The sequence below is a fragment of the Neltuma alba genome, unplaced genomic scaffold, assembly GCF_004799145.2.
Source record: "Neltuma alba isolate B1F8T4 unplaced genomic scaffold, ASM479914v2 tig00013478_pilon, whole genome shotgun sequence".
Classification (NCBI taxonomy): Eukaryota; Viridiplantae; Streptophyta; class Magnoliopsida; order Fabales; family Fabaceae; genus Neltuma; species Neltuma alba.
The window spans coordinates 84354-156442 of record NW_021637711.1 but is presented as its reverse complement, the minus strand read 5'-3'; the positions used below and the strand labels follow the sequence as shown (position 1 = coordinate 156442).

At 33.2% G+C, this 72089-nt stretch overlaps 7 protein-coding genes and 1 pseudogene across 8 annotated transcripts; 4 read left to right on the top strand and 4 right to left on the bottom strand.

Annotated features, from left to right (window-relative positions):
- Positions 1-2886: 2886 nt before the first annotated feature.
- LOC114737661 (monothiol glutaredoxin-S10-like) lies at positions 2887-3290 on the bottom strand (annotated as a pseudogene).
- A 5877-nt stretch (positions 3291-9167) lies between these two features.
- Positions 9168-12152, top strand: LOC114737657 (uncharacterized). Its single transcript, XM_028925606.1, has 4 exons — positions 9168-9399; positions 9481-9529; positions 10058-11876; positions 12090-12152. Exons 1-4 carry the CDS (start codon positions 9168-9170, stop codon positions 12150-12152), a joined length of 2163 nt encoding a protein of 720 aa, XP_028781439.1.
- Positions 12153-24590: 12438 nt separating this feature from the next.
- LOC114737659 (monothiol glutaredoxin-S2-like) lies at positions 24591-25274 on the top strand. The gene has a single exon (XM_028925608.1). It carries the CDS (start codon positions 24702-24704, stop codon positions 25008-25010), a length of 309 nt encoding a protein of 102 aa, XP_028781441.1. The 5' UTR covers positions 24591-24701; the 3' UTR covers positions 25011-25274.
- Positions 25275-27349: 2075 nt separating this feature from the next.
- LOC114737684 (pentatricopeptide repeat-containing protein At4g22760-like) lies at positions 27350-29330 on the bottom strand. Its single transcript, XM_028925640.1, has one exon. The coding sequence runs from the start codon at positions 29317-29319 to the stop codon at positions 27598-27600; it is 1722 nt and encodes a 573-aa protein (XP_028781473.1). The 5' UTR covers positions 29320-29330; the 3' UTR covers positions 27350-27597.
- Positions 29331-31651: 2321 nt separating this feature from the next.
- LOC114737662 (acyl-CoA-binding domain-containing protein 6-like) lies at positions 31652-38955 on the top strand. Of its 2 annotated transcripts, XM_028925612.1 has the most exons (18): positions 31652-31860; positions 32100-32164; positions 32262-32346; positions 32555-32716; positions 32821-32898; positions 33045-33149; positions 33892-33958; positions 34056-34117; positions 34567-34706; positions 34875-35001; positions 35126-35240; positions 35416-35504; positions 35740-35823; positions 35904-36251; positions 36944-37462; positions 37535-37594; positions 38067-38175; positions 38886-38955. In XM_028925612.1, the coding sequence occupies exons 2-17, from the start codon at positions 32127-32129 to the stop codon at positions 38145-38147; spliced, it is 2160 nt and encodes a 719-aa protein (XP_028781445.1). In that variant the 5' UTR covers positions 31652-31860; positions 32100-32126; the 3' UTR covers positions 38148-38175; positions 38886-38955. The 2 variants fall into 2 exon arrangements, with proteins under 2 accessions (XP_028781445.1, XP_028781443.1); XM_028925610.1 differs by lacking the exon at positions 38886-38955 and having other exon boundaries at positions 38067-38362.
- A 1511-nt stretch (positions 38956-40466) lies between these two features.
- On the bottom strand, positions 40467-41207 carry LOC114737656 (uncharacterized). The gene has a single exon (XM_028925604.1). It carries the CDS (start codon positions 41205-41207, stop codon positions 40467-40469), a length of 741 nt encoding a protein of 246 aa, XP_028781437.1.
- A 14442-nt stretch (positions 41208-55649) lies between these two features.
- On the top strand, positions 55650-56864 carry LOC114737682 (ethylene-responsive transcription factor ERF086-like). The gene has a single exon (XM_028925638.1). The coding sequence runs from the start codon at positions 55708-55710 to the stop codon at positions 56632-56634; it is 927 nt and encodes a 308-aa protein (XP_028781471.1). The 5' UTR covers positions 55650-55707; the 3' UTR covers positions 56635-56864.
- A 3638-nt stretch (positions 56865-60502) lies between these two features.
- Positions 60503-67199, bottom strand: LOC114737666 (zinc finger CCCH domain-containing protein 34). The gene is made up of 7 exons (XM_028925623.1): positions 66790-67199; positions 66509-66651; positions 66164-66226; positions 65860-65979; positions 65426-65746; positions 65032-65349; positions 60503-61785 (listed from the first exon to the last, which is right to left on the bottom strand). The coding sequence occupies exons 1-7, from the start codon at positions 66875-66877 to the stop codon at positions 61384-61386; spliced, it is 1455 nt and encodes a 484-aa protein (XP_028781456.1). The 5' UTR covers positions 66878-67199; the 3' UTR covers positions 60503-61383.
- Positions 67200-72089: the final 4890 nt, after the last annotated feature.

Below are 72089 nucleotides of genomic sequence, written 5' to 3'. Positions count from 1 at the left end.
TAAACAATTTCCATCATTTACCCTTGGAAAATTGTCTTTCCCACTTTAATTTTGAAATGAGTTGAACTGTTGAAGATAAGACAAATGGAAATGACTTACATGCAAGCAGCAGTAATCTTATAGATGAAGGCAACCCAAAATGATAGGTTAATAAGTTTTACCTTGACTTGGCCACCATGATTGCTCGCATATATATCAACTACTGCTTTTTGGAGCCTTTTCACTTTCCAAGATATAGTGGCACTACTTTCATTTCCTATCGAGCATTGAGAACCTCCTAAAAATCAGAGTGCCTCGCAAGGTTGAATCATGCCTGTGAATTGAATCAATGATAGCAGCAAAGTCGACATTTTCTTCTTCTTGTCTTAACACAGACCGTTATGTTAAAAATGCCGTGCAGCTGAGTGCTTTTTCATTAAAGAAATGAAATGACGCACGAAAAAAGGTTGAATGTCAATTATAAGCTTCCACTTTGCCAATGTCAGCAATTAGTTTTCTGAAAGCAGAAACGAGGAACACGGGACCATTGTTCCAAAAATAGCAAAATTCACAAACTAGTAAAATTGATAGGGATAACTTAGAAAAAATTGATAAATATGAGAAATAGGTCTTATATTTAGGACCAAAATCAACTTAACAATTAAATTCTATATTAAAGACCAAAGGAGTATAATCCTAAGCAAACTGTAACTTAAACTTGACCAGTTTCCTTAACTAAAATATACATATACTTTAGTGGAATTATGCTACTCCTGTGATCATTAATATAAGACTTAAATAATTAATTTGAATAAATTAAAGATGTTAGTTAGATTAGTTAATATAATGTAGTTTTCCTAAAATATTCAAATTGTCTTTCTTAATTCCCTCCCTCCCTCCCTCCCTCTCCTACTTGATTATTATTAAAAAAATATTAATAAGATTAATTTTTAAAAAATTATAAAAAAGTCTTATATATTGGACCGATATCAACTCTTAAATAAAGTCATACATTAAGGATCGTAGGAGTTTTTTTCCCTCCATTAAGCACTCATGATGTTATTTTCTACTTCCATTTAGCAATAAAAATTAGAATGGGATGTTGGAAGTATTAATATAATAATACCATAACAGTGGCTGAACTAAAAAGATAATATCATAATGATGAATGCTGCGTTACTAGGTTTAATTTATTTTTATAAGTTGGAATTATGAGGTTACTAGAAATTTCTCTCCTGTCCGATATACAAACTAGAATATTTGATTAAATTTTAAATTCTAATAAATTTATGATTTGTTTTTTTAAAATTCATTCAAATGAGATTTGAATTAGAGACTCAGAAATTAGGAAGAACATATGAAAATTTAAATTTATTTATTTATTTATCTATTTAAGCGCCATTGACATGCTATTTAATTTATAATGCTTCTCATTTAATTTAATATATTCAAATCTTAATTAAGATATTATTTAAATTCAAAATTAATTATTAATGTTTTCATTTGAGCCTCCAATTAAAATCACATTTGATAATGATGCTCCTTATTTAATTCAATATATCAAAATGGTATTCAAATCTTATTAATTGAATATATTCGGATGTCATAATGCTCATTTTTAAACAAACTAGGTATTACAGGTTATCAAGAATACAACTGATTGATTATTAATTTTTTCATTTGAGCCTCCAATTAAAATCTCATTCAATAACAATACTCCTCATTTAATTCAATATACCCAAATTTTAATCAAAATAGTATCCAAATCTCGTTAATTGAATATATTCGGATGTGATAATGTTATATCCGACCTGTTTTTAAGACAAATTAGGTGTTATAAATTTTTAAGAATATAGTTAATTGATTGATGATTTATGAAAAGACGAAAGGGTAAGGGCCACAGCGGCATGACGGTTGGTGAAGGCGATGGGATATAACACTAACAATTCTCCAAAACGAATATATATATTGGATGGATGTGAAATTTATCCACTTAGTATATTTTTTTATCCATCATCGAATATTTATCCATCTTTTCAATTGATCGTGACCATTCTCACTTTATATATATGCATATATTATTCTATCACGTAAAAATTTCATTTAATCAATTCGTCCAACTTTAATCATATCACTACTAATTAATTAATATCTCTCCATGATAAATTTGTTTCCAACTATAGCTTTTTATTTATTTATTTATATACATAACGGTGTATTAGTAATTCAGTATGTTCGAAAAAGTTTAAATTAATTCCATTCACCTCGTATAGTCAATCACTATATATAAATATATATATATATATATATATAACCACCTTTCTCTATCTTCTCATCTTTTTATTAACACTAATAACATTTCTCTCCATACTAATATATAAATATATATATTTTGGCCAACTTCTTAAAATCAGAACACTACATCGGGTCTTAATTATAAGATGTTTATAATCTATAAATGATGTTTTATAATTAGGACCGGAAGTAATATAATGTAAGAGCAAGAGGTGATTAATAACAATTATCATCCTCCTAAAAAATTATATTCTTAACTTTTACAGATTATGAAGAAAAAAAAGGAACATCTCGATCTCTCCTTTTGTTTATCGTAAAAGGTGCACAAAGGATTTAACATTAAGAAACTGTTTGAGAGTTTTGAAATCAAAACCAACGATGCAGCTGGCTAGCATATATACATCAAGTTTTTATATATAAATATCTATCTATCTATCTATCTATCTATCTATCTATCTGTATATCCTACCGAGAATTTAAACATGCATTGAAGATATTAGAATTCAATATGATACACCATAAAAGTGCTCTATAGATATTTATATATTAGATACTGATGATGATGATTATATTAGTACAATTAAGCCGCAAAAAGGACAAAAAACAGGCGGATCAAAGGTTAAGAAGAAAACAACGCAGGTTTGTTCGAGGTTCCTGAGGTAATAATTAAGGCAGTGTTTGGGGAGTAGTAATGATAATAGTGAAGGTTAGAGTCAGAGAGCTCCGGCATCCCTGAGCATTCTCTTGAGGGAGCCATTGAGGTGAAGGGTCATAACAGTATTGGCGGAGCCGACGAAGCGGCCGCCGATGAACACGGCGGGGACGGCCGGGTTGCAGCCAAGCCTGATGAGGGCTCACTCCATCTCCTTGCCCCGAGAATCTTCGTCCAGCTCATAAACCGCCGCCCCAACTCCTTGCTCATAGAACAACCTCTTGATGGCGTGGCACATCCCACACGAGCTCTTGCTGAATATCACCACCGCCTTCTGCGACGCCAACTTTGCCACTCGGTCCATTGAACTCAGTGAGTTGTGTGTCTGAAGGATATAGCTATATATGATGTGTCTTTGGGTGTGTGATGTCATGGGGAGAATGAAGAGGAGGGATTGTGTATTTATATTTGGGGGATGACTGGAAAAAGGGAGGATATGAGAATTTTGGATTTAATAATAAATTAAATAAAGGAGAAATTATATATATATATATATATTTATATGGGGATGGAAAAAAAAGGGTTCTTTTAGGGTTTGATGCCCTCAAAAATGAATATGTGTGTGTGTGTGATGGGCTTGAGGTTTGTGTTTTGCATTACGAATCTATTGCGTGCCACACATTACCTAATTAATTAAGAATTTAATTATGGGGCAAATAGTACAAGGAGTTGTTGTTTGTTTGTATGTGGCTAAGAATGTGTTTAAGTCAAAATCAAACCATAGTTTAAAGTTAATTTTACAATATGCAAAATAAGTATTTGAGAAGAATTTGATCTCATTTTTTTTTTAAAAAATGCTTTTTAAAAGTGTTTTTTGTTTCGTTCAAACACCCTCGAAATTTTACAAATTATATAAAAAAATCCCATATCAGCTTTATGTCACATATAAGTAACTTTCTTAACTTTTGAAAGCTCACATTAAACCCCCTTGAATTTTTATAATTATACAAATAATTAATTCCTGTACTATTAATTTTGTTTACTAGTTACCTGAAAATGGGTTAAAATACTAGTTTAAGGGATATAGATATATATGATGTGTGTCTTTGTGTGTGTGATGTCATGGGGAGAATGAAGAGGAGGGATTGTGCATTTATATTTATTGGGGAATGATTGGAAAAAGGGAGGATATGAGAATTTTGGATTTAATAATAAATTAAATAAAGGGGAAATTTATATATATGTGTATATATATATGGGGATGGAAAAAGAAGGGTTCTTTTAGGGTTTGATGCTCTAAAAAATGAATATGTGTGTCTGTGTGAGATGGGCTTGAGGTGTGTGTTTTGCATTACGAATCTATTGCGTGCCACACATTGCCTAATTAATTAAGAATTTAATTAAAGGGTAAATCATACAAAGAGTTGTTGTTTGTTTGTATATAACTAAAAGAGTACTTGAGTAGAAACCAAATCATAATTTTAAAAATAATTTTACAATATATAAAATAAGTATATGAGAAAAATTTTGTTTTGAAAGCATTTTTTAAAAGTGTTTTTTTCCCCATCCAAACACCCCTCCAATTTTTACAAATTATACAAAAAATCCCATATCAACTCTATGTTACACATAAATAACTTTCTTAACTATTGAAAGTTCACATTAAACCTCCTCGAATTTTTATCGTTATACAAATAATTAACTCTCGCACTATTAATTTTGTTTATTAGTTACCTGAAAATGGGTTAAAATACTGGTTTAAAGGATTTATCTGTATATAACTCAAAATTTGAGGATATTATATACAAATAAAAATAAAGTTTAAGCGGTATAAAATTAATAGTTTGTCAGTTGTTTTGTAATCTAACGACATGTAAATTTTCTTATAAGTAAGAAATTGAGAATTTGATTCCACCAATGACTTCAAACACACCAGTGCTTGCCCTTCTAAATTTTAAAAAAACTAATACTCCTCCGATCCTAAATATAAGACTCTTATACTAATGTGTATAAGGATCTTATATTTAGGACCGGAGGAGTAGTTTGGGTTATCTGCATAAACTTGAAAGTTTAGGAGTTTATTATGGTTATATAAATTGGTGAAAGTTTTATAATGTAATTGAACCTTTGTATATATGATGGCGAGTGTCAATCACAATTCAAGTTTATTTAATGGGAATTTCTTTGTTTTTCCCCCCAAATGGATGTAAAAGCATTTTTAGCACTTGTTATCTGACTGATGGTTAAGTGATAAAGCATCGTTATAAACAAACCTATGGATATTTATTAATCATATCTTAGTAGAGCTTTTTCACAATTATATTGATTTTGACTAAAATTAGATTTTGTGAAATAACATATATATGCTTTGTTAGTAATTAATTAAAAGAAATTAAAAGAAAGGGAATGAGATGCAGTTTATGTGGACGAAAATGACCCTGAAATGACAGTTATGTACATGCGTGAGCATGATGAGTACATCATATCATAAGAGTGTGCGTAGGGAATGTCAACTTCGGATAAGGGCACGTACTGCCGAATAATCAACTTCTTCAATAGCCTTCCAAACACTCCAACTTGATCTTTCCCCTTTCATGATTTATATTTATCATATTTCTAACTTATTTCATTTAATTATATGAACTTCAAATGAAAAGTTTCAATCCAACATACCTCATCATCTGTCTTACTGACATAAATTTAAAACAAACTATTACGTTTTCATGCATATTACTCTCCGCAATCCGATGTAAAAAGTCCTCATTTACCGACATAAAAAGTCCTGCTTCTAATAGTGTTAGTTTGTATTTTAATATATATATATATATATTACTTCTGATCTTTAATATAAGAGCTAGTTTAACTTTTAATTTGATTTTAAATATAAGACTTTAATCTACTTTGTTTCTCATATTCATCCTTTTTTTTAAGATAATCCTTATAGTAGTTGTATATGTTAAAGACTCAATCAAATGGTAGTTCTAACTAATATATATGGGTAGTAAGGATATATATTTTAGGGAAGACAACACCTATTTATTACAAATAACTAACTTAACTAATTTTCTTAATTTACTCAAATTAATTAATTAACTCTCATATTAAGAACCAGAGGTAGTATATAAATGTTTTTTTTTTCAGTTTATGAGATTTTTTATTTTTTGCCAACTGATTTTCAAATAAAAATATAAATCTCACATGATTTAAATACGATGTAGATAATGTAAATGAGAATAAATACCAGTTTGATTGTTGCGTTGACAGTTGGATACATGCATGGAGGAATTAAGAGGGAAAAAGGGATATATAGTTGGTGGGACCAACCAACTTGAGATGTTGATCCACGGTAGATGCAACTAAACTTTGAGATAAAATTAAAGTTTCATGATTTAATATATCACAAGAGAAAAAGTGAAAGCCTGGTTAATTAATTAGTAGTATCTGATGATGCATATGTGTGTGTGTGTAATGAGATAATAATAATGAATGCTCCATTTGCATGGTACAGTGAAATTGGAAACTACGAACAAGTCTCATTTTTGCTTGTTTGGTAGATTGCAACTTAATTGCAAGTGGCTTCTTTTTAGGGAAGCCACTCACTAAAAGCTAGGCATAAAATTAACACTTGGTTATTCTTTAATTCTCTCTCTCACACACACAACACGAAATTAATCCATACAAAAACAAAAGGTAAATGCTTTGCTAGCCAAACTAATATGTCAGTGCACCAATCTCCTGATCAATCTGGTCAGAAGATTTGGATGGCTTGATTTATATTTTATCCTTTAATTTAATTTGATGAGCTTGAAATCATATGATTTTGAGTTTTTAAAAAAGAAAAAATGTAGTAGCCAATAAGATTTATATTTCAGTAACTTTGTTATGTTGAATTATGTGGGATTTATACATGAATATTCTATTTACTTGTGAATTAATACCATTTTTACTTAAATATGACTCTTTTCATCAATGTTGAACATGCATATTTTTGTATATTTCTACTTTGCATCGACCAAGTCATCATCGACCACTACTATTGGTTATAATTGAATTGTAATGGACTTATCATGATGATGACCAAATCTGTCACACAGCCAAGATTTGAAAAAGAAAAACCAATTAAGACTTGACAAATGATAACGTTGGAGATGTGAAGAGATGAGAAGGTGTGTGTGTGAGAGAGAGAGATAGTGGGCCTGTTTGTGATAGCGTTCAAAAACACTTATAAGTATATTTTATGTTAATCAAGATAAAATTTCTTTTACATGCTTACCTTGTATTCTATAAATCATTATTAAAAAGCTATTTATAAGTTAACCCGAACGGCCCAGTAAAGATGCGTGCGATATTTACATGCATATGTATGAGTGAGTGAGAGAGGCCAGCGACGTATGTAGAGAATTTCGACCTTTATTTATGTATTATTGTAACATAATGCAGAATAAGCATTATATCATTCACTCTACATATACTCTTATTGTTATTATTTTTCAACTTAATTTTCCAACCATATCATTATATATATTATACCCTTATGCCAAGCAAAGAATACTTGACCTCATTCATTTTTTTTATTAATAAAAAATGACTTGTGTTTTGGCCCAAAAAAATTATAAAGTAGTTTGCCGTATCAACAGAAGTCGGCTTTTGGATTAATTTTCTACACTAGCTAGTCATCTGATCTATTTATGATAATATGCTTCGTATATTTTTCATATACAAAAAAATATATAGTATATATTTTACGAAAGTTCTTTATGTGAGACTCACACACACACACACACACACACATCGATGGATGTTACTGAATTTGATTCTAATTTTGACCCAAAATCTTAACATGTTGAACTCATGAGTCTTTTGTTTTTTTTTGTGAGATGATAATATACATCTTATCTTGTTGAATTCAATTTGATATGAAATTTCTTTTCCAAAAGAGCAAGGAAGGCAATAATGGATTGACCATATGGTAGCAGAGAAATATATATGTAGGAGAAGTTTATCGTCTTCTGCGTTATAGCACACAAATAGGAGAGTCATCTCTCATAATTAAAGTCAATGAACTTACCTTTAATTCTTAACATAAAAGTTATATAACTAATATGGAAATATTAAGAAAAATAGTTAAATTTGTTATTTGTTATAAATGTGTGTTGACCTTCCTAAATTATATATCTTCTTCAATCATGTGGATTGGATGACTGAAATTATTCCTTGGGAAAAATAAGAAACAAAATAAATTGAGGTATTATATTTATGACTAATTCTAACTTCCAATTAGTTTTTATATTAAGCATCGGAGTATAAGTTAATACTGTGAGTACTGTCCAGTGGGTTTGATTCCGTTATAATCTGATCAAACTGCCAGTATTTTCCCTTCTAATTCGGAAACCAAGGCATAAAAAAGCCAAAGGACCTAGGGAAAATTGCAAATAAAGACCCCCCAATATATAAAATAGCAATCAGGGACCCCCAATTTGAGAAATTGCTGCAGAGGACCCGGTCCCAATTTGCAATTATGAAATGTAAGGAAAATGGCTGAAATGCCCCTCACTCATCATGACTGTTAATGAAGGCAGAGACCAGGATTTGGGTGGCGGGAGAGCTGGTGGAGTAGGATGAGCCGAACGAATATGTGCGATATTGGGATCTTCGAACATTGGCAATAATGCGACTAACTTACTGAGTAAACCCTTCTTGTATTGTTCCCTGTAAGAGTTACACATCGTCACATTCTCCATCTTCATCTCTGCTGTGTGGGTGAGTAGGCTGGAGGAAGGGAGGGAATGGGAGGTGTAGTTGAAGATGAAAGATATGACAATGTAGGAGGTTGTGGTTAGTTGGAGGTGGGATATTTTTGTTTTCGTAGTCTGAACGGTCATCTGTCATTTGTAGTGCACGGTGCTGGTTGCGATGGGGAAGGGGTCAGAGTGTAGTGGTTTGGCAGAGTGTAGGTTGGATAATGGCCGTTAGTTTGACCGTGAACGTTGAGGTGTTGCCGCGGAATGAGGGAATGACGATACCATGATTTTCGGTGTTGAAGTCGTCAAGCCCTAAAGTGAAGTTGTGAAGCCCTAAAGTGAAGTTGTGAAGGCCTAAAGTGATGTTGGGAAGACAGGAGGTCACGGGTTTTTAATTTGGTATGTAAATGGTTGAGTCGATGGAATAAATGAGTAAATATTTATTAGTGAAGCTAACGTACTGACTAAACGTAAATTTTTGCTGCAGATTAGTATGAAAAATGGATTTCAATAACCGAAGAAGCTGTGGGAAGGAGTTGTTCTGTTACGTGCACATTGGTGGACATTTTGAAGCAAATGGTGAAGGGATAGTTAAATATATTGGAGGGAGTGTAAGGGTAACCAGTATAAAAGAATGGATAACAGTAGACGAGTTGTGTGGAATAATTTCACAGTGGATAGGCAATGATGGTGGTGGATATGAGATTAAGTATAAAGTTAAATTTGATGAGAGTACATTGATTGATCTTTGTGATGATGGTGATATCAGCAACTTGTTTAGATATAATGACAGCAGTGGTCATGTGTATGTAGGAGGGAAAGGGAATGATAGGGAACGTAGAGCAAGGAATGATCCAGACGTGTAAGTGGTTATGTTTTCCAATTGAATCTTGTTATTTACTAATATATTGTTGGTAATTCGTATAGAAATATTGTAATGAAGCTAATGGTGCTGCAGTCCTAAATTGTAATTAGTAAATGCAAGCATGTTATTGAACATAGTGGACATGTCATTTCCATTTGTAAACTTGTGTTTTAGAAATGCAGACTTGTTATTAGACATAAGCAGAGATTTCCATATGTAGACTTGTAATTCAACGTATTGAAGTTATAATTATCATATACGGACTTGTTATTTAGATCTGTAGATGTTATTTTACTAACCAGTAGTTTCTATATGGAAACTTGTTATATGAGTAACTCAAGTTGTAATTACCTCTTACGGACTTGTTAATTGAGCAAGGAATTGTTTGTAGATGTAGACTTGTTATTTTAGTTAGTAAAGTTGTAATAACCATATGCGGACTTGTTATTTAGATATGTAGACATGTTATTTTATTCAAACCTGTCGTTTGAATATAGCTGTCCTAACTTGGTATTATGGTGGCAGGAGTGAGAATTTATTTGGACTTTCACAAGATATGAATACATTTGAAACGACCATTGGTGATGAACATGAGCCAGTGAATGTTGAGAATGGAGTTGAATGCCTAACTTTTGAAGGAGGCGGATCAAGTCAGAGAAGCAAGTGTAGTGGTTCAGAGAGTCAGGGAAGACTGACGGGCGAGATGAATTGTACGAAATGGGCAGGAGTGTTTGTAGGAGTGGGCCAATATGTTCCACATGCTGTTGCTTTTAGGGAAGCTGTGTACAGGTTCAGTATTGCAGAGAAGTTTGCAGCAAGATATATCAGGAATAGTAAGGAGAAGATGAATGTGAGGTGTAAAGTAGAAGGGTGTCCTTGGAAGATATGTGCAAATGCTGTTGGAAAGAACAGTCATCTATTACGTGTGACTACATTTTGCAATAAGCACATTCATTCAGCCCAAGACAATTTGATTGTGACTTATGGTGGGAGTGCTGCGTTGACATCATCAGTAATAGTTGAAGAGATAAGGGACCATGCTGAAAAACGGCCCACTGAGATAAGGAAGATGTTGGAGAGGGAGTATGGTGTGAGGCTTACATATTGTCAGGCATATAGAGCAAAGGAAAAGGCAATGGAAGAAATACATGGGAAACCGGAACAGTCCTATATGTTAATACCATGGTTATGTGAAAGGTTGAAGGAAACTGATGACAAAACGGTTGCTGAATGGGCCTCCATTGGTAATAGATTTGAGCGTGTGTTCATTGCATACGGTGCATGTGTTGAGGGTTTTTTGAACGGTGCAAGGCCTATATTATATGTTGATGGTACTCATTTAAGTGGTCCATATAAGGGGACATTACTGTCAGCTTCGGCATATGATGCGGATAATGAGATGTTGCCGTTTGCAATAGCAGTGGTGAAGGGAGAGAATCTTGATGACTGGACGTGGTTTTTTCACAAGATTAAACAAATTGTTGGTTCAATGCAACTGACTATTGTGTCAGATAGACATAATTCTATAATTGGTGCTGTGCAAGCAATATTTGGGGGTGAAAGGCATGCATACTGTTATAGGCATGTGAAGGAGAACTTTAGCTCTGAATATATGAAAGTAAACAGAGGTCGGAGAAGGACAAGTGAAAATTCAAAGGAAGATGCATTAAAGGTACTGGATAAAGTGGCTTATGCAAGACTTGCGGATGAGTTTGATCATGCGCTGGATGATCTCAGAACCATGTCTCATGAGTTATATGAGTGGGTTATCAATCAAGGTGATGTGGATAGGTGGGCATTGAGCAAGTTCCCATATAGAAGGTGGGACAACATAACAACTAATTTAGCTGAATCTTTTAATGCTTGGATGGTAAGGGAGAGGAAGCATAACGTGGCCCAAATGATCCATGAGCACCGGGAGAAAGTAGCAAGAAAGATGCATGCATCATATGCAGCAATGACTAAGTGGAGTAATTGCGTTGGGCCAAAAATAGAGGCAAAAGTATTGGAGCATGTGTATTTCGGTAGGTACATGCACTGTGAGAATTATGGAGGGGGAAGAATATGCGTGCACACATCACGTGGAGACCAAAGAGTGGACCTTGGCCTACACAAATGTAGCTGTGGAACTTGGCAAATGTTAGGGATTCCATGCTCACATGCTTGTGCAGCCATTAAGACCATAGGGGGAAACGTTTATGATTATGTTGAAGAGTGTTACAAACGTTCATCCCAAGAAAAAATCTATGCCCGGAGCATGGTTCCAGTGGTGACAATTGATATGCCTCACCTGAATGACTATACGTTTGAGAATCTTACTGCTCAACCCTTGCTTTTACCCCCAGTCACTGCTAGGCCTTCTGGAAGACCAAGAAGAAATAGAAAGGAATCACAATTCCACAACAAAAAAATATATCATTGCACTAGATGTCTTCATCCTGGACATACAAAGAGGACATGCAAAAATCCTAACCCAAGTTGACTTCCACTTACAAATGGGACAACTAATTTTTTTGGCACATATAGGGTTCATCCTTCTTAATTTTTTTGGGAGCAGGATGTTAGTAGATGTGCACATATATTTTTTGTTACTTCTATGTTTGGGACAAAGGGACATTAAGTGGAAGATGTAAGTTAATGTGCACTTGTCATTGAATGTTGTAAAGAACTTGTTGCTGTCAAAGAAATCAGAACTTGTCACTTCTTGTTATTTTGCATAGTTAAGTTGTCATTTGCTTTTGTGCACTTGTAATTTCATGTTCATCAGAAGTGGTTGCTGTCAGAAATGTGTAATTCCGTGTTTATCAGAAGTGGTTGCTGTCAGAAAACGAAATGTGTCAAAACCTTATAGGAACTTGTCATTTGGCATAGTAAAGTTGTCATTTGGCAATATGAAGTTGTCATTCCGTGTTTATCAGAAGTGGTTGCTGTCAGAAAACGAAATGTGTCAAAACCTTATAGGAACTTGTCATTTGGCATAGTAAAGTTGTCATTTGGCAATATGAAGTTGTCATTCCGTGTTTATCAGAAGTGGTTGCTGTCAGAAAACGAAATGTGTCAAAACCATATAGGAACTTGTCATGTGCCATAGTAAAGTTGTCATTTGGCAATATGAAGTTGTCATTCCGTGTTTATCAGAAGTGGTTGCTGTCAGAAAACGAAATGTGTCAAAACCTTATAGGAACTTGTCATTTGGCATAGTAAAGTTGTCATTTGGCAATATGAAGTTGTCATTCCGTGTTTATGAGAAGTGGTTGCTGTCAGAAAACGAAATGTGTCAAAACCTTATAGGAACTTGTCATTTGGCATAGTAAAGTTGTCATTTGGCAATATGAAGTTGTCATTCCGTGTTTATCAGAAGTGGTTGCTGTCAGAAAACGAAATGTGTCAAAACCATATAGGAACTTGTCATGTGCCATAGTAAAGTTGTCATTTGGCAATATGAAGTTGTCATTCCGTGTTTATCAGAAGTGGTTGCTGTCAGAAAACGAAATGTGTCAAAACCATATAGGAACTTGTCATGTGCCATAGTAAAGTTGTCATTTGGCAATATGAAGTTGTCATTCCGTGTTTATCAGAAGTGGTTGCTGTCAGAAAACGAAATGTGTCAAAACCTTATAGGAACTTGTCATTTGGCATAGTAAAGTTGTCATTTGGCAATATGAAGTTGTCATTCCGTGTTTATCAGAAGTGGTTGCTGTCAGAAAACGAAATGTGTCAAAACCATATAGGAACTTGTCATGTGCCATAGTAAAGTTGTCATTTGGCAATATGAAGTTGTCATTCCGTGTTTATCAGAAGTGGTTGCTGTCAGAAATGTGCAATGTAATCATTGTCTTCAAAAGTATGAAAATGTATTAAAACCTTCTGGGAAATTGTCATTTTCCATAATAAACTTGTCATTTCCCTTTCTGAAGTTGTAACCTTGCGTTTACCAGTAGTGAAAATCCAGTCGTTTCATGAAAACATTATTCGAACTTGTAACTTTCGCTAGTGAACTTGTCACTTTCCTTAGTGAACTTGTCATTCCGTGATTATCATAAGTGGGAATCCACTCATCTCAACGGAAAATCTCGGTTTCACGAAAACCTTATGGGAACTTGTAAGTTTCACTAGTCAACTTGTCAATTTCGTTAGTGAACCTGTCATTCTGTGATTGTCATAAGTGGAATTCCACTAATTGGAATAGAAATTTTCCCTTACATGAAAACATCTTGGGAACCAGTGATTTGGCATTGTCAACTTGTCATTTTCCTTTGTCAACCTCTCATTCCGTGAATCAATGTGCAAATTTAGCCACCTTTAATACAGAATCACAAATTTGTATGAAAACCTTTTCACAAGTTGTCATTGGCCATAATGAACTTGTCGTTACCTGTACTAAACTGTCATTGGCCATTTGGCCTGACTAAAGGGAAATTTGTCATTCCAAATATAAGTGCTGTTATACCATCAATCCAAGCATATCATAACCATTACAATAATTGGCATACAATTTCAACAAATGAATCAATTGACAAAGTTAGTAAAAGTCACAGCCTAATTTAAATGCTCTCTATAAAGACGTTCTCCTCTTCTTGGTCATTCGGCCCTTCTCTGGTTGTGAGATAAGATCATACACATTCTGACGGCATTCATTGTCATCATGGTTCACCAGCCACCACATCAGCTCGCGCCGAAAAGAGGACACATCAGCCTGCACAGCAAGTTTACCACCAAACAAGTCACACGTGGTCACTCTTGATTGCACAATAAATAAGGTAATGTCAATACCTCGGTATATTCAAGGGAAACATCAGGCTCCCATTTCTTGAGCCATATGAGCACATGCACACCACAGTCCCTCCTGCCCACAACACCACCCTAACAGTTTCAGCTCCTCAAACCAACACAGCAAATAACATATCACATGAGTAGGGTGTATACACTCACAAATTTTTCTGCTGTGGTACATCAGGCCAGACAATTTCCAAGTTATCACTAAAATCTGGTCTGACCATGTGAAGTATGTCTTCAAACCGATCCCTCTGCACATATGCCATATTCATCAAAAGGATAACAATATAAACTGTCATTTCCCTATCTAACATGCACAGGTCAGTAACATCTTACACATCCGGTGATGGCCATTTCTTGGGGGTCATATGTGGCTGCCTTCTTCTGCTTGGAGGTGGTCTTCTTACGCTGTAAACTTGCTCGCATGGAATCAAGGACATTAAACTTCTGGGTCTTTGGTTCGAATGCAAAACAGAACCAATGCTCCCCAACTAGAGCAGGACCCAGAATCAAGTCACAGTCACCTATGTTGTAGCCAACATAATGCGGAAGTATTTGTCGTGCATGCTGGTTAGGATCCCAACGAGCTGGATCACGGGTCATTATGGCCTGTGAAATGCAGAAAACCAAGTTCTTATTCACTGTAACACACTTTATTCTGTCATTTTCATTTCCAATCTTGTAAATCAACAAAGCCTATTAGTAATACAGAAACCTCACCATGAAGTCTGCATCAAATATATGCCTCTTAACTCGGCCTTCAACTGCCTGCTGCTCTTGCACCAAAGCCTTACAGACCAACGACATCACTCGGTTACTCACCCTGTTATTTCCACCAAGCGAATGCAGCAATCGTCGGGGGATGTCTTCATCAAACATTCTGATCAAAGGACTGAAACATATTCAAGTGAGTTACTAGATGTGTTATGTTAACATGTAGTCAACAAATAAGATCACATAAGCAAAGATTTTCACTTACATCTCACCCTCATCACCTTTGACAGCTCGGCTGACTAAGTTGAACAAAATATCCTTGGGCTCCATAGGCCTCTTCACTCTTGATTGTGCCTTCAACTCCAACCAAGGAGACTTGATCTTGCTGAACCGAACCCTAGTAGATCTCCTTAGTTGTTGTGCCTCCACAGATACAGGTTCTGGATCAGGCCCAACATATTCAACAATGGCCAGGGGGATACCTCCATCGGTGAGTGACCTTCTGCCTCATCACCTTCAATGGTGGGTGACACTTCCCTAGGGGGACTGGCTGCAGGTATGTCACCCTCATCACCTTCAATGGTGGGTGACACTTCCCTAGGGGGACTGGCTGCAGGTATGTCACCCTCTGCATCACCCTTGTATTCCCTCTCCCCTTCGCTCCTGTCATCACCATCCCCTTGACCCTCTTCCTCCATCTCTTCATTGTCGCTGTCATTCTCTGTGTCGCCCTTCCCATGACTGTCTCCATCTTCACTGCTTACTTCATCCTTCTCCTTTTCCTCAGTTGTGTCATCATTGTTGCGCCTCTCCTCCTCATCATCTTCAGAGTCACTTCTATTTGTAGGCACTGTCTCAACCCGAGCCTTTCCTCTTGATTTACCCTTCCCACCATCTCCCTGTCTTGGGATTTGCACCTTCACCAACTCCTCATCCACCATTTTCATTAGCATCTTTTGCCCTTCCTCTATCCTCTTCATTAGGCGCTCACGTAACTTCTTCAGCTCCTGCATGTAAAAGACATTAATCAAGTAAGTATATACAACAACAAGTTCACTATGGAAAATGACACCTTCACTATGACATATTGACAAGTTCAGTAAACCAGATTACAATTCAGGTATGGCAGATCACAAGTTCATTATATAGAATTACAAGTTTAGTAAACAAAATCACAACTTAGGTATGGCAGATCACAAGTTTATTGTACCGAATGACAACCTCAGTAAACCAGATTACAATTCAGGTATGGCAGATCACAAGTTCATTATACAGAATTACAAGTTCAATAAACAAAATAACAACTTAGGTATGGCAGATCACAAGTTTATTATACCGAATGACAACCTCAGTAAACCAGATTACAATTCAGGTATGGCAGATCACAAGTTCATTATACAGAATTACAAGTTCAATAAACAAAATAACAACTTAGGTATGGCAGATCACAAGTTTATTATACCGAATGACAACCTCAGTAAACCAGATTACAATTCAGGTATGGCAGATCACAAGTTCATTATACAGAATTACAAGTTCAGTAAATCATATCACAACTCACGTATGGCAAATGACAAGTTCATTATACCGAATGACAAGTTCAGTAAACCATATCACAACTCACGTATCGCAGATGACAAGTTCATTATACCGAATGACAAGTTCAATATACAAAATCACAAGTCAGTCTACCTATTGATAAGTTCAATATGGCCAATCACAGCATAAGTATTGCGAATAACAACTTAAGTTTGCCAAATTACAACTTAACAATGACAAAGCTCTATGTCACTATAGCAAATCAGAACTTCAGTATAGGAAATGACAACAATACTATGGCAGATAACAAGTTCAGGTTACGAAATAAAAACTTTAGTTTACCAATTATACCACATACCGGGTCCAAAAACTCTACAATTATCCTCTCTTCTTTCCCTGTCACAGCTTCACTGCCTTTTCCTCCATACATAATTCCCCTAACACTCTTCCTCTCCTTGCTGGCCAATTCTTTTATTTCTCATCAGTCCAGTATTCAATTGCAGTAGTGGACTCTCGGCCAACAGGCGTGTTTAGGTTAAAATTCTCACCAAAAAAAAAGCTGCAAGCCAGCCACATATATACAACATTAACGTTATGCACATCGGTAATCAAATGCAAACACAATGACAAATAAAATAGTCATACCAGAAGTAAGTATATGCAGCCACCAACAGTGCTACTCCCCTGCCCTTCATTGCCCCGCCTGTACCCTTTGACATAGTCTCCCATTTCTTTCCAGAGGTCCTTTATAATATAGGTAGCCCAATCATACTTTCCAAAGTCATCCATTGTGCAGCGCATGACTCTAACCAACTTCTCACTCACTTCTGAGCTTGAATTCGGACATAGAAAAGTACCCAGGGTGTATAGCACAAATAAAAACTCGAATCTGTGATCCTCCTCCCCTGAAACAATGTCGTTTAGTATTTTGCTGAATGACACTTTCCGATATTCATTTCTCAACTCCTGATACGTAGCATCACTCTCATCAACTTTAGTTTTCACCTCCTCCCCACCGTGACGGATTCCTAGCAGTTGCTCAACATCTTCTGCTCCTATTTCCTCTGATTTGCCCCTGATTGTAAATTGATGCGTTGGCGGGTCATATGATCTCAGCATGGTCACAATGAGATCACGGGGTAGTCTCTTTAATCCAACCTTCAACAGCCTCCCGAAGCCCATCCTCTCAACCCTCTCCCTTAAGTCTTCATTATTGTTCACAAAGTGCAGTAATTTTCTTAATCCCTTCAGGGACACCCGGGTTAGAAATGATGGGACATGTTTCTTTTTCTCCTCTTCTCCCTTTTGTGCCCTTCTTTTCTTCACCTCCTCGGTGTACCTCATCTTCTCTTCAGCGGCCAGAGCTTTCCATGCATTTGACGCAGCATCTCTTTTTTGTTTGGCTGTCATGTCAGGGTCAGCTATTGTGGCCATAAACTCACTTCTGAATAACACCCAACCGTTGTGTGCCTTTTTTGATCCAGAGGCTCCTTCTGATGCCATCTTCCTCTTCCTGCAAAATATTCAACATACAATCCTTCACAACCACATTTACTAACTAACTATCACCTCTGTTAACAACCTATTCTGTAACCAACAGCCTTCTTACATCACCACCATTTACTTCTTATTTCGAAACATGAACTTGTAATTTCATATAAGCAAGTTGTTAATTTCTCAAAGTAAACTTGTTAGTCTCAACTACTTCTCATGCTTGTTATTTCTCATCATTAACTTGTCATTTATAATTATCAACTAGTTATTTTACATTATAAAGTTCTCCATTTGTCATAATCGCCTTTCTTATTCCCAACTTCTTATTGTCATTTTTAAACTTGTCATTTCCTATTGTTAACTTGTTAGGAACCCATGGCAACCTTCTTATTCCCAACTGCTCAATAACTTGTTATTCATTATATTCAACTTGTTATTTTCTATTACCAACTTGTCAATTACACATTCTTATTTTGCATTATCAACTTGTCAATCCCCCTACTTCAATTTTGTCATTTTAAACGACACTATCACTTCAACATCTCTTCAGATCAATTAATAGTTAACCAATTCAATTTGCCCTTTACCCATTCAAGTGTCGTCATTTCCCAAACTAATCTTGTCATCCTCCTAACTGATCTTCTAATTCCCTTCCCACCCAAACCCATTCGCCCATCTTCTTCCACAGATAACCATTTTTCGCCAATCAGTCACAGCATATTCAACAGAAAAAACATATATATACGTTCCTGCCCTAAACGCATTCCCTTCCCTCTCGTTAATGTATCACACAGGCAGCAACGAACACAAACAAACTAAAGCTTGAAACTTACCACCAGATTTTGTCGCCAAATGCCGCTGTTAACTTTGATAGCCACACACGACTGTCACGATGCCTCTACCTCCTCCCTTGCCTTTGATGATGTCGATAGATCACTATTCCAGCACGACTCCGTTCTCCTCTCCCACAGCAAATACACTCTTCTCTCACACAATACTCCTATCGCCGCAAAATGGAAACAAACTCTTGCGCACAAATAAACAGAGCACACCGCAAAGAATGGCCGACGGGATATACAAAGGAAGTTACCGCGCGTTTTGGGGGGGAGGAGAGCGCGGACAGGTTTTTTTCTTTTCAAATGAGTGAGGGGCATTTCAGCCATTTTCCTTACATTTCATAATTGCAAATTGGGACCGGGTCCTCTGCAGCAATTTCTCAAATTGGGGGTCCCTGATTGCCATTTTATATATTGGGGGGTCTTTATTTGCAATTTCCCCAAGGACCTATCCTTACAACCACATATAACCTGTAGATGCTACTGCCTAATGCTATGCAGTATGCACAAGCCATTTGGGTTATTCTTTTGGATATATCGTTTGGATTTATATATGATCCCACGTATTATTTCTTCATAATTATTTTTGACTTATTATTCTTTTGAATCCCTTTGTTTTGAGAGGAAAAAATATAAATATTTTTCTGAGAAAACTGTTCAATATTAATTATAAATTATCGAATGCTAAAAATCAAACCCATAAAAATTTGATCTATATATATTAGTATAGATACAAACTTAAAAACTTCACATACAAAATAAATCATACTAATTACAGTTTGCAACTTAGCCATTTAAAATGATTAGAATCAAATGCAGTCAAGTAAAAATACAAGATATATAAATCTAGAGATTGTTTTTTTGGGCAATGAGCAGTTACTTTGAGATTTTGATGGATCATCCAAGAATGTCCAAATCGAAAATGAAATTAAGATTTGGGGCACAAAACCTTTATAGAATTAAGTAACTATACATATACATGACTGATAAGTGCATGTGTTAAATGCGTGTGGATTAATAACAAGGTCGGTTATTGAGATTATGTTGTTTCAAAGGACAAGATATATAGATGCCATATGCTCCAGAACGAGGATAACAATAAATATAAGTAATGCGTTTGGGAATCATTTAACCAATCTCCCTTAAGATAATCTTTGGAGGAATATATTTATTCATTCTTTCTTTCATTCACACTGCATATAATAAAAGAATTAAAGAATCATGCTTTTAATAATTATCATCACAATTTCAAGTCAATACATTTTAATGTATAAATTAAAGATAAAATTAATATGCAAGTCTCTGTAATTTTACTTGATTTTTTAATTAAGTTCTTGTTCTCTGTTTTTTCAATTAAGTCCTTACGGTTTTCTTAATTGTATACAGCTATCTGTTTGTATTCTTATAAGTTGTTAATTTGTGAGAAAATGAGGTTAGTGACTAGTATGCATATGGTTGTCACCCAGCGAATTTACTCCTGGATTAACTTTGCCTTATAAATTCAAATAAAATCAAAATAAACCATATGCAGATTATGTTGATAATAAATCAATTTATTCCATATTTTTTTATAGAAAATATTTTTTTTATTTTTTAATAACTTGTATATGTTACTTATTCAGCATCAGCATTATAGCCCTAATTAACAAATGATTAGGAACTAATGCCTATGATTGAGGAAACTCTAAGGACTCAATAAAGAGAAGAAAAAAAAGGAACTTGATTAAAAATCAGGTAAAAAATATAAAAACTGACAAATTGATTTTTTTTTCTGAGGTAAATATTCTGTGAAGAGAGCAAAAACTTTAGGAGAATTTTCCTTTACAGGCGGTGGGTGCTTTCTTTTGGGGTTCTTTGCATATTGATTGAGAGGCTAAGCCATATATATTCTATCTGTCCCTCGTATCTTCAAAAGCCAATACCCAAACAAAACATCATGTCATGATGCTGCCGTATATCATAAATAAATAAATAAATTCAACTTGAGGGCACTTTTGGCCTTTTCCCCTTTTCTCTGTTTAAAATATATTTTTCTTAAAAAAAAAGAAAAATTTTCTGCGCTTTAAAATAAATAAATTGTACAGTTGTGAGTACTTCATCAACTTCACCAACCAGTGAAACCCTAACAGGCACTGTGTGCGATGCCAGGAACCGTCATCGCATTCTCTTCGCATCTTCCAGCTTATAAAGTTCACATTCCTTCGCCCCACCATCTTTCTTTTGTGTGTGTTGTGTGCGTGTATGTGTGCGCGCATGATGTTCTTCTGCACACACATCATTATATATAAATATATGCCACCACACACATTTTTTTTTTTTTTTCACTTGATATCCTGACCAACTATTCAGGAAATTATAAACCAGATTAATATGAATCGGGTCATGGCAAGACTCATATGGGTAGTAACCCTACCACCTATACCACTACATTCCTTAGGAATCGAACCCGTGACTTTTTGTTAAGTTGGAACAACTCTAATTAATTGATCCAAGTGCTTGGTGATCACACACATCATTAATTATAACGTTTGCATTGGTTTTATTTGGATTGTGAGGCTGGCTGTTGTTTTTAAAATGTGTTTGATGCCAAACCTGTAAGAAAACAAAAAGAGAGCTTACATGTTCACTGAAAAAAGAGAGAGAGCTTATTTATGTATTTATACATATTCTGAGAGAACCTGTGAGAACCATCTTGTGAGGGACACACGTATACATATTCTGCGAGAAATCTACGAGAAATGCAACAAAATAGCACTCCTTTTGTTTTAAATATAAGACCTATTTTGTAATATAAATTACACTACAAAATGGATCTTATATTTAGAACTGAAAAAGTACTTCTTATTCAATAAAGCTTTTAACAGATAGAATTTCTCACAGATTTTACCTTCAAAGAAACTAAAAAAAAAATAATAGAAAAATATTCGTTGAATTTTCAAAAAAAAAATCATAATGACTATTCTTGTAATGATTTTGATTACTCTTATAATGATGTTGAAAAGTTAAAATATTTCAAAATCACCGATTTATCATTTTTAAATTCAATAATTATTTTTCTATCATTTTCTCAAAAAACTTTCTTACAGATATTACATGCATAAAAAAAAAATTCTCTTGGATGATATTCTGAGAGAATTTAATTTCTCATGGAGATTTGACCCGCGAGAAGTTTTATTTCAGATTACATACTAAGGGAGAATGGGCAAAACTGCAATTTTAGTCGTATAATTTAATACAAAATTTCAATTTTACCCCTTCATTTCCAAGCCTTTTTACGATCGCTCTTTGTGTGAGAAAATACCGCGAGCTTTCTCAACGAATTGAAGGTCTTTTCTCCCATATATATTAGGGCTACGGGGGAAAACAGTGTTTTTACTGCAGTGAATTTTATCATACTCCTGCAATATGAGAGCCACCCTACTAATTTAAATAAATTAGATCAGCTAAATAAATTATTTAATTCTAATAAATGTGATATAATTCCCCAAAAATACTCCTCCGTAACATTATTAGATTATATATTAGTTAATAAGTTAAATAAATTAATTTTAAAAAAAATATAAGAAATAAAATGCATTAAAGTTTTACATCTATGACTAAAACTAAACTTCCTAACAAACTTTTACACTGAGGATCTGAGAAGTATACAAGGCCATGCTTTTACCCCTATATATATATTTTCCCTTGATTTTACTGAGTTATAAATATGTCAATTTTCTCAGCTCGATATATTTAACTCATGATTTACGTCAACCCATCAACTTAATGAATTTGATATATGCGTCGTACATATGCATGTGCATGCATGCATGCATGCACAATTATCAGAAAAGAGGTCAGTTGATGATGCATGCATATATGCATTTGCATGAAAATGCCAATATGTGTGTGTGTGTGTGTGTGTGTGTGTGTGACTTGATATATATGGATATGGTTGTGGAATCATACGTGAGGATGCAACATAAGTGGCCCTTAGCTTCAGCATAGAGCCGTTTGATTGTGGGACACTAATACCTTAAAACGTACTGTTTGAAGGAACCCTACAACAATAGAAATAGCACACACACACACACACACACACACTTACTTTTGCAACTTCTTCTTCTCTTCTTCCTCTGATGTTCTCGTTTCTGCAGGTCAAGTTGCTATCATCAAACGTGGCGCCATGTGAAAGTAAACAACCTTACAGCACCACGCACACAAGAGAATATAAAAGTGCTCATAGTATTGCAAAACCCAAGATTCCCTAATGACAGCAGCCACACAACTATACACAGGTCGGAAAGAAATTTTAATTAAAGGCAACTAGCTTTTTTGATTTTGTTCACTGCATTTTTTTTTCCAGACTGTTCCTGATGATGATATGTAAATCTTATTTGGTTCTTTACCATATCCCATTAATTGGACCTTTCTCATCAATTTGATCACCAACAAGATCATCGCCTTCTTTTTCGTGTGATTTGTGCATATCATCAACAGGTCTACAAATAACTCTAAAATTCCATTGGCCAATAAAGAAAATAACTACTGGTATTTGCTACTGTACTCAACAGTACAGTCAATCGTATTTTTCGCAAGTCAATGACAGGTTAATAGTATTTCCAACATCGTAATGACAAGTCTTATCTCACTATAAATGAGGCTATACGAGTAGCTTGATAATACTAAATAAATAAAAAATGTATTTCAGCAGATAATAAATGTACTGTTCAGTTAACATACGTACCAAAAAGCTTTTAATCACATTTCTCTTTCTGGAATTGGATGCGAATCTTTGATAGAGGTCCCAATTGGATAAATTCAACTTTTCTTCCACGTAGCAGATGCTTCTGTTAAAGGTAGAAGCCAGAAACTCCCAACATAGAATTTCTTTTCTTTTTTATTTCTTCTTCTTCTTCTTTTTTTTTTAAAGAAAAAATGGTACGCATATAATCACCACATATTCATATATAACCTCTCAAAAAATTACCATAATGAAATAAATTTAGCTAAATGGGTTCATTATCAACCAACTCATTCCTATCCAAAATTTTCTCGTCAAACAGGGCTTTCAATCATCTCCAAGCTTGGAAACAAGTTATTAACACTGTAAAATCACTTGAGTGTTAAATACAAGTTGATGAGAAATATGACACATTTAAGTAAGTCTCATTTAGGTCTCATCTCTTTTGTCTGATAAAGTATTTTATATGATCCAAAAGTCATGACCTTGGCTAAAGCAGAAAATGAAAAATCAAATGCAGTAGCAAAAGTATTTGCTAATAAGAGACTTGGCTCAGTTCACAAAGTAGAAGTTCTATTTTGTTCATGATGGAGCCAACTCTTACTAGAACTTCGTCTTGAGGCCTCTGTTTTCTACGATTTTTCCCATTCTTCAAACAGCAAAAAAAAAGTAACCACTAAGAAGGGATATGCATATAAAAATAACTCAGCCGTACCAAGGACGCCCTGGTGTTTCCGTATGCACATTAGATTCGTTGTTGTGAAGGAACTTGTTGATCAATCACTTTCAAATAAATGATAAAAAGAGAAATTTAGAAACAGGCAAATATATTATCTAATCGAACATTCCTTCTTTGCCCCACCACCCCATATCATTTTCTTTGCCAATTAGCTTGCTCAGCCATGCCTATCCGATCCTCTCCCAAACACCACTATATATACCTGAAGAGCTTCCCTCCTCCTCATCTCATCCCACACCAATTCCTACTTCAAGATCTGCATTGAACCCATTTGGCGATATATTCTTCTGGTTAGGCTACATTTGAAAATTTCTTAGAGCATCTTGTGTTTAGTACTGTAAGTCAGAAATGGACAGGGTGACAAAGTTGGCATCAGAGAGGCCTGTGGTGATCTTCAGCAAGAGCTCCTGCTGCATGTGTCACACCATCAAGACCCTCTTCAGTGACTTTGGGGTGAACCCAATGGTTCATGAGCTTGATGAGATGGCTCGAGGGAAGGAAATTGAGCAAGCCCTTGTGAACCTTGGGTGCAGCCCATCGGTGCCAGCTGTGTTCATAAGTGGCGAGCTCGTGGGAGGAGCCAATGAAGTCATGAGCCTTCACCTTAACCGCTCCTTGATCCCAATGCTCAAAAGAGCAGGAGCTCTTTGGGTATGAGACAGTACTACTGAGTACCGCCCTTATCGTATCAGGCAATAAAAGTCCTGTTTTGGTCACAATAACTATATATGAGATTATAATGTAGGCATCGGATATAGAGTGATATATATCCATATTAGTGCATAGCTTATGTTGCTAAAGTTTTGCAATAAGCTGAAGGCTAACGTGATCGACTGAGGTGTAGTTTAGCCTTTTTTTTTTGGGTATTTTAATGTAGCTTTGCGGCCTTGTGTAGTTTTTAACAGTGTGCTTTTGGTATCATGTCAGTTGTGGTTTATCAGCATTTATCTTCTCTAACGTGCAGAGTTAAAAACCAGGCATAGATAAAAAGAAGTCAGGTTTCGTACATTAACGATCTAAAACACAAAAGAAACTAGATACGCAGGAAGCTGGGGGGGGGGGGGAAAAAATTCTTAAGTACATTAACCAGCTAAATAACAAAAGAAAATATGCAGGAAACCGGGAAAAGAAGAATTCTTAAGTAAATTCAGTCTATTAAAAAAAATATCAAACAAAGTATACATAACGTGTGAGTATCTCAGGCAGACTTTTATATTTGTGGATGCTCTGTTTGAATTATTTTCCCTTAATAGACTGAATTTACTTGAGATTCTCTCCAACACGAAAAGTGAAATTACCACTAGCCATTTAAGATTATACCCACTACCCAAGATGAGATAAAATAATCTGTTTTAATCCTCTGTCCTTCAACTCCATATATAGCTGGGGTTTTGTTAGTTTGCAACCTTCTAAAACTATCTAAACGAAGTGGCTTATTATTATAATCTAGAAATAGCAACAAATATCACTATAGGACACAAAGCATATCTTGTTCTTCCACTTGGTTTAAGCAGGACAAAGGCATCAAATGCAATAAGCATGCAGGTAGGCGTGCAAGTGACACATGCAACCATTTTAATTCCTCAGTCACATCAACAAATAGACAGGAAAATGAAAGACAAAAAATAATAAAAAAAAAACTGAAGGAGAACTCAAAAATAGACAAAAGTTGGGTGGCGCACAGAGGAAAGTGTAGTTTAGGAATGAGCATGATAAGACGACAAGTATATTTTTTTCACTTGTAAGTTCTACAACACTCTGTTTTTCCTGAACTGTCCTTGTTCTGATGAATTCAATTTCCAATGAGTTACCCCCACATATCTTCAGTCAAAGAAGAAAAGAAGGCAACAAATATATACGGACACAAACAGATACACGGGCAAAGAGAAGCAAGGCAAGAGCAATATCTCCACATTAAATTATGTGGCTCAGTTTGCTTTGATATAACTCCAAGGTAAACAGTTTCCATCATTTACCCTAGGAAAATTGTCTTTCCCACTTTAATTTTGAAATGAGTTGAACTGTTGAAGATAAGACAAATGGAAATGACTTACATGCAAGCAGCAGTAATCTTATAGATAAAGGCAACACGAAATGGTAGGTTAATAAGTTTTACCTTGACTTGGCCACCATGATTGCTCGCATATATATCAACTACTGCTTTTTGGAGCCTTTTCACTTTCCAAGATATAGTGGCACTACTTTCATTTCCTATCGAGCATTGAGAACCTCCTAAAAATCAGAGTGCCTCGCAAGGTTGAATCATGCCTGTGAATTGAATCAATGATAGCAGCAAAGTCGACATTTTCTTCTTCTTGTCTTAACACAGACCGTTATGTTAAAAATGCCGTGCAGCTGAGTGCTTTTTCATTAAAGAAATGAAATGACGCACGAAAAAAGGTTGAATGTCAATTATAAGCTTCCACTTTGCCAATGTCAGCAATTAGTTTTCTGAAAGCAGAAACGAGGAACACGGGACCATTGTTCCAAAAATAGCAAAATTCACAAACTAGTTGGCCTTTCAAGACTAAATTAACCTGAAATAGTCTAAATATCTAAACCACGGATTTCATTGTACAACACACTGCATGACTACCATCAGTTTAATTACTCAGATTGCATAAATTCAATCAAATTGGTAAAGAAGTAAATGAAAATTGAAGCCTGCTTGAACTGTCTTCTCGGCCTGAATGATATTTCTTTCTAATTTCCTCCATCATATGTTCAACAAAGTTACAGAATCTCTAGTTTCTTCCATTTTTCTTTAAAATTTTTTGGTGAAAACAGAATGTCTGGTTTCATTCACAAGTATCAATGCTAATCAAATTATACATTAACAATTTATCTTCAGAAAACTTCAATCAGACGACTACTCGTTCTTTTATTTTTATGAGACTGATAATCATATACCAATTTTCATCCATCTCTACCCAAATTGTTTACCTTGTTCAGTTTCATTAATGCTAGAGCATTTTATCTTTGACAACTTCAGCACTACAGATTATGCATGATATATCTAAATGCTTCAGTTTTGGGACACACTGGGAAAAAAAGAACTTTGATGGCTACACAAAGCTTCCTCAGACACAAAACCTATGTCATTTTTTCATCTTCATTCTCAAGTAAGTTGATGTAAGACGTCAACTTTAAGTGATGGATGATGGTAGAAGCCACTGAAGCATCAAGTTATTGTCATACATATGACTCCAGACATTTTTCCTCTTCCGGTCATGGTGGAGCCAAATTAAATCCAACTACATCCAGGTATTTTCTTGAGTTTCTCTCCAACCAAACCCATTCTCAACCTCTCGGCATCATCCCATTTACCAACAGAAGCATATATACTAGAAAGAAGAGAGCAATAACCACTGGTATCACTCTCCAACTTAAGGCAGTGCTGAACAGAAATTTCCGCCAATTCCACATTGTTGTGTAATGTGCAACCAAGAAGTAGAGCTCCCCAAAGTCCAGAATTTGGTCGCATCGGCATATTGATTATAAGCTTATATGCTTCATCCAACCTTCCCGCCCTCCCTAAAAGATCAACCATGATTCCATAATGATCAACTGAAGGCACAAGTCCATAATCTTTCATGGATTTGAAGCAGCGGTATCCTTCTTCAACCAGTCCCGCATGATTGTATGCTGTCAAGAGCCCCGTGTAGGTAACTAAATTCGGGCAAATACACTCTGCAAGCATCTGTTCATATAACCTTATTGCATCAAATGGCCTACCATTTATTCCAAACCCATGTATCATTGCAGAATATGCAACCAAATCCCTCTTTCTCAGACCATTAAATAGCTCATACGCATTGTCAATGCTTCCAAACTTGGCATACATATCAATTAAAACAGTAGCCAAATGATCATCCAGAACAATTCCAAAGTCACTCATGCTTGACTCAATCCAGGGCCAGTATGTTATATCTCCTAACTGTGAACAAGCTGATATAATACTTGTCAAAGTCATCTCATCAGGATGTATATTGACGTCTGGTTTAAGCATGTCGTTTAATAGAGCAAGGGCCTCCTTTGGCTTGCTATTCTGAGCATAGCAAGCTATCATAGCATTAAATGAAAGCAAGTCTTTGTCATCCATCTGGTCGAAAAGCTTTCGAGCAGACTCAGTATCCCCTGTCCTTGAGTACCCCGAAATCATTGTCATCCAAGAAACACTGTTTCTAACTGGCATTGCATCAAAAAATTCTCTCGCAGATATTATGCTCCCGGAATCAATGTAACCACTGATCATTGTATTCCAAGAAGCCAAGTTTTTCTCCGGCATTTGTTGAAATAAGGAACAAGCCTGGTCCATATTTCCTGATTTTGCATACCCTGAGATCATAGAGTTCCAAGATACGACATCTTTCCTAGGAATCTCATCAAAAAACAAGCGAGCCACAGCCAAGTTACCATCTTTCAGATACCCAGATAACATAGAATTCCAAGAAACCACGTTTTTCTGGGACATCTCATCAAACACCTTACGTGCAGTCTCTGTGTCACCCACTTTCGAGTATAAATCGAGAAGGGCCGTTTGGACGTAAACACAACTAGGGAATCCATACACCTGAACTTGTCCATGAATTGATATACCACCAAGTTTATACTCAAGCCTGGCACATGACTTCAAAGCAGAGGATATCGCATATGAATTTGGAGACAGTCCAATTCTCTGCATTTGAACGTACAGAGAAATTGCTTCAGTGAACTGGCCCTTCTGAGAGAAGAACCGAATGGTACAGCCCCATGAAAAGGAATCTGGATTGCGTGAATGTTGAACAATTGACTGCACATACATAGCTATAGTTTTATAGTTCTTGACATCCCAGAGAAGAATGTGATGGACTAAAACAGGTTCTAGATGATCTAGACCATTAAGCAGGATATGGGCGTGGATTTGTTTAGCCTGCTTCAGAGTTGAAGAACTCTTTAGCAAGGCTATCAATTTAGGAACTAACATGAAGCACGTTTAACGGACTTGAACCATTTGCAGTGGCAGTTATATCAAGTTCATACCTTTGGAAATGGCTCTGCAACTTTATCAGTTAATAAAACTGGCGAACTCCTTTTTGCGGATCACCTAACTAAAATAGCAGTACTTTTTTATTATAGATTAATATTAACACTCATTTTGTTTTGTCCATAGCCGCAGGGAGTAGTTAGATTTGGATCAGTATGGTAAAAAGAACGTTCCATCGGACATTAGTGAGGATAAATTTAATCTGAAGTTTTGTTAGATTTGTGACAGTCCTTGACTTTATTAAAATGCATAGTTAAATCTTTTTTTTTTAAATGAAGAATTGTTAGTATATTCTTAACACAAAAATTAATTACGGTTTGTTTTTATTCTAAGTATAAAATTTCAATTCACTTTATGTTATAACCTTATGATTCCTTCCCCCCAAAAAAAGAATTTTCATTAATAAGGATATTTTTCAATGTAAATGATCCAGTAGAATATTTTAAAAAAATCAGCACACACATATATATCACAAATAATTAATTTAATTATTTTTTAATTTTGTTACCTAGCTCATGTATTTAGAATAGGAAAAATCATTTTGGAAGTACCTATACTTTTTTTTAAAATAATTTTCAATTAGGTATCTATGTGTTTTCCCCCCTTCTTAATTAAATCTTTAATTTACTCTATTACCATTGTTAACCCTTGTATAGAGACTAAAAATACTAATAGAATAAAATTATATGAGCTAATGTTGCTAAAAAAAGTAAAATTAAATAATTTAATTGAGAGGAAAGAAAACAAAGGTATCAAATTAAAAATCAAAAGAAAATACAGGTAGATAGGATAGAAGGGAGCAGTACATACATTTGTTTACTAATATGTATTACTCCTCCGGTCCTTAATATAGGACCCAATTGTTAAGTTGGTTTTGGTCCTAAATATAAGACCCATTTATCATATTTATAAATTTTTTCTAAATTACTCCAATGGATACTCTTTCAACCATAATCAGATAGAAGAGGAAGATAGGGTATTAAGAAAGATAATTATAGTATTTTAGAAAAAAAGTGTCACATTTCTTATAATTAATCAAGTTACCTAACTTCCTTAATCTAATCAAATTAGTTAAATGGGTCATATATTAAGGATGGAGGAGTATATTAATTTTTCTATGAGTATAGCAAGTTCCAAAATGTTGGCAAAAGAAAAAAAAAATCCAAGGAAAACATGATTGACTCGATAAAGTAAATGATCTGATTTGAAAGTTTTGGGGGTATGATAAAAATTATGAATTTGACATGGCTAATATGGTGGGCCTATTTGGTTTTGTCACATTATAACATTTATAAATATTGTCATGTTCTAAACACAATTTAGCAAATAAGGTCAAAAGAACACAATTCAACATAAAGACCAAAAGCCAACATCTTTAATCATTGCTTCACTTCTTCTTTTTTATTATTTAAAAAAAAGTGAAAGAAAGCTCTAATTATATGAAAACTTGCATTGCATCATGTTGCCCGTTTTTGCAAGGATAAATCTTTTACTACAAGGAGTGATGCTGTGAGGAAACAAATCACAATTTCAATGGGTGAGAAATGTGAGTAACAAAGTCAACATGTGTGATATTTATGTCTTATTCCAAATTTTAATGAATAATTATGACTTAATTTCAATAATATATTATTAGAAATAGTTCAAATCTAAAACGGTATGACATTAAATAGAAGATAAAATTAAAAAATAATTATTAAATCATACTCCTCTAATCCTATTTATAGAGTAGGGAGAAAAAATTTTTATCTTATTTATAAGTCACTTCATTAAATTTTCAATGTGAATATACTATTTTATCATTTGAGGTAGTTATTTTTTTAAAAAATACATATATTAAATATATATAATTAAAAAATTATTATATTTTAATAAAAATTTAATATATTTTAAATTTTTTTTAATACGTATGAAATATTAGTATGCTATAAGTGCGGACCAGAAGAGTATATAGATTTTGGTTTTGCTTGTCTGCTTGTTTTATTTACTGGAGCAATAATTGGAAAGGGGTAATAATAATATTAGGAACAATAATTAAAAAGAATCGGAAAACACGTGGGGCAAGGATCGGATCGACCTTTTGGGGCTATCACCCAAGTCCCGAGAGAGGGGGGCCCACAGGACGCCCCCAATAAATAGTAAGTGGGCCCCAGTCACCCTGAACCTTACCTCTTTCTGCTACTTGAAAGCTTACAGACACACTATTCAACGAAGTTCATCACACTTCACCTCTGGCTCTGCGCACAACAGTGGAGAGACCAAACGGTCCTTTTCTTCTCCGCCATCTATTTCTGGTTCTACGCATCCGCACTCTGGAATCAGTGGATCACCCAAAACCAAGAGTACTTCCCAACCCAAATCATCATCATCCTGCTCCTTCCACAATCCACATTATAGTCCAGAGAAAAGCCAATATTACAGTATATATATTAGATACACACGAGCCAATCGCTCTTTTCCCAAACAACTTTTGTGGGCGAGGTGAGCTTTTTAGCAGTCACTGAAACTTTTTTTTTTTTTAATCTTTTCCTGCTTTTTTTGACTTTGAGATTGCTAATCATTGTACCTCTTTTCCGGGGAATTGGAAAGAGTTTGTCTGGGTAGCTCTTCCCTAGAAGAAGGCTTTCTGGGCAATGTGGCTTCTCTGTTAGCGCTGGCTAGGGTTCATCTATTTTGGGTTATTTTCTGTTATCTTAGTCTTTATGTGATTTCTGCTTCAGGAGGTCTGGTTTTGAAGCTGGAAGAAAATGTTTGGATTCTCTCGCCGTCGTGTGAAGCATGCAAGGTGAAGCTTTTTTGTATTGACTTTGAACTCTTGAAGTGATTAGTTGATTTTAATTGCATAAATTGAAAATTTGAATCTCATAATTGTTCTGCCTTAGGTTGAAGGCCCAGCTTTCGGACAACACCCAGGGAACTAGGAGCCCCATAAGGCAGCCCAGAAAAAATGGCAAGTCCGGTTCTAATGTAAGCCTTCTCAGCAACAAATTTTAATGTAGACATTTTCTTTTTAACTAAATTTGGATAAGCGTGTGATTCATGTTCGTTCTTTTCAATCCAAACATACCCTGTAGAGTGTTTGGGTATTAAAATTTTTCCCTCCTTCCCATTTTACATTCACCTCAAATCAATTACACAGTTAGCTGTCCACTGAGTTTTTGAGTCTCCTTTTTAGGGTGATGGAGTAGTTTCAGGCACAAATGACCATTCTGACGAACTTGATTGTCAGTGTTCTTCATCTTCTGCGCCTGAGATAAGTACTTCTACGACATTGGGCAGCTCAGAGAACTGGATGGTGTTGTCAATTACAGGAGACAAGCCCGCTCCTAGATCCGATGTAGATAGTTTAACATTTTTCTTTCATTTTATATCTGTTCCTAGAGTTGTTGTGCTGGCACATCTATACTGGCAAAAGTCTCAACTTCTTTTCATTGTGAACAGCATGCAGCAACTGTTGTTGGGAATAAAATGATAATGGTTGGTGGCGAATCTGGGAATGGGCTGTTAGATGATGTGCAGGTTAGAGAGCATTTATTGTTTTATATGAGTGGGATGTTGTTGCTTTGAAGATAAGCAGCTCCGTCAATATCATCTAATTCTGTGGTCCTTGCCTCCTTCGTTTCTCCAACAAAATATGAGCCGGTTACTCCTCTTTTACTTTTCAGGTGCTAAGTTTTGATAGGTTTTCCTGGTCCACAGCATCCTCAAAGCTTTACTTGTCGCCAAGCAGTTTGCCATTAAAGATTCCAGCATGCAAGAATCACTGTTTGGTACCATTGTTTATCCTAAGCAATGCAAACTTAGCATACTAGCATGCACTATTCTTGTTGATTTTGGCATTGCTTCAGTTGTGTGAGACGTGGAATACTCGTAACTCAAGATGAGAAATCCGGAAATGTAAATTTCTAAATAGAGTTGAAAAATCTGCCCTCCCTTGTGTGTTCATGTGCAGTACACTTCAGTAGACTCTAGTTGCTATAAACATGCTGCTCAATAATATGATACCTCCTGATGTCCTCATCATAAGATCCCACTAACTAATACACATACCAATAAAGCTAGTTAAAAGCATTAAATTTGTTATAAAATTCAAGTGATTTCCAATATTATTCTTATTAATTACACTAAATTTTAACCTCATATTAATTTTTATCCTCCCAATGCCTTCGTTAAATATGGCCATATATGGGGGGAAAAAGTATTTAATACTCATTGAGACTATCAAAGGGTCTTATAAAAAGAATCAAGAATTTCTTCTAGAATGACCCTGTAATAAGGACTAGAGGGAGTAAGAATTTTAATAATTTTGATCATGGGTTTACCAAGTCTAAGCCAAAATTTGTACCTATTATGTGTGTTATGTATAGAAACTGGAGATTTTCTTATAACTGATAATTTAGAACAGCATTGTCTTCCAATGGTGTTGTAAGCCTATCCGGCCATCCCCCTTTATCTTTCTTACAAGATTATTCTTGATAATAAATGCATATGGTTTCATGATAATTTGACCAGGTTTCCTGGGGGAAAAAGGTGCTCCTTGTTGGGGGTAAAACAGACCCTGGAAGTGACAGAATTTCAGGTTGAGTCCAACGTTGGGTCACATTATTGTGTACACATACATAATGAATCTGTTTTCAAGTTTAATATTGTTCTGATTATATTTTTGCTTTTTGCAGTTTGGGCATTTGATACAGAGACAGAATGTTGGTCAGTCATGGAATCAAAGGGAAATATACCGGTAGGATTTTTTTGGTAAATAAATGTGCAAATGCCCTTATCGTAGAAGTTGTTTGGGAAATTGTTTTGTATCCTTACGAAAATCCTCATGCTGCCAAGGTTGCTATTAGATTACATAATTTAAAGCATAATATGAATATAATATTCTCTCATGATAATAATCTATGATCATGTTAATTTGACATCTGCAATAGAAAGTTGTGCTGGACTGTGACTGTGCTGCCGAGTGGAAATAGCAGCTTTATATCTTTGTCATATTTATATTTTTGACATGAGAAGGGTGTAACTTCACATATATGGCATGTTATATTATTAGAAATTCATGAGCATTAAAAATAGCACGAAAAATACTGTTAGTAATTAAAGCTGTTGTGATACATTATCCTTGATTTACCTAGAATTCTGTATCATAGAACTAAGCAGTAATGATGAAATATTTGTTCTTCACAGGCTGCTCGGTGGGGTCATACTGTTGTTAGGGCAGGCTCTGTTTTAATATTGTTTGGGGGTGAGGATGCAAAAAAGAGGAAATTGAATGACCTACATATGTTTGATCTCAAGTCCATCAACTGGCTTCCTCTTCACTGCACGTAAGCATGTCAAAGCTTTTAATATGAAACTACAAAAAAGAGAAGGATTTTATATCAATGATTATGTATTGAGAATCCCCAGTTAGAAATGTTGCATTTCTTTTCAAAGTCAAGTTCCTTATTCCCTTATTCTTTTTTTTTTTTGCACATACAATTACATAATTGCAGGGGAACGGCACCGTCTTCAAGATCCAACCATGTGGCGGCTCTTTATGATGACAAAATTCTTTTTATATTCGGGGGAGCATCAAAGTCCAGGACCTTGAATGATTTATACTCGCTTGATTTTGAAACTGTGTGTGAGATCCCTTGGTTTTTTTTAGTATCAGTTTCTGAGCATTGAAACTGCTTGACTTCTATAAGAAACAGATGATTTCTTCATTGACTGTATAATTTGACAAAAATATCTGTTCCCTCAGATGGTATGGTCAAGGATAAAGATAAAAGGTTTTCATCCATCGCCTAGAGCCGGTTGCTGTGGCGTGCTATATGGAACTAAATGGTATATTGCAGGGGGTGGAACTAGGAAAAAACGTATGTTCCATAAATGAAGAAGTGTTTTTTTTTTTTTTTTTAACTGTGCGTGCATGATATGATGGTATCAGATCTGGCCATTCTTTCTACAATATTGTTTCATTCATTGTTAAATAAGATTGCTCCTGCAATTCTTTTGATTGTACATACTTTATGAGCCTTGTTGATTTTTCAGGGTGTGGAGAGACTTTAATATTTGATATTTTGAAAAGGGAATGGTCTGTTGCAGCTGCCTCACCTCCTTGTTCCATCACTACCAATAAGGTGAACTATGTTTTTCCGACATCTTTCTAGGCATTGTTCCTCTACTGCTGGCTTCATGCTGTATAAGCTTCTGTAATTTCAAATTATAAGATATCGATAGCTATTTATGATTATAATTATACAATAACTCAATTTTATAGGTAAAAGTTCCTCGTTTTCAAACATAACTTTTAGCATGCATATTTTCCTGTTTCTTCATTATTTGTAATACGATAATGATTTGTTGTATTGCCAGGGTTTCAGTCTAGTGCTTGTGCAGCATAAGGAAAAGGACTTTCTTGTTGCATTTGGGGGGTCCAAAAAAGAAGCGTCAAATCAGGTTTGACAAAAGAATCAAGAGTTAGTTTATATGTCAGTCTTGCTTCTTTAAACTTCACTTTTTCTTCTCGAATGTAACAGGTGGAAGTGCTGATAATTGAAAAAAATGAATCAGCAGTGGGAAGACGATCAACTCTTACAAAAGCTCCAGGATCTTCACTGTTTGAAAAACATTCATCGTCTGCTGGATTGGCATCTCAATTTAATAATGATTCTTGCCAGCGGCGTTTAGTTGAATCTGCTGCTAGACAAAATCTGGGATCTTCAATTGAGCATGGGTCTGGAAGGAAATCTCTGTCACAGTCCCTTGTTGATCACACTTCTCTCTCTAATGACGTCTCTCTTCGGAAGCAATTTGATAACAATGAAGAATACAGCCCAGATGTTAGGGTAGACAAGAATTCAGAATATGACAGTTCTTTCCCTCAGGTTAAAATAAGAAGCTTCTTGAAATCCTATTTTATACATAACACTTCTTGGTCTCCTCGAAGACTTTGATGCTATTTTGCTGTACTTTAAATAAATGATGGACACATCTTCAGCTAATACACATCTACTTGCACGCACCATGTGATTAAGTTCTTATTTAACTTGTTTTTCTCATATTTTAGTTGTTTTATGCGCCATCCTATGACCTTCACAAGTAATATGTTCCTGTTTTTCTTCCTAGATTTCATTGCTAGTTTCTTGCAGATGGAATCTCTTGACCTTTGGCTTAATTGAAGGAGTGAGCTAATGATTGTTTAATTAATTTTAAGACCCCTTCTCCCACTTTGTAAAATTAAGGTGAAATACAAATTTATATATACTTATCAACAGTCAGAAGTTAATCATATATTGAAAATTTTAGAATATTTCAGCCATCAATACACGTCGGTGGTCATTATCCTTATGTGTGTTTGGTGGTGATAAGTTGCCTATGTTGCCTAAGTAAGGTGTGAAACATGGTATGTTCTACTACGGGTTTCCCCTAGCTCTTGCTTCATTGCATGTCAATCAAAAGTGTTGATTATTTTTTACATGTATTCAACCCATATAATTTGAAGTTCAAATGTTTCAACTTTCATCAAATAGTTATTGCTATTTTGATATCTGATCCTATTGCTAAATATGTGTTTCAGGCAACAGAGCATAGAATTAATCAAAATGATCCTGGATATCAGATGAACACAAATAGAGCCAAGAGCAGCATGGAGGAACCACAGGTGTCAGGACACGGAAATTCAAATCAACTAAACCAGGCATTTGGAGATCTCACGCTGGAAAGTGATGAGGTGCCATTCTCAGAAAACAGTAAACCAGGATCACTGTCCAACCCATCAAGTATTTATCACTACTATGAAACAAAGGTGGCCGCCCTATTGAGGAAAAATGGGATTCTGGAAGGACAATTGACTGCTGCAATTGCAAGCAAAGAAACTGCTGAGAAAAGTTTAGCATCGGCTCTTAAAAGCAGGCAGGAGATGGAGAAGAAACTGGTTGACACGTTGAAGGAGATGGATATGATTAGAGAGAAGCTGGCTGGTGTAGAATTAGCCCAAGAAGAGGCTAACAGCCTATCGAACATTGTCCACTCGGACAACGTTAGGCTGGAGCATGATGTTGCTTTTCTCAAGGCTGTCTTAGATGACACACAGAAGGTATAAACCATGATATTTAGTGAAATCAATTGCGTACTTGGTCATTATTGGCTTACTGGAAATTCTGTGCAGGAGCTGCACTCAACGAGAGGTGTTCTTGCTGGGGAAAGGGGTAGGGCATTCCAATTACAGGTACCTTTTTGGGTTCATTACTAGAGTAAGGTTTGCTTTGAGGTAACTTTGGATGGGGGACAATAGAGGGGGGGAGAGAGGGGGGAAAAAGTTCTATGAACTCTCTTTTCTTTGGAAGTTATTAACAAGGGAGTATAAGGAAGGATTTTCAATTGGCCTTCGAAAATGCCCGGTTGCAAGTTCCTCCAATTTAAAAGCTTTTCGAAAAGAAAGTGTTACCAACCAAAGAAGTGAAGTTTTCACCCCCAAAAAAAAAAAAAAAAGTGAAGTAATCTTGTCTATCTGAAATGCTGGGGTAGTAGCCTTGGAGTTTCAGTGCCATTCAATTCAATTCTTAAGATGTTTCCTGTCATTAAGTTCAAATACCTCCAAATTTCTAGATTTAGGATTATAGATGTTTGTGACAAAAATATTTCATTGGCTTCATATTCCCAAACTAGAAAGTCTGAAACTTGTCTTGTGGGGTTGTCAGGTTGAAGTATTTCATCTGAAGCAGAGACTGCAATCAATAGAGAATCGAACACCGACTCCCAGGAAACCATTCCATGTGTAGTGAAAGTACATACATGAATTAGTGCATGGTAATTTGTAGTTGTAATTACATATTGAGACAGTTCTATTTTGGAATTCTATCATTTGCATTACTTCGGTGGCGTGAGATTGAGAGGAAAAAGCTGGAATCACCAATTTTAAGAAGATCAAACACTAGCGAAATGGTTTGACTTGGCTTTGTTGAGTAATTCAGACAGTTGATTTTTATTGTTATTATTTTAGTTTTGATATTGTTATTTTAAAGTGAGGTATGAAACGAATATCATTTTTTAATGGGCCCATCAACTATCAATTAATTAACTACTATACTTTTGAAAACTTGTGATACCTGGTTCGTTTAAAAAAAAGCTAGGTGTGACATTATGATATTCAAATATATTTAATTAATGAGAATTAAATAATACTTTGATTAGAAGTTGGGTATATTGAATTAGATGAGGGATATTATTATTAAATGGGATTTTAATTAGAGGTTCAAATGAAGAAACTAATAATTAATTTTGAATTTAAATAATATGTTAATTGAGATTTGAATATATTGAATTAAATAAGGTATGATAATTAAATAGTATGTCAATTAGAGACTTAAATGAAAAAAAAAAATTTTATATGTTCATCCTAAATTTTGCATGTCTAATTCGATTCCCGTTTAAACAAATAAAAAAATTATACTTTTATAAGAAGTAAACATTGATTAGAATTTAAAATCTAATTAAATATTCTATTTTGTGTGGTGCAGGGAAGAAAATTTCTAGTTGCATTCGAAAAAGTGTGAAATATATGGGCCTGTAACTCTATGAGCATGTTCCGGTTTTTTTTTTGGGGGGGGGGGGGGGGACTCTATGAGCATGGAAAGCATTACATGTACAGAAGAAACTGTGGCATTGGTCAGGGCATGCTCAATTTTCTGCTCTTGCAATCAATTTGACCAATATCACAGAACTTCAAGTCTTTAAGTAATAATATTATATTCTGGTTTGAAAAATTATTATCATACTCCTCCGGTCCTTAATATAGGATCCAATTGTTGAGTTGGTTTTGGTCCTAAATATAAGACCCATGTCACAATTTATCAATTTTCTCTAAATTACCCCTATAGATACTCCATCAACCATAATCAAGTAGAAGATAGAGAGGGGTATTAAGAAAGATGATTATGGTATTTTAGGAAAAACATGTCACAATTTTTATAATTAACTAACTTACCTAACTTCCTTAATCTAATCAAATTAGTTAAATGGGTCCTATATTAAGGACCGGAGGAGTATTTAGTTTACACGTCTGATTGATTCAGTCAGTCCCAAACTAAAAAGTTAGTTAACTATCTAAAATAATATTTGCAATATATTTGTTTTTAAAAAAAATTAATACTTTACTGGTATTAAATAGGATTTATTTGGAGCTAAAAGTGAACATGTTCATAAATTTATGCGTCGCTTGTCACATTTGTGATAATTCATTTAACTTAATTGCCTTAACAGCTAAATGAAATGGAAGAAGTATGAATATGATCATATATCCATACTTCTTTGACAACTCCTCGTGTCCTTAATATAAAAATTAATTAATTAATTTGAGTAAATTAAGAATATTAGTTAAATTGATTATATATTTTTTTTCAAAACACCTCAATCATCTTTTTTAATTCTACCTCTTCCTCTACTATTTGATTATCATTGAAAGAATATCAATAGAATTAGTTTTGAAAAAAAAATAATAATAAGCATATGAAATAAGCCTTACATATAAGACCAACATGAACTCTCAAATTAAATCTCACATCAGATTATCATTTACAACTCATCATTTAGTTGGGCATAATCTCATTCCCAGGCCACTCACGAAGTAATCAAGCAATGCTGCAATTAAGTACTCTGTTTTTACATAATGATGAGTACATTCAGAAAACAATCTGTAATTTTTCACAAAGAAACTTAAGCAGACATCTAAAGCTCTTTCAAGCAGTTGATGGCTATACTTCCAAATGAAGAAAACAAAGTAACAAAGGATTCCAAGTAAAAGTTCTAAAAGTTCAATATAGAGAATGAATGAAATCAGATTTAAGTCTTTCTTGAAGACTGCATTGTCTCTTGATACAACTTCAATAATCCAGGAGCTTCATTCTCAAAACGAGTAACATATTTCTCAAGGAACATCTTTTCCTTGATATGATAAGGATATACGATACAGGCATTCTTAATTAAACCTCTTGAATGAATACGTCGCAAGATATAAGCCCTTGGAATGATTCTTCCCTTCAAATGCATTGAAAAAAGTATGGGATAACGGGCAAGCAGACTAGAGTCGCAACCCATGTCATTCACAAAAACTCCATCACTGCCTTAATCTTAGATACAGACTTAAACATAAAATGAGGATGGAGTACAAATGCTTTATCAAACTCTTCTTGAGACCAACCCCAGTTCTTATAGAATCCAACCTTGCTATTCCAAGTGCTTTTGCTTAACTTACATTTGGCATACAATCCAGGAATGAAATTTGCTTTCGAAGGGTCAAAACCTCTATCCTTTAATCCCTCAACTTCCACTCTAATTCTACCTGAACTCATAGCAAGCAGGCTAGGCCACGAATGAAGATATGCAGCAATGCGAGATTTGGGCACTCCAATGTCAAGCAAGAGTTGAATGTTAGTTTCCAGGGAATCACAATAAATTACTCTATGACTCCGCATGATTGAGGCGATACACCTTTTATCAGACCCAACAAAGCCCTTAACAAAATTATAACTAGGAATTAAATGATTTTTTAAGCTTCTCAATAAGAACCGGGGGCTTCTGATCACAATGTTGACAAGTTCAGGGACAGACGCACCTTTGGACATTAAGAACTCAAGCTTAGGCCAAATGGTCTTCATAGGATCACTCAGAAGTAATTTCGGCGCTTTCTTGATGACAATGTGAATCTGTGACTCGCGTAAACCACATGTTTTAAAAAGAGAGAGAACGCAGTCCGCTTTTTCTGATGACTTGAGAGAGATGCGCTGGGAAATCACCGATGCAGTTTTTCGGGAGAATCTACATTTGCTAATGAGGTAGTTCATTGTGAAAGACGTTTGCTGTGAAGTGGGTGTAGATGCGGCTGTGCTGTACATAGGAGGGAAAGTTGACGATGAATGATGTTGAAAAAGATTATAGAGTGAGCGAATTGATAGGGTTCTTGTAAAATGCTTCGAGTAGAACATGGTTTTGCAGTCGAATTCACAAGAAGGTGAAATTTGATCTGGCAACAGGTTCAGAAATTAGTACGATCTTCGTTTGCTTTCAAATTGCAAACAGCAAAACCCTCTTTCCTTTTCGAATGCAAAAACTCCAAAGATTAAAAAGCAAAACTTGATAATCAAAACATGAAAAATTAATTCAATCAAATTTTGGTCCCCTTCTAGAATGGAAAATATCAGCAATGAGACGAAAAGAGGAAAACAGTTTCGCTTTATACCCACATGAAAAGATTGATGGCCAGAAACCAGGAAGGCACATTATAGCAGAAAACTTAGAAAAAGGAGAAGAAAAATCAAAGCAGGCGTGAATGGGTATAATCAAAGAGACAGGAAGAGAGCACAAAATGAGAAATTGAAATCTTTACAGCACAGGCAGCAGCGAGATAGGAGAAGAAACTCAAAAGCTGCGTCTCATGTCCATGTGCGACCGCTGAGGACTGAGTTTGCGAGAAGAGATGGGGACTGGGGGATTGAATTTATAATTAAAAAAAATTATGCTTTTATAATAAATAAGCTTATTTATTACTGACGCACATACAAGTTTTTTAATTAGAAATTTAGTTTTTTTAGTAAAAAAAATACTTAGGTCAAGTTATTTATACCAATTATATCAAGTTGTTTAATCACACATATCCATATTTTTTTTTATATGAATTTATAATTGAATGTTGATATTTCAAAAATGGAACACATGCCCATGTTTGATCCCAGAATTTGACAAATTGACAAAAATGGAACAACTATCCTATGGGTGTGTTTGGATGAAACCAAACCGTGGTTTGAAAAAGTGATTCTGGAGAATAGATTCTGAGAAAAATAGATTCTGGAAAGAATAAATTTTATGAAAAAGTGATTTTGAGAAGTGAGAGTGTTTGGATAGTTGTTATCAGAAGCACTTTTTATATATACAAATTACTAAAAAAAAGACATAAGTTAATATGATAATTACAGAGAAAATAGATTTTATGATATATTTTAATTTGAAGGAATAAAATTGTTAATATATATTTTTTATTAACATAATTATAATACATAAGATAATATAATTAATAAATAATTAATATGTATATATATTTATAAATATAAGATTAATATGTTTATAAAAAAATATGTTTATAAAAAAAATAACAAGATACATATCCTATAGGCTCTCACACTCTCCTTTTTTTTTCCAAAAGTAAAAAAATTTTACTTTTTCCAAAACCATGGTTTTGGAGCCAAAACCATGGTTTTGGCCCAAAACCATGGTTTGGGCAAAATGGGGTGGTGTTTGGTGACTTATCACCCAAACCATGGTTTGGGTCCCCAAACCATGGTTTGGGGTGTCACCCAAACGGTGCCATAAACAACTTGATCTGAGTACAGTTCTTTCAGTAACACTTATCAGTATCATAAACTAATTTCTCATGCATCCAATGTCTTAAATTACTTTTTCACATCCTAAGTTTAATGTGGTCATAAACTCAAATTACACTAAATTATTTTAAGATATTAGGTATTGGTGAGAAAAAAATTTTAGGTATTAAATATATTAAAAATTACTTTAAAATACCAGGTGTTATTGGAAAAACATTTTAGTGTGCTGGGTCCCTCTTAAGCTTTAAAAATTTAATAATAAAAATATAAGTAATATATCATAGTTACATAGTATTTGTTAAAAAGGATATACATAATATATGGTACTAATTATTAGTGTTACTATAGCATATAGAAGTAAAACGAGTTCACCGTTACTTGAGGCTAAGACAAACTTAATGTGAATTTTTAGTCAGTTCATTTGTTTTCTCATTTTTCGAATTTCTTGTGATTTTATAAAAATTCCAACTCTACTCAAGAGGATTAATTGACTCAAATATGAAGTTCATTTTATAGTATAATTTACATTATAAAATAAGTGTTATATTTAAAATCTGAGAAATAATATATAATTGCTGGCCAATTTTTCCAAAGTCCCCCTTCACTATCCCTTTCTTCCACCGCGTCTCATTGTGCAGGTGAAAAACGACCTCGTTTTTTGGAGAAAGTACAAGAGAAAAGCAAAACTCGCGAGGGCAATGGTATTGACGATAATGATATGAACCATGAGGAGCAAAATGGAAAAATGGCCTCATCTACAGATTACAATGCATTTTTGGCCTGAAAAGAACCCTATTCTCGTCTTTGGCTGTTTTCCGAACCCCTGTCCAAAAACAGCTTATAAAAAAATTTCTTAATATTTTTAATCTAGCAAAAAGGGTTAATTTCAAATAATGAATCAAAAACAAAACTTATTTAAAATATAGAAACTGTTCGTTAACTTAGATCAAATATTTATTTAATTATAAAAATAAAAACCAATGATTTAAAATTATAAGAACCAAAACTAAAAATTCAATCAAATTAGTTATTAACCTCAAAAATTAAAACTTGATATTTTTTACATCCCGTTAACATAACTTAAAAAATCTTTTTAGTATTTATTTATATTCTTTTTAAGAAACTAAAACATGGTAAAAATAAGTAATTACTAATTAACCTAATATATTTTAAATAATTTATATTTAAAATAAAAATATTAATGCATAAAATTTGGAGAGAAAAAAACAGGGGCTACATAAATATTGGAAGATGGGATTTTTTTTCCAGGCAAAAACTGTAAAGAAATGGGCTCCTTGCATAAACAACTGAATCAAAATGGGCTTATAAAGTGGGCTGTCCATGACCCCATGGTTGCCAGGTTCATCATGCATTCACAGGTATTAGGGAATCAGGACCAATAAATGAATTTAACTGGGTTATACCATCCTTACCCTCCAAAAACTCAACTCATAATCTTGGTTCTTACAACTTAATTTCATTTTAGTTCTACTAAATTTTTTTTGGTCCCTGGAACAATGCCTTTGATCTCTAAAATAAGGATCAAAATAAATAAGATATCAAATTTCAGGCATCAAAACTGATTTGAAATTTCAAAGACTAAAATTAAATTAGGATTAAATTTCAGGCACTAAAAATGATACTCCTCCGGTCCTTAATATAAGACCCATTTAACTAATTTGATTAGATTAAGGAAGTTAGGTAAGTTAGTTAATTATAAGAAAAGTGACACATGTTTCCTAAAACCCATAATCATCTTCCTTAATACCTCATCTCTCTCTTCTATATGTTTATGGTTGAGGGAGTATCTATAGGGTAATTTAGAGAAAGTTAATAAATATGAGAAATAGGTCTTATATTTGGGACCAAAACCAACTCAAGAATTGGGTCCTATATTAAGGATAAGAGGAGTACTATCTCCAATCCTTAATATAAGAGCTCGTTTGATTTTTATTTTGGTCTTAAATATAAGACCCCAATCCACTTTATCTCTCATATTTTCCATTTTTTTAATATAGTCCTTGTAATAATAATAGTTTTAGCTAATTTACTTAATTAATAAGTATATTTTAGGAAAGACAACATATATTTATCACAAATAACTAATTTATCTAATTTTTTAATCTACTAAAATTAGTCAACTAATTCTTATATTAAGAACCAGAAGTAGTATTAATTTAATTTAATTTCATTTTGTGATCAACGTATTGTAAAATTGTAACTTAGGACCTTTGACTGTCAAAATTAGGAAGGCAATTGTACCCACAAAAAAAGGAAGGTAATTGTCAAATCCCTACACTAAACTTATTGGTTTTTTTAAATTTTTCCATGTTAAAATTTTAAATATAAATTGTAACTTATCACATATCAAATGTTGAAATCTCAATATCAAAATTTGGGATGTAATAAAAGAAATCCCTGAATATAAATATATTGGCTAAATAAACTTTAAAAACGTCACGTGCTAAAATTCGAAACATGGTCATTAACCGCAATTTTGCAAAGTCATGGTGTTGAAATTAACTTCATCCATTGATATCTCTCATTTAATTTCCTTCCCTTTCTTTTTATTTTCCTTCCCCCCCCCCCAAAAAAACATCACATTCAATTAAGAAATCAAATTGCAAAAAAAATTGTTATATTATTATTACCTCTGATCATTAATATATGACCCTATTTGATTTTTATTTTGGTCTTAAATATAAGATCTCAATTCATTTTGTCTCTCATAATTATATATTTTTTCTCAAGATAGTTCTTCTAACAATAGTAGTTCTAGCCAATAAATTTGATTAGCAAGGATATTTTGAGAAAGACAACATATATTTATTACAGATAACTGACTTAACTTCTTTTCTTAATCTCTTGAAATTAGTCAACTAGCTCTTATAATTAAGACCAGAGGTAGTATTTTGTTCATTAGAAATTTCTTGTTATTATTTTTCATCCAAGAGCGTAGAAGGCATTTCATATCTAAAAATTTTCATCTCATTTCGTTATACCAACCATTTATAAATGATGAATAATGTGACTTATTCATACTCATGCAAAATACAAAATCCAAACCAACTCTATTGAAAAAGAGTTTTCTATGTTTTAAACACGAAATCTCAAGTTTAGATTCCTGTGAATGGAGAAAAAAATATTTTAAAAAAATTATCTCTAATTAAACCCAACAATATTCAAATTTAACCAACTTAGATAACTATATAAAAAGACAAAATTGAGGACCTAATTAAGTTTAGAGTTTATAATTGGATTACCCATATTACTCAATGATTAATACCTAGTAAGTCACATGTTAAAGTAGGTCATACACTAATAATATAATCATAATGGATCAGTTAAGCCTTGTAATTCTCAAAACACTTACTTGAAAATCTAAATATTCACACATGCATGCGCCCACCTATAATTAAATTAACAAGGTGCATGTCATCGAGGTTTATTTTAAAAAATGATAAATAATTAATGGCTCAAATTAATCAGGCTATATATATAGTGCAAAGATTATGCCCCAAATGTTATGTATGGTCAACCCTAGCCCTATTCAATGCTTTCATAAATAACATGACCAGCACTAGATTTGCCTTCTTAATTACTCCTCTGGTCCTATTTATAGGACAGAGAGAGAAGACATTTTTTTGGTCATATTTATATGGCACTGAGAGAAACTTTTTATATACATGTACAATTTTACCTTCATTTATTATTGTATTGATTTTGTTTGTATGAGATATAATGTGTATTGAATAAGGATAAAGTTAAAAAGTTGTTGAACTTTAAATGAGATTTAATGAAATTTAAGATTTTTCTTGATTTTTGTGAAATATGTATTAGAAGTGAGTTATAAACAGGACAAGAGAAGTATTTGTTACCATTGTTTTTCTTAATTTTATATAAAATAATTCTTATAAGCGTATCTTTGTTCCATTTTCCCTTCAGACACAACATTTAGGCAGCATGGATTAAGAAAACTACAAATACTCCATCTCATCCTTAATATAATAACTATTTTACTAATTTAAATGCATTAAATAAATCAAATAAATTAGTTAATTATAACAAAAGCAACATGGTTTTCCTAAAAATCTAAAATACTCACCTATAATATTGGATTATATATCAATTTATAAGTCATGTCAATCAGTTTGGAGAAGAATGACAAATATAAAAAATGAAGTGGATTGTAGTCTTATTTGCAATCAAATCTGACAATCCAATTAACTCGTTTATTAAGTACTAAAGACAGTATTAAGAAATTGAATAGAAAGGATTTGACCAAGTACGAGGCAAATTAATGGAGGATGTCAAGAGATTGATGGACTCGAGTTTATTCTAATTTGATAATAACAAAGATGTGTGTCTTGATTAAAATGAGCTTATGTTAATATATGGTGGGAAACATGCGTCTAATTAATATATTTCTATTAATTAGTTTATTAATTTACCAATTATATGTTTTTCAGAGAAATAAAAAATGAGCTTTTGTTGTCCCTAATCACTTGATTTTCCTTTTTCTCATTCAAACATGCCACTTTGACCTTTGTACAAACATAAGTCTCAGCGCCTAGTCTATATATACGCTAACCAGATAAACAATACACGAAAAATTCAAATTCAAAAATTGGTGGATAGGAGTAGAAATAAGTCAGGCTGCCTGTCAAGAGCTTGCAGCTTGACCTGTAATTAGCCTGACTTGACCTAACCTGTTTTAAAATAGAAAAAAAAAAACTCAAGCCTTGTTGATGGCCTGTTTAGCCTTATAGGTCAGATTTAGGTTTTTTGGAAAGCCTATTAGGTCTGTCAGGTCTAGCCTGACCTATTTTCTATCTTATTTTTAATTTTTATTTTGTACTTATATCAAGTCTCATTTTAAATTTTAATATACAATTATAACTTGTTTTCAACAATGTTAACTATAATTAAGATTTAAAATATTACTTATGACATTAAAATATAAATAAAAGATAATAATAAAAAATAATTACTATGTAGTATGTATATTTTACATTTTTTATTTGTCCATGTTTTTTCTATGCATTTTGAAAATTTTAAAATTACAAGTTTTTTTAACAAGTTCAAGCCAAACAGGTTTTTATATATAGGCTAGGCTCAAACTGGAAAAAAAAACTTATTACAAGTCACAAGCCAGCTCAAGCTAACATATTACTAAACAGACCTAATTTGTTAAAAATAAAGCCTAACCTGTTTCTACACCTATCTTATCAGTGGATGAAGAAGAAGAAGGAGGAGGAGGTTAAAGGTTGAATGAAAAAAAAGCCCGTGTTATGGTATTATAAAAAAGAAATTTTTTGTGCTAAGCACACGAGCAAGTGTAAAGTACAGTCCAAGGGGGAAGAAGCTAAGACGCACACAAATATATAGAGACATAATAATGCATTCCCTAGATCCCGGACGACCTTCTTTAATTCAACAAAAAAGTGTGTGCCACTTTTAAAGAATGCTCACCATTCTCTTCTTACCCCTTCAAACTAATCTAAAGTATTTAGGGCGTGGCACGGCTATGAAAGAAAGTATTTATGGAAATCTAAAGTAGCTTGTCAAAGTGTACCTCTTGACCATCCCAACAACACAAACTCATCTTTTAAGACATGGATTTGACTATCTATCTCCACTTTAAGAGATATCATGACAAGCTTAACAACCTAAAATAACAAGTATGAATTCACATGCATGTAATTACCTTTCCTTCAAAATATACTGATTCACTCGACTCAAAAATTAAAATTAAAATATAAAATATAAAAAATAATTTATTTTTTTTTAAAATATCTTTATTTATACAGAGGGCAAGTGGGAGAGAGAAGGGTGAAAAAAAAACATTAAGAAAACAAGTGAAAAAAATAGATGAAAGAGGCATATAATTAACTAGGAATAAAAAAAATACACTAAATGATTAGAGAAATCTAAATTGTTACTTATAAAAATAATTAAGCCCTTAAAAAGTTTTTGTGCTCTTATTTTGAACCAAAGGGAGTATTCATCAATGAAATTCTCACACATTTAGTTTTATATAGTTTTGTGTATATATGTTTAATTTCATTAATTTTTACATTAGAAGTACTAGAATTGTAATCTTAGCAAAAGTAACTTAGAAAGGTAATTGATTAAAACATGTTAAGTAAGTATTGCTTGCTTCCAACACAACCATAATGCTGTGATACAAAATTTTACTTAATTGAATATGTATATATACTCCTTATTTAAACACGATAATATTTGAATATGATCCCGTACTATTGAATATATTATATAAAAAACAATCTTTAAAAAGTTTTCACTAAAAAAAAAATCCATAATAAGTTATATTATTTATAAATCATAAATATTATACTTCATTTTAAATTATGCACAAAGACGTACCATCATCAATTGTAAGATGAGGTAAACCGTATGTATGGTGTTTTTCTAAATATTGTTAAAATAAAATATTGAAAGCAATTATGATAAAGTTCATGATTTGTTAAATATTTAAAATATTTATAGATTATAATTTTTTAATGCCAGCTGAGTTGTTGCACACGTGAAATCATGATGATTCAAGGATCATGCTCTATTCTAATTTCTTGATTGATTTTCAGTTGAGAATAGGGCCCAAATGAAACAAAGTGAATCACATCTCTCTCTCTCTCTATATATATATATGTGTGTGTATATTTATATGACTTTCCGCTTCTTTGAGAATTTTAGTGGAACAGTCAAGGGTCTTATTCACTCTCAAAAGTCAAAATATCATCAACTCTAGAGACAGATATGACAATTAATTAACTAATCCAAACAAAATAATAGCACCTCTTGTTCTTAATACTACCTCTTATCCTAATTATAAAAGCTAGTTGATTAATTCGAGGAGATTAAAAAAAGATTAAGTTAGTTATTTGTAATAAATAGGTGTTGTCTTTCCTAAAATAATATCCTTACTAATCAATGTATTGGTTAGAATTACATTGTTAGAAGGACTACAGTGGAAAAAAAATACATAAATATGAAAGATAAAGTGGATCAGGTTCTTACATTTAGAATTAAAATAAAAATCAAACAAGATCTTATATTAAGGATTAAAGGTAGTACAAGAGTTAGTTGTGGTTGAATTTGGTCATAAACATAAAATTTCAATCCATTTTTTTTAATATTCTCAAATTTACTATATAATTCTTATATTAAAGGCTGAATATAATACTTTCCCAACATTTAATATAAAACATATTATATAATATAATTTATATTATAAAATGAGTTTTATATTTAGAAAGGAAAATAATAATAAGTAATGATATTAATATCGTTGTTCAATCAATGTGACATCGGCGTCTAATTTCGGGTTTCACTTGCTTGTGAGGCTAAGGGGGGCGCACCGTGTATGAATTTACGCGGACAACATGTAATATTATAATGACAAAACCTAGAAATAAAACGCCAACAATGGCTTGACCCATTTTGTTATTTCCAATGTCATATACGGCTGCTAGCCACGTGAATGCTGACTAATAATCAAATCAAAGTAACGCAATGCTTTTCATGTGCCTATAACTTTTTTTTCTAATTTCTTGATTAAATTTTTAATTTTATTTTATTAATATGGTTAGTCTTTATATGGAGACTGAAAATACTAATAGAATAAATTTATAAGAGTTAATATTACTAAAAAATAAAATTAAATGATTTAATTAAAAGAAAAAATATGTAGATACCAAATTAAAAATTAAGAAAAATTATAGGTACCTCCGATATGATTTTTTTATTTATTCAAAAACTATTTCTAATTATTACGTACTTCTTTGATCCTAAATATATATAGAACCTAATAGAAAGACTTGTTTTAATTTTAAATATAAGATATTAATTCACTTTATCTTTTAAATTCATAATTTGCCATCAAAATTATTCTTGTTAATAGGGTTTTTATACGAAAAAGTTCTTGATAAAAATATAAATGATTAAATGGATATTCTACAAAACTAACACACATTTTTTACAAGTAAAAAATTTAATTATATTTTTATTTTTTATAAATTAATTAATTGGTTCTTATATTTAAGTTTGAAGGAGTAATATATAAAATTTGAAAAATAAGTCATATTTTTCATAGCCAATATCAAATGTGTTGTGTTATAGTTTTTATAAAGATAATACAAAGTTTGAAGGAAAAAAGAATCAATATTCTTTGATACTCTTTGAATAAGGTTTTTAGATTCAAATTTTGGAAATAAAAAATTTTCTATAAATAAATTTTTTGAAATATTATTGTTAAATTACAAACCCACATAAAAAATATGATACATAACTACAGATAGTTGAAGAACTTGGTATAATGAATATAAAAATTTTTACCTCAGTATTCTCATTAAATCAATTTATATAAAAAGTAGTTTAATATCTTTATACACATTTTGTTTTGAATTAATTAAGTTATTTTTGGAGTAAAAATATATTTCTAAAGAAATAATATCATTTTCCTCGATGGAGATGGGAATTAATGAAAATATGTCCCACCATAAGTTTAGTTCATACCCCTTAACGTCCGACCCTCCTTTCAATTGACTTTTTGACTCCAAATTTTTTTTTAAAGGGCAATTTACAGCCAAAGACCCTAACCATCGAATGCAATAATCCCAAATTTTCTAAAGTTACAGATAAATTTTTCATAACATCTACAATAAAAGTTTAAAATTTTCAAGTCAAAACATGGCTTTAATCTTATAATAAAGTCTCTTTTATTTTTTTTAACTTTATTAGGTTACTTTATTATTATTTTTGGTTTAAAATATTGTTTTTTTTTTTTACTGTAACACAGTTAGTTTAGTGAAAAATGCTTACATGGAACTAAATTAGCTCATCTATAATATTTTTAACTACCTCATGATGCCAAGAAAATAATAATATTTCATGTTCCTTCAACCATCATATTTTTCAATTAAAAATCGAAATTTCAAAAGCTAAATATCATATATGATTTATAATTGAAAAACTAAATGTCGAAAACAAAGAAATATTACTAGTATTTTATGTTTTTGGCACCATGATGTTGTTAAAACGGTTACAGGTGGCATATTTTCAAATTTCAAATTAAAAAATCTGAAAATCTTAATATAAAGTGTTCTTTTTTTTTTTCCCTTGCGAATGGAAAATCTTAATAAAGTCAAAGCGTGCAATTGAAATTCAATGCAAATTATTTTTTTGAAAGTAGCTCAAGACTTTGAAGACAAACGATATAATTATTTTTTTTCTTTTTATTTTTTAAAAAATAAAAACACTTGTCATTATTTGTTCGTTGATTTTCTACTTTTATTCATCTAGACAAGTGCTTGTTTTTAACATAATACCTTTTTCTCTTTAATACAAGTGTTTCTTTCAAATTGATATAGCTTTTCAGAATTAAAAAGAAAAAGTAATTTTTCTATTTCACTATATAAAATTTGGAGGAATGGATTCCTTGCAATTTTCCCAGCTTTTGGAGATTGGACTTGGTGGCCCCAAGTTTCTGAAATTTTCCAAAAGTTAAATGCCGCCTAACTAATGAAAGACAATTTGTACAAATCACCATACCTGAAAATATTGAGGTATATCTAACACCATGAAATATTTTCTCAGGTACATTTAGTTTCTTAAAGTATCTTATGGTGCATCTAACACCTCGAAGTATTTTTTAGATACATTTGACATCCTGAATTTTTTTTTTGTCTTAGTACTGGATGCACTAAAAAATATTTTTAGGTGCCAAACGCACCTAAAAAAAATACTTTGAGGTGTTGAATGTAACAAAAAAACTTCACAGTATCAGACGCACCTAAAAAAATATTTCAAGGTGCTGGATGTACCACTAAATATTTTAGGATATTGGATGCACATAAAAAAAATACTTCAAGATACCGGATCCATCTAACTCTACATGAAAATGGCAATTTGCAAAGAGCTTGTTTCAAAATTGAATTAGTTAAATTTTTTGCATTTAGTAAATTGTGGCACTTGTTAGAAATTTTGTGTTTTAGGTCAATGTTTGATGTTGATGTTAATATAGTAAAAAAAATTACTAACTATTTTAGTAAGATATTGGAAAACATATCTAGTCTAGAGTAAAAGAAAAAATTTTGCATAGTGATTTTCAGCCATCATTATCTTAGATTTTTATTAAATTAATGACAAGTAGGCTATTAAATTTTTAAAAAAATAAGTCGCAAATAATTCAAACAATTACAACTAAGAATCTCAGTTACTGATCAAGAGAAATATTTCAAATGTAAATAAAAAATAATTGATACTTCTGAATTTGTAATTGTCTGTATCAATACCCTAATATTCTTCCTCATTGAATTTTTTATATTTAAAATATAATTGAAAAATAATTTCAATTTATGATAAAGTTTTACCAATTATGTTATTCAAATATTACTACATTTTGATTGAAAATATTGACAATATATGTTTCAAAAAATAAATTTCTTACGAGTTACAAATAGCATCCTCACATTTCACCAAAAAAAAAAAGCATCCTCACAACAGATAGACGAAGAATAATCTAAAAAATTAATTTTCACAACTCAACATTAAAACACAGTTTCCCAAAGGCATGCCTCTGTAAATTAATACTTTTCTTTACTCACATTTTTATCTTTATTTTAACCCAAAATTTGTGGCCCATATCACATGCCCTATAATTCTCATTAATCTCACATGATAACTTGTCAATTTCAGTTAGTAATAACTTAACAACAAAAGTAACGTCATGGCATTTAATTTTAAAAATTAAAACTTTAGAAAAACCGAATTTAAATTTTGAAACGTTAGAAAGATCATCTAAAATTTAAAGGAATTTTATAGTAGTATGTTTTATCCTTTTAAAAAAAATAAGAGAGAAAAGAGCCGATGTCATGGTCAACCGCCCTAATTAATTGTGAATAAAAATTGATTTTAAAAAAACGCTAAAACTAAAATTATTATTTTTCCTTGTTTATACACATAATTTTAACTACTCCCTTTGAAAATCACAAAGCAAACAAGAGCTTGAGATCTTAATTGATTGATTTCGTTTTGCACAAAAGACGAACATATATTCACATGTTGCATATTACAAAGACAGCCAGAGAATGACATTCTCATCACTTTCATTAAAACCTTCAAATTCAAATGTTTCTGACTTCTCTCTCCCAATATGCAGACAAAACCTTGCAGTTGTTTTCCATTTCTATAGTTTCCCTCGTGCCAATCATCCAATCATATGCCCCCTTCTTCATCTAGAAAGTTGTTTCAGAAACACAAATGATGGTTGTTGAGTTGAGTAAAACCATTGTATTAAAACCCAGTTTAATTGGCTGATAAGACTAGTGAATTAGTGAATCAATCCCTTAATCGGTCCAATCAAGAGTCTTGGATCGTTGACCCTTGTATCACACTGCTTTGACCAGTTTGATTTTCAGCATCATAAAGTTATGGTAAATATTTCATGATAGATTTCTCAATAGTCTTTTAACTTTGATTTTATTTTGGTTTTTGAAAATAATGATTAAGATTTTAGTGACCAAAAACACTGTTCCAATGACAAAACTTTTAGGCAGACCAAAATGAGATTAAATTTCAAGAACCAAAACTAAGAGGAGATCAATTTTTAGAAATTAAAAATGATATTAGCCCTAATTTGTATACTGATTCAAGTTTAATGGCTCGCTTTTGATCAACTTCACGGGCAAAAAAAATAAAGAATTAAGAAATGCACTAATAGGTGATGATGAATAAGGATAGTGTACAGGTGAATTTTTTATTTTTTTAAAGAGAAAGTGTCTGTCTTTTTCATAATTTTGCCATTGCCAAGTGTAGTCCAACAGAGTTTACGAGCTCAATTTCTCTGGGTAGTTTATTGCTTAGCCTTGCCTCTTCACACGTGAACTGATATGCATGAATATTCAATTCTCTTAATCTCTTAACTAATCTCAATTTCTTGCATCCAACCTGATGTCATAATTACCTCACCATGTTTCATATTATTGATGACTCAATATTTTTCTTAACTTACATTATTTGTTTTTAATTATAAATCCACCCCATGAATTGTTTAAGAACTTGGTATCATTATTGAAATAGCCTCATTCCTTACATTTTTTTTTAATATAACCTGGCTAATTAAAGCAGTTCACTGCACTATACAGTAAATCAGAAAGAATTTGGTATCATTATTGTTGTTTCACTTAGCACATTGGATCAGTCAATTTGATAAAAGTCATCAAATCAAAATACATGGACAAGATTTTACCAAATATACTAAACTAAACGAATAGGTAACTTTAAGTGATATTGAATAATTCTCACAATATCATTTGTCAGGGAAAAACGAAAAAAAAAAAAAGTTTCTTTCTATTCTTGTCCGAGCACATTTTGTTGTTGTGAAGATAAAATATTTGTGCTGCATTTACAATTTTAGTTATTTGGATATAGGAATTGCAATTGACTATTGTCATTGGAACTAGGGAGAAAGTGACTGCAGCAAAGAAATAAAAACGCAAAAGTGCAGTTAGAAAGCCCTATTTAAAGTACTTGACAAGTGAAAGGAATCTTTATTTTCACTGTTTGGCTGTAACTTCTTAAGTAACTGGGATGAAGAACTAAGGATTTAATAGAAACAAGAAAAAGAAAGATCTCTAAAGCTTGACTCAATAATCCAATCTTTTCACTTCCTCAACCCAGTTTCTGCTTTGGCTAAAAAATGAGCTGAGTTTTATAATCAAGTTGAAATCGTTGCTACAATACTTGAAAATCAATTAAAAAAATAAATATTATATCTCCTTGAGAACCAAGTTAGTTTTGGTCAAGGCTCTTCAAAGTCTGTCTTTATAAGACTTCACAAGCTCTCTCATTCTTAACCATCTTCACTTCACTGAACCTTCTTCAAAGTCTCTGTGTGTGTTCTATACTTTCTAGCTCCTGTCACTTTTGCCTTCCCAGTTTTGAAGCCATGTCCACCTCTAGAACCCTAGATTCTTCCTCTTCTTCTTCTTCTTCTTCATCACCATCCTTCAAGGGCTATGAAGCAAACCAGACCCAGATGGTTCTGTCTCTACTTCAGAGAAACACATCTCCTTGTGCTGGTGAGAAAAGAGGCAGAAGGAAGCAATCAGAACCGGGAAGGTTTCTTGGTGTCAGAAGAAGACCTTGGGGAAGATACGCTGCAGAAATAAGGGACCCCACAACTAAAGAAAGGCATTGGCTTGGAACTTTTGACACTGCACAAGAAGCTGCGCTGGCTTATGACAGAGCTGCTCTGTCCATGAAAGGAGGCCAAGCAAGAACAAATTTTATATATTCTGACACTAACACTACTTTTCAAACTCTTCTTTCTCCTTTAGATGGTCAAGCTCTTTTACCAACCTATCAGAGTAGTGCTAGTGCAGTATCTGATATGCATCATCCTAATCCTTCTCATTCCACCCACCTTCATCAGATTGAGCCTAATCTTCCTACCCAGATGAACAACGACATGCCTGAAACTGAAAACTCTTTCTTGTTTCCCAGTGATTCTAACTCAGGATACTTGGAATGTGTGGTTCCTGATAACTGTCTCAGAAGGAGTAATGAGAGTGCTTCAAGTGAGCAAAAGGGCCAATCTCAACAACAAGGCATCAATATACCAACAGTGGCCTGTGAAAGTTCAGATTTTTCTTCATACCCAGATGAAATCTCTCAGGGACTGTCATGGGATTCTGATTGCAGTGAGCTTTCTGCTATGTTCAAGAGCAACCCAATGAGGGTTGAAGAAGATGGGTGCTTCAATGGGAGTACTGGATTCAGTTCAAGCTACGGACTAATGACTGATCAATATGGTTCTGGTTCAACTTCTTCATATGCCTTTGGAGATGTTGATATGGGATACTCCATGTTCTGAGTTAGATAAGTTTTCAAAGTGTCATCGTGCTTTTTGGATCTCTAGCATTACATTGCATGCACTCGTACCTTTTTTTTTTTTTTGGAAGTTTCTTGTAACTTGAGTCCATCTGCCAGCCTTTTCTTCTTCTAATTATATAATTATATAATCCCTTTGTCGTGCTTTTGGGGCGAGTTCTTTTGTTCTTTACTCAGATTTTAAGGAGGAAAAATCATACCCCTTTCCCTGCCTGTTCTTTTTAGTTTGACTGGAAAAATCTGCCTTGTCCTTTCAAATTTGGGTTTGTGTTTTTTTTGGGTGGCGGGGTAGAGGAGGTTGCGTGGCAAAAATTTAACCTCAATTACTATAAATACAGATGCAAGGGAAGCAACAGGAAAACACAAGAATTTTTGCTACAACAAAACCATAATAAAATCAAAGAAAATAGCTATGGAAGACAATAATGCCATTGTTAAAATGAGAAAGACAGTCAATAATTTTATAACTTAGTGACCTAAAAGACTTCCCTATAAGTGGGAGATCAAAAGTTCAAGTTTATGATCTCAAATAATTAATACATGCCCCTATAATTGAAAACAAAAATGAGAAAGACAAAAAATAAAACTAAAAAAAAATATGTGTGAAAGCAATGAAAGTGTAATTTTTCCTGGGGGGGTAATTATTTCGTTTTTAAATCTGATCAAGGGAAAGTGATGACTTCTAATATTATAAATTAGAAAACAGATTGATGGAATGGTTTAATCCTTCTTTTAGGGGCATTTGCCTCAACTTTTTGGGAACAAGAAGCAAAGCTTCGCAGAAAGATATGTTGTCCATCCAATTCTAATTGATTGCTTGCGCTCTCTGTACTTTCAAACTTTCTTATTGACCACAATTTCTCTATTTATTCATTTGTTCATTGTCTTTTCCACCCTTTTTCTTTTCACAAGACCCCTAGATTGCGGGACCCAGTTTTAGCTAGAGTTTGAAATATTAATGAGTTATGAATAAAGAATTGTATGAATATTGATGTTGATGATTCATGATGAAAAATGCTTTTTATTAAAAAAAATGGTTGAGTTAGTAGAATTTAGAAAATCATCAAGGATCAAACTAATTTTAAATTGAATTTATAGCTTAAAGAACAACTACGTAGATACTATTAAATTATTTAGTAACAAGGTTTTTATATGAACAGTTGAATTTAAACTGACATTCTTGAGAAGTAGGGTTCTAGCGTTGTCAATTAGGCTCACTTTTGTAAACAGCAAAAGAAATGTTTAATTTTAGAAGAGAGAACTTTTTTTATAATTTTAATTTTAACTCCTTGTTTGATTCATTTGTAGTCACACGTCTTAAGAAATTTCAAGTGGGAGTTATAAAAAGTTTGGTTTTTCTTTTATTATCTATGATGGTAATGGAGAGAATGAAGGCAAAAAATATTTTTTTACTATTGGATGAGTGTTATAGGTTACTTGGCCATTGTTTTTATATTTTTCTTGTACCTTAACACTACAGATTTGGAACAAGTTTAGGACAAAAAAGAGCACACAAGTTGATAAAGGACAAGTAACAGAGCTAACATGAAGACCCCATTTGGCAGAGTAGTGGAAATCCCCTATAAGCACATTCATGTAAGTTGAAACAAAACTTCTCTTATATACTTATCTCATATTCTGTAAATCACTTTTAAAAAGCAGCTTATAAACTACTTATAAACTGTTCCAAACGGCCCGAAATCAACAAAAGAAATAGACAAATTGATTTACTGAAAAATAAAAAGGTAAATTCAAGAATGAGAGAACATTAATTTGAAACATATTTTATTTCACAATTCACTTAATCCAAACAAATTTAAAAAAATTAAAAAATAGGATGAATTAAGATTGACTACACTTAGGGGGTGTTTGGGTGATGACCCAAACCGTGGTTTGGGAAAAATCACCCAAACACCAAAAAAAAAAAAACAAAATCATGGTTTTGGCAAAAACAAAAATTTTCTGCTTTTGGGGGGAAAAAGGGAGAGTGTGAGAGCCTATGGGATATGTGCCTTGTTGTTTTTTTTTAGCCTGGACAGATATACCCTTCCCAATTATTCATATCTTTCTCATTGTTTCAGACGCAATACGAGGGAGAGCCTGAGAGTATATCTCAACAATAATATGAATTTAACACCCATTAATTATTTTTTTATAAACATATTTAATCTTATATCTTATAAATATATATATACACATATTAATTAATTATTAATTATATTATCTTATGTATTATTAATTATGTTGATAAAAATATATTATTAACAATTTTATTCCTTCAAATTAAAATATATCATAAAATCTAGGAAAAATTCCAGATAAAGCCATTTGAATATACATAATTTCAGATTGGGTCCTGGAATTGTCTAAATGACAGAAAGGGTCAATGACCCAATCTGTCATTTCTAAAATTAAGAGCAATTGACAATTTTGTCCTCATTTGTATTCATTCACTACAATAATTTAAAGAATTACTATGAGGGTTTAGGTGTTATCTAGATTCATGTAGAGAATAACTATTTATTTTTTTATAGTCAGGAATGCCTCATAAGAAGGTGTCTTGTTATTAACTACAACTAATCATGTAATCACTAGAATAGTATAAGCATTACCTAAATTTGTTTAGAGAATAACTACTCACTTTTACTTTCATTTGTTTTCATTCACTACAATAATTTAAAAAATCACTATAAGGATTTAGGCATTACCTAGATTCGTGTAGAAAATAACTATTCATTTTTTCGTAGTCAGGAATGCCCCATGAGAAGATGCATTGTTATTAACTACAACTAATTATATAATCACTAGAACAGTATAAGCATTACCTAGATTCGTTTAGAGAATAACTACTTACTTTTGCTTAATCAGGACAAAATTGTCAATTGCTCTTAATTCTAGAAATGACAGATTGGGTCATGGACCCTTTCTGTCATTTATATAATTCCGAGACTCAACATGGAATTATGTATATTCGAAGGGCTTTATCTGGGATTTTTCCTAAAATCTATCTTTTTTGTAATTATCATATTAACTTATGCCTTTTTTTAGTAATTTGTATATATAAAAAGTGCTTCTGATAACAACTATCCAAACACTCTCACTTCTCAAAATCACTTTTTCACAAAATCTATTCTTCAGAAACTATTCTCCAAACTATAGTTTGGTTTTATCCAAACACCCTTTTAGTTGCAAATAAATTGCATTGTGCGTGTCCCCATTAGGTTAAAGGGCTAGCATTCCTAACTCTATTTTGGGAGACCAACGAAGATGGGCATGCTTCTTAATCCTCATTTTCCAATGAAGAAATCAGTTTTTTTTTGGGGGGGGGGCTAGTACTACCAAGAGAAATAAGCACATCTCTGCACTAAGTTGCCCTTAAATATCCCAATGTCTTGGTTTAGTGATTCCCCAATCTTATCGTCCTGAATCAGTCCTTATTTGGCACGTTAACAAGAGCAAATCCTAAGATTGAAGAAATTGCAGATTTATATGCAAAAAGCAAACCAAGTCCTCTGTACTTAAAGACAATGTGTTGGTTCCATTTGGTTAACGTCTCATGTACCTACCCAAATCAAGTTCTTTACACACTACAGTTTGATGTTTTTACCTAGTCACCAACACTATTAAGAACTTGCCAGGCACAAGTTATGCAGATCGCTTCTGGCCATACACCAATTTTATAACTGCTAGTACAGTACTCTTCCAATATTCACTGGAGCTACCAAACTTGAGAGTCAAAATCCAAACACTACACAAAGCTACAGAAGTGGCTATCCTCCCAATTGTCAGGAATACTCAAATAGGCTCCCCTTCCTCAGAAGGCATGTACTTGATTTATAGGGCGCATCGCATTATGCTGTGCCTGTTTTAACTGAAACATATGTGGTGTCTATTTTGAAATATGATCATCTTACAATAAACATATCCAAGTATTCCAGTCACAAGGGGCAGAAAAGAAAGAAGAAATTTCCCACCAGAAAATTACCTGATCTCACAAAAGATTTGATCAAGTAGACTGAGAAAGGGGAGACAAAAAATTATTACACATTCCAACGTTTTGGTTCAAATGTTGCTTCATATATGTATTTTTGTAATAAATTTAAGTACCAAGTCAAGCATTTCACTTGTCACAACATTTTGTGTATCTAAAAATTCATATGAAAGATAAGCAATGTGAAGCCTCATTTTAGTCTCCTGATTACTTCTCTTCACAGTAAACCCCAGTCAAAAGGTTGGGAACAGTAGTGAATAGGAGCTTCCAAATACATCGGAAAATTGTTCCCAGAATCAAAAAGGATTGGTACTTGGAGGAGAGAAGGGCTTCGGTGAAGAGACGTAAACACATGGTCAATGAAACTGTGGGCCAGAATCTTCTTAATATTGAAAAAGACCAGAGCATAAATAAGTACAACAAACTCCAAAAAAGTTGGAGATTTGGATGGACATGCATAATGGGCTTGCAGATTCTTTTAAAAGTTATTCAGAAGAAAGGTGGCTGTATGGGGTTGCTAAAATCTCCAGGTTGGCCATGGTTTTATTCAAAAGATCAAAGAGATGGCCGTGAAAAGATTATGTGACACAAAGATAATTGACGCTGACGTGTGCCTAGAACTGAATGAGGAACTGGAATAACTCAAAAAGAAAACCTATTTCAGGACTTGTTTAAATAATGTTGGTCCAGTTGAAGAATTGAGATAAAAAGGAGTTATAATGAGGTATGCATTCACATTGCTTAACTAGAGGTGTGAAGGACGGAGCTGCTTGTGCTGCTATTGGGGATTGCTGAAGGACTGGAACTCTGAGCAGATTGTTGAGCAGTTGATTGATTAATGGATCCAACAGATGACAAGGTCAAGCCAACTGATGCCGTTGATGTGCTCATTGATGAAGATATTCTGGATGATGCAGACTCCTTGCCAGATCCTGAGGTGAGTTCAGGCCGCAATTCTGATGATGAAGATGAAGGAGCAAGAGTGCCAATTGAAGAGCCCACAGGATAGGGTGCAACCGGCATATCAGCTAGGGAGGAAGCAGATGGACTATAACTCAGTGCTCCAATAGGATGATCAAATTTGCATGCTGGGCCAAATTTACACACCCCACGCTGTGCATAATGAGTGCAAGGAGGTGCGCCCTGAATAATTAAAGACCAACATCAGATTCTTAACGAATAAAATGGGAGGCAAACAAACTAATCTTACAAAGCATTCCATATTGCCGAGATAATTAAACCCAAAGAATTTCTTGCATCACTAACCACTATTAACTCCTTAAACTTCAAAAGTACTTGGTGATAAAGAAGTTTCCCAAAAAAACAAAAAAAAAAAAATAATATTATAGTAGCAGCAGCCAGGGATAAAACAAGGAAAAGGAAAAGGAAATGAAATGCACACATAAGCTTCACATTTTACAGATAACACACATCATAGATAATATGAAAATCAAGTCGCAGACCATATGCAAGAATATACAACTCAGATATATGATCAATTACTTATTTGGAAATTGAAAACCATTAAGGAAGAAGGACTTGAAAACCACTGAATGATGATAGAGAAACTAAATAGCAAAATAAGCATGAAACATGCCCACAGAAAGAAATAAGTAAACAAAGTGATACGTATTGTATGAAATGTTATAATACTTCCTTGCTTTAAACTAGATTCAAGCTAGAAGGAAAATCAAAACTAAAGGCAAAAAATGCAAGAACAGAACAGGGGGCAGGTCTCTGGCTTTCAAGAGGCAGTCTTTCTTAAATTGCACTGATATTTTCCTTCCCATGGACCTATACTAATCGGTTAATAATACATGCACCCATCTCATGCCAACAATTCTCTCCCCCAGCTAACCTACACAATTCTCATCATTTGATAGTTAGTTATCTTTAACCCCTCACCACGGACTATCTCATCATTCCTTTTTGTTTTATTCCCTTTCTTCCCCCTGTTGCTGAGGCCATAAAATGGATCCATAAATTATCAGAATTTAATTCATGGAGATTTTCAAGCACATAACATATGGAAGTTAACTCTATGCAAAAGTACATCACTGTTATAATGTTACATAAAATCAGTTTAGACTCGTACAGTCTGAAAAGGGCAAAAAAAGAAAATAAATTCCACAAATTACACTGCTTTTGTGACCTTGTCCATAAAAACTTTCGCATCTTAGCTTCCACAACAAAAAGGTAGGCTTTTAACCAATAAACTTTGAATCAGGCTCAAAGATGTTTTCTGCTTCAGATAATTGCTAATTTATCATTTTTCCCATATAGACTGAGATAATTCTCGAACTCATCTTCATCATCCATTCCTAACCCAAATGAATCTCCAGAAGCAAAAAATATCCACGACTAGACTTCACACTACTATATCTTGATACGATTATAATCGTCAATAAGTAAATTTCACATTCCAGGATCCGTGAGCTTAATTTCCCCAAACTGTAGACTCAAGCACTGAGAATGTAAAAATTACATGGTAAACAAAATAGCTTGATCCACATATTTGTATATCAACAGATATTTCTTCATATGATTCTTGACTACGTCAGGAAAAATGTAATGAGACAATGGTTGAATTATCACTGATTTTTTTTCAAAAAATCTCACTGGTTATCCCTACCATCATGGAAAACCTTTCAAGACCACTCTTAAGACTCACACTGATGTTAATATGGGCATCTTATCCAAAAACAGATACAAAAAATGAAGTAATACTTCTTATCGACATCTTTGACAATTACAAACAATGACAAGATTATCTCAATTTCGTAACAGTGTCAAGTCATTAGATACTCCAAACATCCACATAGATTATACTGATTTTTCAAAGAAACTTCTGGGCATAAGAGACTTGCTAAGAAGTAAGGCACGTCAGGTCTAAGGCATTTTACTGGCCCCCATAACTGTTTATGTGCAAAAGAATATTCAGATCATTTCCATAACAAGGAACCATTTGTTCATCAGTCCAATCACCCAAAAGTTATATGGATTTCGCGTATCAATCAGGATCAAAGAGAAAACTACCATAATTAAGCAATTACACAAAACAACAACTAGAACCTATGATAGCATGTTATAAGTGATGCAAAGCTTGTTTTTCTTGAAAAAAAAAAATATCCCATTCGAATGAAGCCAGCAACAATTTCAAATATGTTGGGAAGAAACGTAGTACATAGATTAAACGATGACACTGTACAAAAGCCATATTGATTTATGCATGACATTGATGCAGAAGCAATGCTTTGGATGACATTCATCGCATAGATGAAAATGTTGTGGGGACAGATCAAGTTCACAACACAATACCATATCAAGAATATATGAAATCATTCATAAGCTCAAATTTGAGATATTCATCGTCCATAATGGGGCATTGGGCAACAACTATTCAAGCAGATAGGCACGGTACTGACCAGCTAATGTTCTCAAGCATAATTTAGAAGGGTTAGTGAATCCCAATATACTCGCAAGCAACTGAAAGAGGAAATAAACTTCATATAAAGAATAAGGGGATAATGAAAAGATCTTCAATGCTTTGAATAAGATTTCTATAAATATGGGAAAGGTCCACATAATAAGCATATGAGAATAAAACCTAAAACAAGAAGCTTCTTCAGTAGGGGCAAGTCCAGCTAGATTGTGCAGGATTTGTTTTGAGCACCCAACCAAAAAAAAAAAAGGCACTAATCACTAATGAATATCCTTGGCCTTGACAATTTCAAAGCATTAAATGTAGATATTCCCAAGAGGAGATCCTCTCCTTTTCCCTAAATATGGAGTTATAGGGCCCATTCATACTCCCTCTATCGGATCCTCTATTTTTCTTTAAATGTCCTGTAGAGTTGGAGAAAGATAAAGAGAAAAGAAGAGCAGGTGGGAAAAAAAACTGCAGAAAATTTCAAAAGGAAATTTAGGGTATCATTCAAATTTACAGGAAACTGAGGGAGGAACGGAAAGGATCTCCTGTCCAATATTCCCTGGTGGAAAAGAAATCAGTCAGAGAAGCATTGCAAATTCCAACATTTCATAGTTCATAATAATCAACATCCTGGCAGAGAACAAATCCACATAGAAAGATTTGGCGAGAAAGTGTTTACTTACAGTACTCACGTCATGAGACCAAACAAATGCACAATTAGTAGAAAAAGACAAGAAATAAAAATGCCCCTCTGATAAAATTTGTTTCGATTGGTGCCATCAAAGATAAAATGGAACACCAGCCAAGAAAGCTTCAAATTCTGAATAAAGCAATTCTTAATACCTCAGAGTTAGCATCAAACAATGACTAGCTATCACTAAAGTTTTAGCCGAACAAATGGAACATTCATAATCCATTAGAATGAATGACAGTACAGAAGAGCTGAAATTGATGATTACCGGGCGCAAAGGAAGGCCCACAGGACTAAGGACCACATTTGTTTTTGGAGCAACTAATTCAGGTGGATGGTGATATCTACACGATGGGCCAAATCTACACTCCCCCGTTCTCATATAATATTGACATTCTGGCTGACCAGGTCTTTGTGGAAACGAGTGTTCCTTGTGACCACTGCCTGAAGGACCAATTGAGGAGCCTGAAGGTTGATACTGTCCGGTATAAGTTGATGCTGGTGAAGGTAGCTGGGCTATCCCATAATGCTGTGCCGAACCAACATTAGATGGAGTACTTGAGGGAACCAAGGGGCTTGCAGGAGGCTGCACCAAGTGATCAACAGCTTCAACAAATGCATGAACAACTTGAATAAATAATCAAATAATAAAGTTGGCCTACCTGATAATGACTCCAACCTGGAAAAGGGACTACAGCTGGGGACCAAACCACATGCCCATAGGGACTATGGACCAATGAGCCAGGTAGCAGAGGTGGCCTTGGAGTTGCAACCATTACACCATATTGTGATGATGAAGGGCCGGATGGAGGCTGTACAGTTGGATACAAGGGTGAAGGTACTGGTACAGGTAGAGGTGAAACCGGAGGAACTGGTGTTTGTGCTGGAATTTGCATACCATCAGGCTGCGGATGGTGGAATTTACAAGTTGCACCAAACTTGCATTGTCCCGTTTTCACATAATAGGAACACTCTTTCTCACCCTGGTATTTATAAAAAACAAGTTCGGAACAAACTCTCTCCATTATTAGAAAATGTGATCCCAACATTCAAGAAAAGACATAAGTTCATGCAGTAAATGTAAAGCAATACAGACCGGTCGCAATGGAAATCCATAATAATTTAGTGACACAGGGCTACCAGTGCCTCCTCCCTGCCTAGGATGATGATACTTGCAGGACGGGCCAAATTTGCAAGATCCTGTCCTCATATAATACTGCGGTTTATATCAGAACACATAATCAATAGGAAAGTCATCAACTCTATAATAAAAGCAAAATTTTGCATAAAATTCCTTCCATCCTTGACATAACTATGCATGACTGTCGAACCAATTACCAAAAAGGAATTAGAATGTCAAAGCATGCTCCCAAAGTCGTTAGCAGAATTAGATAAAGCACCTGGCATACAGGCTGGCCTAGTCGTTCTGGGTACTCCCCTAGAGTCCTCGCAGCTCCAATAACCTAATCAACTCATACATATGTCTCCAAATTAAGAAACACTCGATCAGAACATCAAATGCAAACATATTGAATTCGATAAGTCAATTTAGTTAATATTCAATATCCTGACAATACTTGATGGCAACCCCTCAAATGCAAGCTCAAACCTAATACATAGGCCCGGGGCCCAAAAACAAGATCAAACCAAATTGAACTCAAAGAAGCGAATGGTCATATCAGCCATTAGGAACCAGACAAAGCCCTTCAATAAAGCCCGCAAATAATTAACGACAACAAATTTACCGCGCCACGGTCTCGGGGATGATTGAACCGACATCGCGAGCCGTACCCACAATAACCAGTCCTCAAATAGTATATACAATCAGCCTCATCGGGCCGTTGCGGGTACGATTCACCGCCACCCAATTCCAATTGCCACACTGGCTCTGCATTTGCAAAATCGAGATCAAACCCCGTTAATGACACTCTGCATTCTGCCAAAAAAACCACAAATCGCAAAAGCAATAGCCAAAATTTCCCCAAAAACAGGACAAAATTCAGAATGCAGGAACAGATAGACCCACCTTCGAGCCCTGTTTCGCCTCCCGTTCCGGTCCATTCCGGTGACGGATCAGACTGCGACCCTTCACTGGTCCGGCCGTACCGCTCCATCGTACGGACCAAGCGGACAAGACCAGCCAGAAAGGAAGCTAATTACACAGGAACCTGAGAGTTTCTGAACGTAGAACTGAGAATGAGAGGCTTCGATCAGATAGATTGCCGTGTTTCAGAACAAGAAAGTAGAGAGAGAAAAATGGGTTAGAGCATCTGGGGTTTCGACCCTCTCTCCCCCTCCTCCTCTCCCACACGCACCCACACACACACACCCTTTCACACACAGATACGCACACACAGACTGCGTCTCTGTTTCTAGTTTGGTCACTTCTCTCTCTCTCTCTCTCTATTTTCTCTCACTCACTCTCTTTCAGTTTCGAAGCCTTTTAATTGTTTTTGATTTTGATCTTTCTTCCTCCTACGATTTTACTTCGAGGGACGCCTCTTTTTTGTGTAAGGTGAGAAGCCTCTTTTATTGGTCCTAGAGTTTGTTGGTTTATTTATATACGCGCCAAACACCGCAGGAACCCCCAGAAATAATAATAATAATAATAATAATAATAATAAATCTCCTGAAACGTAATGAAACAAATATTAATAAAATTCACTGTTCAACCAATGCTCTCGTAGTTGAGAGCGGCCGTGTAGAATAAAAATGAAAATTTTTAGATCTAAGTTTGAATTTTATAAACAAGAAAAACACACCAAAAAATGTATTTTATTTTTGAGGTCACCATAATATTTAAATCAAAATGTATTGATACGGGCCAAAACTTAAAAAAAAAAACGTAAAATTAGAATTGATCAACAATATTGATACGGACAAATATCCAATAATTGCAAAAAGAAATATAAGTATGGGGTGACCAAAAGGCAAGTGAGATTTTGCAGACTTGAAAAGACTATAATGCCCTTGAAATTAAGCATGTGCCCAGGAGAATCTGCTGATTATGGGACATGACAGAGTTGTCCTTCTGTATTATTAGAGAATTACGTTAATTAAAAACAGAAAAGCTAATGATGATGGGATTAATTTAATTAATTAAGGTTTGAGGGCTGTGCGGCTGAGGGTAGCTGCAAAAAAGGGGGCAGGCATTAGATAGATGCTCTGGCCTCCACGTGGCATAAAACGAGGATCTTCCTTAAAAGTGGTAAAAAGGTCTCAGGAATTTACTATGTTACTAAAATTTTGGGATCCTTCCCCGTAAACTAACTTTCATTTCAGTTATAAGTCTCAATTCAAACAGGTCGTCTAGCGGCTAAAATAATAAAATCAGATCCATGCATCTCTATCTTTAAATTCTTGTGATAAAAAACTCTATACTACCTCCGGTTCTTAATATAAAAATTTGTTTAACTTTTATTTTGATCATAAATATAAAAATTCAATTCATTTTGTCTCTCATATTTATCCAACTTTTTTAAGGTAGTTCATATAATAATAGAAGTTCTAGCTAAAACATTTTATTAGTAAAGGTATTTTAAGAAAGACAACACCGGTTTATTACAAATAACTTACTTAATTAATTTTCTTAATCTAGTTAAATTACTCAACCAACTTTTATATTAAAGACAGGAAATAGTATATATATACATGTGTGAATTAGACGAACATGTTCTAACAAGGTTGTGGATGGAACCAAGCTTACAATGTTCTACGTACAAGCAAGCTTCAATGTCATTAGATTGTAAGATCATTGGCAATTTTATAAAGTTTATAAATATTATCATTTTCAAATATACAAAAAAATACCGATTAAAAGTTTTTAGAAGGCTTTATAAAATTATTGCTGAGTTTTATGAATGTGACTATGAAATGACTAAAATTATACATATTTTTAAAAGCATGATATTAATTTTTCCAAAAGTATCGTAATATTATGGAAGCATGGTAACTTTAATTTTAGACAATAACTATGATTTACGTTTTTCAGCAAACTTTTATATAAAAATGGGTCTTTAATGAATTTTCTACATTGAATATTGTAAAGTACTAATTGTGCTATTATTATAATCAAACAATCAATAATTAATCGTACAATTAAAACAAAATAGTTCACCTGACTACTGTTAATTAATTATCCTAGATTAATGTATAATTGGTATATATAAAAAAGCTGGTGATTTAAATGTGAAAATAAAAAATCAGAGGAGTGGGCGATTGATATGGATTGGCATTTACACATATAAAAAACAAAAGAAAGATAAGCCACTTCCTATCTCTAAAAGATAAAAGGATATGTGAACTTTTTTACTTTGTATATTAGTTGGCGATCTATATACACAATATATCATTCTGCGTTTAGATTCAGTTTGATTTTGAATTTGTGAAAATGCACTTTTAGTTAAAGGTGTGTGATCAAAAAGTCCTTTTTGCAATTTGTATCATGCTTTAATAATTTTGGATAGAAGAATATTTTCCACCCCAAAAAGCTCCTTCTCATATACACTCACTGAAAAGGTCCAAACAAATGTACACACACACATATAGATATAGATGGCAAAAAACCAAAAAAAAAAAACACACACTAATATTATAAATAATTACAATTATATAATAAATATGAAGTCAATTTTTTTTAAATTTTGTACAATCAAATACATACATGCACACAAATATGTCGACATCAAGTTAAACTCGAAACTTCATCTAAGTGTGGTGAGTGGTGTTGCCAATCAAATTATATGTTAACCAAAATTTCAGTATAGAAAAGTCAGCTGGACAGATAAAGAAATATAATTACTTGATATCTAGCAGTAATTAGCTATGAAATCTAGATATTATTTTGCTCGATTGAGAGTAGTTTTCTCAATTTAATTTTTCTTGTCATGAACAAGCTTTTAAAGCATTGACACTGTTTAAAGAAAAAAAATTTGCTTTACTCACTCAACCAATATTGATATTATCTATTATTATTTATTAATTATTCATGATCTTTCTATTTGTTTAAATATCTACATGATATATCCTTCTAAGTCATGTAATTAAAAATTTGTAACACTGCAATCCAATGCGCAGATATGTGTACTGCCGTCGCATGATTGTGCTCAGCAACTTGGATATATTAATTTTTTACCATAATATTGGTTTTAATGATGGGTAATTAATAATTAATTAGCAAGCTGAATAGATTATTGTTGCAGACATGCATAATTGTCTGGGTGCATTCTTTGTCTGCGAGGTAAAATAGGTAATTATCATAATACTTGAAATTCTTAAAAATTTTTGAGATGTAGAATATTTTATTATATTTACGCTGCTAGACTGTTATATTGTATAATACTACTTCCGATCCTAATTATAAGACCCAGTTGACTAATTTGAAAAAATTAAGAAAATAAGTTGAGTTAGTTATTTGTCCTAAATATGTGTTGTCTTTCCTAAAATATCCTTGTTAATCAAATGTATTGATTAGAACTATCATTGTTAGAATGGTTACTTTGAAAAAAAAATATAAAGATGAGAAATAAAATTAATTGAGATTTTATATTTAGGACCAAAATAAAAGTCAAATAGGGTTTTATATTAAAAACCGGAGGTAATATTATTTTTGTAATATTTTATTTACATTTTTGTCAGACAAAAGCTAACATTATCTAAAAATAAAATCACTCATTTATGTTCTCTATAAGAGTTTCTCCTAAATTTTGAAATTTTGTATTACAGATGTCTAGAAAAGGAAAAAAAAAGAAAGATATTTTTTAGTTTTATTGTATTTTTTTATTTGGCCCTTTTGACTTAAATAAGATGTGACGCCTTTCTTTATGCCCCCAATGATTTAAAGAAGTGGAGATTGTGGGTTTCTTTTCATCACTTTAATTTCCCTTTTTCTAGGTGCATGGTATACGTATTTTTTTAATAAATATAAAATTAATTTCAGAGAATAATATTGGAAATTTTAGTTAATGCTTCCACTTTGTGGCTTGAAGTTAATAGGTGAAATGAAAAGTTCATTGAAAGCATATAGAAGATTAGACTTGGGATTTTGAAAGGTCAAATGTTCAAATTCTTCAACAACATAAATAAATCTGGACCAAAAAATAGTATCAATAAATTCAGACGAAAAATCATGAACATATAAGTGGGAAAACAAATCACGTGAACTAGATTTGATAAAATAAAAAATAAAAAATTACATTTATGATATCTTTTAAAATTATAAATTTTCAGAAAGTGTGGCATGAATTTTTTTTCCTACAAACGGTTTGATGGGCGTTTAAAATTAAATAAAGAATTTACTATTTTTAAATAATTAAATTTTTTTAAAAATTTAACTTTTTTGTCAGTTTTGGACTTTTAAATATTTTTAAAAAGGGGAAGTAATATAATTAAGCCAAATTATTCACTTGTTCATTTAATTTTACAATGTTTCACTTTGATCTTTTAATTTTAAAAAGTATAATTTTAGTCATGTAATTCTAAAATTATTAACAAAAAATAATAATATTAACACTTTGAATGTTAATAAAACATTTTCAGATACTAATATATTAGGGTTAATTTTTAGAACAACAATAATTATTTAAAAAATTATCATTTAAGATTAATAATTTTTAGGTTAAAAAACTAAAAATATAGATACTTTTTAAAGTAAAAAGACTAAACTGAAATCTTATATAAAAATAAAAAACCAAATGAATAGTTTAACCTATAATTAAAATAAAGGGATTTTTGGGTCATTGACCTTACGTGTATTAAAATATTGTCCAGGCCATGAGGACAACTAAAGCTTTATTTATTCTCCCATTCCCAAAGAAAAACATTATTTATTCAAGCTCTGAATGGCTAGAGCTGTAAGTATAAATTATTTCAATAAATTATCATAAATGAGTCACATTTCTGGAAGTTCTTGGAAATTAAAAAAGGATGGATTTAAATGTTACATATACAAAAAAGATTAATAAAACACAATGCCACCAAACCTTCTATAAATATACATGGATTAATTAAGTCATCACACGATTTAGCACTTAATAAATTGACCCCTGTTTGATTAGCGTTTGGTTATTATTTGTAATTAGGTGGGCTCTTGTATTGTATAAAGTTTAATAAATGAATTTTTTTTTTTTTGCACCATGGATTTGTCATGTGTGTGTATATTATTTTAAAATATACTTTTATGAATTGATTGTAGTATTTTAAAAACCATGAATAGTGAATTTGAGATAAATTTTATATTTTATATTGTACTAGTATTATTTTACACACATGCATGTGTGTGTGTATGGATGGATGCAAGTATACAGCCAGGATACAAAGTGATGTTTA

Coding starts and splice junctions, on each gene's coding strand:
- LOC114737657 (XM_028925606.1), top strand. CDS start 9,168: ATGGATTTCAATAACCGAAGAAGCTGTGGGAAGGAGTTGTTCTGTTAC. Junction 9,530..10,057: donor GCAAGGAATGATCCAGACGT/GTAAGTGGTTAT, acceptor TTATGGTGGCAG/GAGTGAGAATTTATTTGGAC. Junction 11,877..12,089: donor AACCCTTGCTTTTACCCCCA/GTCACTGCTAGG, acceptor TTTTGGGAGCAG/GATGTTAGTAGATGTGCACA.
- LOC114737659 (XM_028925608.1), top strand. CDS start 24,702: ATGGACAGGGTGACAAAGTTGGCATCAGAGAGGCCTGTGGTGATCTTC.
- LOC114737684 (XM_028925640.1), bottom strand. CDS start 29,319: ATGTTAGTTCCTAAATTGATAGCCTTGCTAAAGAGTTCTTCAACTCTG.
- LOC114737662 (XM_028925612.1), top strand. CDS start 32,127: ATGTTTGGATTCTCTCGCCGTCGTGTGAAGCATGCAAG. Junction 32,899..33,044: donor GGCTGTTAGATGATGTGCAG/GTTAGAGAGCAT, acceptor TTTACTTTTCAG/GTGCTAAGTTTTGATAGGTT. Junction 34,707..34,874: donor TGGCTTCCTCTTCACTGCAC/GTAAGCATGTCA, acceptor ACATAATTGCAG/GGGAACGGCACCGTCTTCAA.
- LOC114737656 (XM_028925604.1), bottom strand. CDS start 41,207: ATGAACTACCTCATTAGCAAATGTAGATTCTCCCGAAAAACTGCATCG.
- LOC114737682 (XM_028925638.1), top strand. CDS start 55,708: ATGTCCACCTCTAGAACCCTAGATTCTTCCTCTTCTTCTTCTTCTTCT.
- LOC114737666 (XM_028925623.1), bottom strand. CDS start 66,877: ATGGAGCGGTACGGCCGGACCAGTGAAGGGTCGCAGTCTGATCCGTCA. Junction 65,980..66,163: donor TAGGCCAGCCTGTATGCCAG/GTGCTTTATCTA, acceptor TATAAACCGCAG/TATTATATGAGGACAGGATC. Junction 65,350..65,425: donor CAGGTTGGAGTCATTATCAG/GTAGGCCAACTT, acceptor CACTTGGTGCAG/CCTCCTGCAAGCCCCTTGGT.